Below are 72,089 nucleotides of genomic sequence, written 5' to 3'. Positions count from 1 at the left end.
CAGACAACCTAGCACTTCCAGCTTGCCCTGTAGGAGGGCTGACCTGTCTCTTGTAGCCAGAAAACATAAGCAGAGAATAGTAAGTATTTACAGTTAGCACTTTTTGATGTATATAGAGAAGGGATATGGACAGGGCGCTGACCAACCCTGCTATAGCAAGAGTGGGAGATGGAGTAATTAATGATCAGGTTCAGCAGAAAAGCCATCTTTTGGTGGTTTCCTATCAGTGCATTAACAAAGTTTGTCTCAGTCAAAGGAAAATGGGGAGACAGGCAAGTACAAACTTCAGAATGCTTAGGCTATTTAACTGCTGCAAGGTAACCAATAGTCACTGGCTATTGGGTAGATGTGCAAGAAGTTATGGCAAGAAAAGAAAAATTTGACCAACAGATAGGCTCAAAGAAATCTGATTGTACAATACACTTTGAAATTATTCATTGTGAACTTAATCTCTTGGTACAAGCCCAGGAGTCTTTTAGCTAATTCCTTTCCCAATGAAGGAGCCAATCAATGTTCTTTTAGGGGAGAAAATTACTAGAGAGCCTAGTATGTGTTTTGATGCCCTAATGAGGCACTATGAATTACCCAACCCAAACCAATTAAGTCTCAGCCTGGATAGAGGGCTACTGAGGAGATGAAGACACAGCATGCATTTAGGGCAGAATTAACTGCTTCCATAGCCTGGAAATATGCTTGGGGAGAAGCCAAACCTTGTAGGCGCGCTGCTGTCCTTAAAGCTGGCAGCTGAAATGTGATCCAGCCCAACATTAGCTTTTGACGCTTTTGCTTCTTTGGTTTTAAATTTAAAAAATGTCTATAAAACATAAAATATGTTTTGAACATTACATAAGGCTATTAAGAGGGGGTGAATCATGAAAACATGGTATGTCAGAGGCAATAAAGTAAGTGAAATGAACTGCTGTTGACTAGCTGCTTGACCTTGGGCCAGTTGCTCAGTCCTTTCTTGTCAATCAAATAGAAAATTATAGCCCAATAATGTGGTTTTGGATTGCAGCTCAATAAGCAAGCTCTAATCTCTTAGTTACGCCTTACTGTACCATGGGAAACGAAGCACTTATTTTCATTTTAATGTGATCTCTTTCAGTGGACTGTAACTTTCTTAAGCACCCAGCACAATGCCCTGCTTGGCTTAGAAACTCAGGAGCTATGTGTTGAATAAATGTGGAATGAATAGTGGAGGAAGTTATTTCACGTATTATGGAGCACCTAGAAATATGCAAATAACATGCCATCAAGGCATATAACTGTTTTCACCAGAGAAGAAAATAATGATATTGAATTTTTATACTACCAGTGTGCATTAGTGGGGTAGAGGAAGCATGGCAGGAGAGTTGTCACTGGTGAGAAGGTGTGTGGGGTGGTGACTAAGACACAGACTTTGGAGGCAAGCCACCTGGCACTGGAATCTTGGCTCTGCTTCTTACTAGCTGAGTGTTCTTGTGCAAATTACCTAACTTCTCTGGGCTTTCAGTTTCTTCTTCTGAAACTTGTAGGTTGCGACAAGGATCTTATAGCCATGCAACATCTAGAAAGGCTTGAGAAAGTCTATTGCTTAGAGGAGCTCAGTATAAGCCGATCATGGATAACACAAAATCCAGAGTGAGGTATAAAACTTCTTTACTGGGTTGCCTTTCAGCCCTACTGTATCAGCCTCTGGTGGGTTTCCAAGCAGATGTTTTTTCCCGATTTCTTTTTTTTTTTTCCTGCCTCTATGATTTCCTCACTGTGTCTTAGCTCCATGTTCCTGGCACTAGACTTGGCCAAGGCTGGTAAAACTCTTGCACCTTTCTCTCCTTACCTCCACTCCCTTCACCTCTTTAAGCTTCTGTTTTGAACATTCACACCATCCAGAGTTGTGAGAAGGTCTCCAAATCTGGTTAGGACAGCAAGGAGGATGGATAAAAATTCCATCATTGGGAGTGTAAATTAGTTCAACCACTGTGGAAGGCAGTGTGGCGATTCCTCAAGGACCTAGAAATAGAAATTCCATTTGACCCAGCAATCCCATTACTGGGTATATATCCAAAGGATTATAAATCGTTCTACTGTAAGGACACATGCACACGAATGTTCATTGCAGTACAGTTTACAATAGCAAAGACCTGGAACCAACCCAAATGCCCATTGATGATAGACTGGACAGGGAAAATGTGGCACATATGCACCATGGAATAGTATGCAGCCATCAACAACGATGAGTTCATGTCCTTTGTAGGGACATGGATGAACCTGGAAACCATCATTCTAGCAAACTGACGCAAGAACAGAAAATCAAACACTGCACGTTCTCACTCGTAGGCAGGTGTTGAACAATGAGAACACATGGACACAGGGAGGGGAGCATCATACACTGGGCTCTGTTGGGGGGAAATAGGGGAGGCACAGTGGGAGGTGGGGAGTTGGGGAGAGATAGCATGGGGAGAAATGCCAGGTATAGGTGAAGGGGAGGAAGGCAGCAAATCACACTGCCACATGTGTACCTAAGTAACAATCTTGCATGTTCTTCACATGTACCCCAAAACCTAAAATGCAATTTAAAAAAACATTAAAAAAATTTTATCATTGGGGTCAGCACCAACCCATGGATGGATCCATCTCCATCAGCCTCAATGAGGCTGGTATTGTTTGAGATGTTGTTTGCCTTTTTGACATGGAGGTCTGTTACATGGACACTGGCTGTGAGCACCTTCCTCTGGAAGAAGTTCTTCTTTTTCCCCACCTCGACCAAAGAAATAATCAATAACCCTTGTCCCAGAAATCCTGGGAACCTCTCTGCTCTCAGGTCACTTTGAATAAAGGCTATCTGTGGAAAGGCTTTTGAAAATCTATATATTTATCTTCTATTATGAAATAATTCATAATGCTCTTCATAATAGAATGTTCAGTGTGCTCTTTGTTTATGTATTTCAAAAATTTAAGCAGTACAAGAATCCTAAAGCAAATCTAGTTCAACTCCTTTTTACTTTAAAGAGGAGAAACTGTAAGCTACAAATCTCCCTATCTTTTTTTTCTCCCTCTAGTATTTCTAGTTGCCAAGAGCTTTGTGTATGTTTGTGGGGAAATCTAAAAATTATATGCCTGTAGACTATTTTGTACAGACTGATGTTTAAAAAGATTCCTTAAGATAAAACAAAATTCACACTTGAAGTTATTTAGCTTCTTGGTGAGGTGGTGACATGGCATAATGCTTCATATAGCTTATTTTTATTTTTTACACCCATGTAATAGCAAAAAGACACAATGACATGGACAGCCATAAAGCCAAACAACTCTCCCATTTCATTTTACAGCACAAGGCAGAGAAAGGCACAATTCGGTATCCTGACCATTTTTATAGGGGTTTGGAGACAGGTTAGACACGTCTGAAATATGTCCTTCAATTCTTAGAACTCTTTTCAGGCATTCCTGCTGAAGGATGTTCCTTGTATAAATACAGGATGTTTTCATTACTGCATGTGGTTGATTCAGCCTGTTGGTTACATGACATTGAGGAGAAGTGCCTGAGAAACGACTTCATATAGACCGCGTGCAAACAGTCCCTAGAGCTGTCCGGATTAGAATGACTCTAGTGGGAGCATTTGGAAATGAATGTTCATATATCACTGAGGTCTTTAAAAAAAGGTTTAAGTTCTGTAGTCTGCCTCCCTTAGTGCTGCGAAATGATGGAATGATAGCCTGTATGGAGATGAATTTCTGCCTATGAAAATTTTCACTTGTCCTCATTGAGGAAAGCTATAAAATCAATACTTCAGATAGCAAAACCAAAACCAAAATGAACAATGACAACAAAACACCCACAAGACACAAGCATATAGCAGAAGGATTTACTGGGGAGCAAATAGTAACTATAGGAGTACATATTGTAGGTTCAATTTCAGTGTTTCCTTCAGAAATGTATAACTACAGACCCATGGAGTAAAAGCTAGGCCTTTTAACATTTATGTTATTTTAGATAATAACATTTCTGTGTTTACGTAACTCTTTACAATTTACAAGTATTTTTATTTCTTTTATTTGAGCCTCAAAAAACCCTGGAAGATGGGTGATATTTTTATACCCAAAGGTGAACCTGAAGGTCAGGAAAATGAAGAGACTTACCCAAGGTTGCCCAGCTAACAGGCCTCTTGATCTTCCAGCTCCCAATCTGATGCTCTTGCCACCATTCTGCACTGACAAATAAAATATTGCTTCTCGGCCGGGCGCGGTGGCTCAAGCCTGTAATCCCAGCACTTTGGGAGGCCGAGGCGGGTGGATCACGAGGTCAACAGATCGAGACCATCCTGGTCAACATGGTGAAACCCCGTCTCTACTAAAAATTACAAAAAATTAGCTGGGCACGGTGGCGCGTGCCTGTAATCCCAGCTACTCAGGAGGCTGAGGCAGGAGAATTGCCTGAACCCAGGGGGCGGAGGTTGCGGTGAGCCGAGACTGCGCCATTGCACTCCAGCCTGGGTAACAAGAGCGAAACTCCGTCTCAAAAAAAAAAAAAAAAAAAATTGCTTCTCTGTTGTAATATTGCCAGTGTTATAAAAATATTACAACCCCACTTCCCTGATAAAAAATTAACTACTTTTTATTGAATAGAGATTTTTATGGTGTGAAAGACCGAATAATATAGCACTTTTGATGCAGGGTAGGTAAGGAATTGACTTAGAGATGCATCATTCAGAGGGATGTTGAACTGGTAATGAGACATGCAATTTGGTAGTGCTTATTGCAAAAATATAGAAAATAATGAGCAGGTTGGAGAAAACAGAATTGTGAATTGAGAAAATTATTTACTATAGTTACATTAGTCTGTGGGCAGGATAAAATTTATGAACAAGGGCAATCTTTGCCTGCCAAGACAAGGGTAATACAATCTTGTGTGCAGAATAAAGCTAATTACCATCAGGAAGGATTCTTTTTCTCTCTCTCTCATCTTGTTGTTTGCCCTGGGTATTATAGAAATATCTATGTCTTTTTCTCCAATACCCTAAACAATTTTGGGAACCATTGTGTCAGAGAAGTCTAAGAAAACACAAATACAAATAAGTTTATGAAATATTTGGATTCTAGCTTGATATAGATAGTTCATTATCTATGAACGCATCTGTCTTTTTAAAGAGAATGTATGTAAAACTGTAGATTGAAAGGTTATTTTTGAGTATTTCACAGACACAAAAACCAACCAACTGTAAAAAACAAACTGATAACCAAGTGAAAAACACCACTAACTCGTTATAATAAGTAGTTACAAGAGGCTAATGATGGATTTCCAAGCACTCTACCCTTCATCCATATCTTCACTGACCTTCCTTCTGTATGTTTGACTTACTTGTCCTTGGTTTTCCTGCCTGCTACTTGATCATCCTAATTTTAGGGTCCAGAACATCTTCTCACTGAACACCCTTCAAGGCAGCTTCCTAATGTTTCTTTTGAATTTTTTTTTTTGAGATGGAGTCTCACTCTGTTGCCCAGGCTGGTGTACAGTGGAGCAATCTCAGCTCACTGCAACCTCTGCCTCTTGGGTTCAAGTGATTCTCCTGCCCCAACCTCCCAAGTAGCTGGGACTACAGGCACGCACCACCATGCCTGGCTAATCTCTGTATTTTTAAAAGTAGAGACAGGGTTTCACTATGTTGGCCAGGCTGGTCTCAAACCTCTGACCGCAAGTGATCTGTCTGCCTTGCCTCCCAAAGGCTGGGATTACAGGCATGAGTCACCGTGCCTGGCCTCTTTTTAAGTTTTTTGAAAAATTAAAAAATGTACAGGAAATACAAAAGATATTCTAACAAACACCTGTGTTTCTTCCACCTAAAATACATGCTAACATTAGTTATAAAGCAAATGTAACCAATAATTTATTTAAATTTACTTCCAACTCATAAACTGCCTTAAATCATGATAACCAAAAAAAGTGGTGAATTTATCAGGTATGAGAAGTCTGGATCTAAGAATATGCATTTTTAAGACCAAAATTGAAAACACAAATACTGGTTTAGCCCAATAAAGTTTTACTAGTTCAGATTAATTTGAGGAAAGGATTGAATTAGTGAAAATCTAAATCATACCACATTTTGTAGAGAAGGGCCAATGTGAAGTTTAATAACTTACAGAAACATACAACTAGAAGAAAATCAGCATAAATTCCCTAATACCCAATTTTTGATGTGCATTCTAGCTGGTCTTAAGTAAATGAGTTTGTAAGTATTCTGAGTACAGTACTTTGAAACAGCAAGCCTTTGGTTAATATTTACTGAATGAATGCGTCTTGTGTTTCAGGCTCTGCACTTGGCACTAAATATGTAAAAATGTGTAAGTTCCCAGCTTTTAATGGACAAGAGTTCAGTCTAGGAAAAAAGACACATGGATAGGTATTTATAAGTAACTGGTTCATAAAACTTTAGAGATAGAGACAAGTTCCATTTTTTAAAAGATGCACAAGGAGTTTTCTTTTTTTTTCTCTTTTTATTTTTGAGACGGAGTTTCCCTCTTGTTGCTCAGGCTAAAGTGCAATGGTGCGATCTTGGCTCACAGCAACCTCCTGGGTTCAAGAGATTCTCCTGCCTCAGCCTCCCTAGTAGCTGGGATTACTGGTGCCCACCACCATGCTCAGCTAGTTTTTTTTTTGTTTTTAGTAGAGACAGGGTTTCACTATGTTGGCCAGGCTGGTTTCAAGCTCCTGACCTCAGGTGATCCAAGTGCCTCAGCCTCCCAAAGTGAGGGGATTATAGGCGTGAGCCACCGCACCCAGCTGCACAATGAGTTTTCTTTCTTTTTTTCTTCTTTTTTTTGTGACAGAGTCCCGCTCTGATGCCCAGGCTGGAGTGCTGTGGTGTGATCTTGGCTCACTGCAACTCTGCCTTCCGAGTTCAAGTGATTCGCCTGCCTCAGCCTCTCAAGCAGCTGGACTACAGGCGTGTGCACCATGCCCAGCTAATTTTTGTATTTCTAGTGGAGATGGGGTTTTGCCATGTTGGTCAGGCAGGTCTCAAAATTCTGACCTCAGGTGATCTGCCTGCCTTGGCCTTCCAAAGTGCTGGGATTACAGATGTGAGCCACCATGCCTGGCTACACAATGAGTTTTCTTAAATGCCAATTGTGTTTACATTACTAATTTACCTGATAAATCTTTTACGTCTCATAATGTCCTGACAAAGTTATAAATTTCAGATCAGTAGAATGTAAATTAACAATGGTTTATTGTAGAACAATAAAAAAGAATGTGTTCATCCATCTTCCCATATTAAAGTGTTAAGGGGATTCATATGCCCATATAGCCAGCATTTAATAAATATTAGGTAATACTAAGGGCTAGTAAAAGAGACAGGGTAGTTGCATTTTAAAATAGATATATTAGAAACTGATTTTTTTTCTATTATATACGCTTTAAATCAGAAAATTACATTCCCTCCCCACTGCCTGTAGCCCATCCCTCCACAGCAGATTAAGTATCCTATACCTTCCTTTTCTCCTAATGGTAGTGGAATTGGCTGTTTTAAACAGATGGGATATTTTCACATTAGTATTTCAGAGTAGCAATAAGTCTTACATCTCTACAGTATTTTACCGTTATTAATGCTGCTAGTAATAATTGCTTCCTACCACTAGCCAGGAGCTATACTGGCTTGAAAGACATGTTCTTTATAAAAGTCCCCAACTTCAACTAAAATCACTCAGATTTTATCAATAAGGAAAATAAGGTTCAGAGAGGGTAAGTAAGTTATCCAAAGTCACAGAGCCAGTAAGAAAGTGGCAGTGCTGAAAGTAAAATTCAGGTCTCCTCAATATCCAAACTCTATCTGCAATTCACAGAACACGTTAATGTGGCAAGCACTTTCATATAATTACCTTAGCTAATTCTTAACAACTCTGTTAGATATTTCAACTCTTTATTATTATTATTTTTAAAAATGAAGTCTCAGAGAGGTTAAATGACTTGCTCAAAGTACCTCGTTAAATATTAAAGCCTTCAAGTCCAGGATTTTTTCTACCAGACCACAGGCTATTTCTTAGAACATTAATATTATCTGAAATATATCAAATGCCCAGAGTAATGTCCTCAGTATTTTTCAAATGTAGAAAATGCTTTCGGCTTATCAAAAGATAATAACATGGGCTAGAATTAGTGAGAATATCCCTAACAAACAGAGGGAGGAGCTTCAGTTAGACTAAAAATGTAAATTTTTTTTGACATAACAGCATTCTTGAGATATAATTCACATACCGCATAATTCACCTATTTAAAATGTACAGTTCCATGGCTTTTAGTGTATTTACAGAGTTGTGCAATTATCACCACCATCAATTTAAGAACATCTGTATTACCCCAACTAGAAACCTCACACTCATTAGCAGTCACTTCTTATTACTCCTGCACAACCTCTCCAGCCTTAGCAACTATTAATCTACTTCCTGTCGATACGGATCTATCTATTCTGGATATTTTATACACATGGAATCTTACAAGATGTGGTCTTTTGTGACTGACTTTTTCATTTAGCATAATATTCTCCTTCCTTCCTTCCTTCCTTCCTTCCTTCCTTCCTTCCTTCCTTCCTTCCTTCCTTCCTTCCTTCCTTCTTCTTTTTTTTGACAGGCTCTCGCTCTGTCATCCAGGCTCTAGTGCTGTGGTGCTGTCTCAGCTCACTGCAACCTCTGCTTCTTGGGGTCAAGCAATTCTCCCACCTCAGCCTCCCAAAAAGCCTGGCTAATTTTTCGTATTTTTAAAAAATAGAGACAGGGTTTTACCATGTTGCCCAGGTTGGTCTTGAACTCCTGAGCTCAAGCAATTCACTTGCCTCGGCCTCCCAAAATGTTGGGACTACAAGTGGGAACCACTGTACCTGGCCAGCATAATATTTTTAAGGTTCGTTTATGTTATGTCATAAATCAGTACTTCATTTCATTTTATGAAGGAGTGATTCCATGGTGTGTATATACTACATTTTATATATCTATTTACCATAATTGGTGGACATTTGGGTTGTTCTAATTTTTGGCCATTATGAATTATGCACTTATGAACATTCATATCCAAGTTTTGTGTGTGGGTATAGATTTCATTCCTATTGGTGTATACTTAGGAGTAAAATTGCTGGGTCATGTGGTAACCCTAATATTTTAGATTAGACTCTTCTAATCTAATCTGGACTCTTTTTTCGAAGCAGCTGCACCATTTCATATTTCCATCAGCAGTGTATGAGGGTTCAATTTCTCCATAGCCTGGCCATCACTTGATATTATCTATCTTTTTGATTCCAGCCATCTGAGTGGGTATGAAGTGGTATCTTATTGTAATTTGGATTTGCACTTCCCTGATTGTGTTGCGTACCTTTTCATGTATTTCTTGTATATCTTTTCTGGAGAAATGTCTGTTCAAATCCTTTGCTCCTTTTTAAATTGGACTATATGCCTCTCTTATTATTAATTATTTTCCACATCTTACCTGGATCTTTTTATTATTGAGTTGTATGAATTCTTTATACATTCTAGATATAAGTTCCTTATCAGATACATGATTTGCTAACATTTTCTCCCATTCTGTGGGCTGTCTTTTCTCTTTCTTGGTAGTGTTCTTTGCAACATAACATCTTGATGAAGTTTAATTTATCTGTTTTTTTCTTTTGGCGCCTTTGCTTTTTGTGTAGTATCTAAGAAACTAAGGCCTAATCTAAAATCATGAAGGTTTATGTTTACATTTTCTTCCAAGAGTTTTATAGTTTTAGACCTTACATTTAGGTCTTTAATCCCCTTTGAATTAATGTTTGTATATGATGTGAGGTAGAGGGTCCAACTATCTTCTGCATGTAGTTGTCCAGTTGTCTTAGTACTATTTGTTGAAAATAATTGAAAATCAATTGATCAAGTAAACAGGTTTATTTCTGGATTCTAAATTCTATTGCATTGACCTATCCTTATACCAGTACTCCATTGTCTTGTTTATTATAGCTTCATAGTAAGTTTTGACATTGAAAAGTGTGAAGCCTCCTACTTTGTTTTTCTTTTTCAAGATTGTTCTGGCTGTTCTGGATGTCTTGAATTTCCATATAAATTTTAGGATCAACTTGTCAATTGCTGCAAAAAAGCCAGCTGGAATTTTAAGAAACCAAATTTGAAAAGTTTGTTTCATTAAAAAATTTTACTACTACATTATTTTAATTTGTTTCTTTTTTAAAAAATAAAAGCTATAAATGCTAAAGAAAACATTTAAATACCCTGTAGTTTTACAGCACTGCAAAAACCCATTGAAGAACAACCAAAGCTTGGTGACATGGACAGAAGTTTGATTGCTCCCTTTGAATTAGATATGCCTCCTGAAGAAGTCACTGGGCTTCTCTTCTTTATTAATCTACTAAAAAGTGAGATAAATTGGACTACAGTAAGAACTAGACACAATTAGGAGAGTGAAAAAGAAAGCCACAGAATTTGTAATACTTGTATTTGTTAAAGGACTTATATTGAGAATAAAACATTCTAACACATCAATAAGAAAAACAGACCACCCAATAGAAAAATGGGCAAAAGATTTAAGCAGGCAATTGGCAAGAGAGGACAAACACATTTGCCCGCCTGTAGGCTGAAAAATGTCCCTCCAACCAAGGATCTACTTTTTAATCCCTGGGACCTATGAATATTATATGCAAAAGAATAAATATATGACAAAATATGTGATTAAAATAAAGGATCTTGAAGTGAGAAACTTATCCTAGGTTATCTGGATGAGCCCTATATGCAAGTATAATTGTTCTTATGTGGAGAGAGACAGGGACTTTTGACACACATACACACAGGAAAGGGAACATGAAGACAGAGGCAGAGACTGGAATGATGTAGGCACACGCCGTGGGATCCCAACAGTCGCCAGGAGCTGGAAGAGTCAAGGAATTGATTTTGCTCTAGGTATCCAGAGGGAATATATCTTTACTGACACCTTGATTTTGCATTTCTGGCCTCCAGAACTGTTAGAAAATGCATTTATGTTGTCTTAAGCCACCAAGCTTATGGCAATTTGTTAGGCAGCCATAGCAAGCTAATAAACCATCATTTATTAATTATCAGGGATAAGCAAATTAAAAGCACAATGTGATATTGCTACCTACCCCCTAGAAAGCTGAAAGGAAAAAGACAGATGATTTTAAATGTTGATGAGGCTATGAAGTTACTGGAACACCTAAATGTTCCTGGTGGAGTGTATGTTACAACCACTTTGCTAAACTCTTTGGGTATCTTCTAAAGCTGAGTATATGCTTATCTTCATTCACTCATTCCATTTATACCTAAGAGAGATGTATACTTTCACCAGAAATCACAAATATAAATGTTTCTAACAACACTTTTCATAATAGCTCCAACTTGGAAACAACTCAAATATTCATCAATAGGACAAATAAATACACAGTAGTGTATTCATGTTATGGAATGCTATAAACAATGAGAATGAAAAACCACAGCTTCACACAGCAACATGGATTAACCTCACAAACATAATGGTGATAAAAGAAGCCAGACACAAAGAATGTATGAGTTATGTTTCCATTTAGATAGAATTTCAGAAATAGTCAGAACCAATCCATCATATCAGAGGTTAGGATAGTACCCCTTTAAGAGGGGTAATAGCTAGGAAGGGGTATGGGGACTAGATTTTAATTAAAGTTTATTTTATTGAAAGATAATGAAGTTAATAAAATCTTTCCTAATTCATAGGGTTGTGCCTTATTCAGTTATTTATTTATTTAGTAAATACTTATTGAGCTTTTATTATTTCCCAGGAGCTCTTCTGGTGTTAGGGTTACAGCAGTAATCAAGATAAAGTTTGCATTGTCATACAGTTGACATTGTAGTGGTTCCCTTTCCAAATACTGGGATATACTGTCACATTGTTAGCCCCTAATGACTTATGATACATGACATTTACATGCTTGGGTGGTCCTCACCCACACTGATTCTGGATTGGCTATGTGACCTACTCTAACCAATGAGATGTTAGCAAGGGTGATGCAAATAGAAGCTTGAAAAGTGCTTGCACATTGGGGCTTTAGCTCTTAGAATGCTCCTGTTTGGAAGCCAGCTGCTGTTCTGCAAAAAAGCTTGAACTTGATAGCTGAGTGTTGAAAGACCACATGGAGGAAGCACCTGGAGGGTGAGAGTCCATCTTGAATGTTTCAGCCTCAACCAAGTTCCCAGCTCAATGCAACCACATAGGTGACCTCAGCTACACTGTGTGTGTCAGGAAAATCACTAGGCTAAGCCCAGTCAACCCACAGACTCGTAAGAAGTAGTAAAGTGTAGTTTTTTTTTTAAACCACTGAGTTTTGGGGTGATTTGTTACATAGCATTATACAACTGAAACAAATAAATGGTTGAGTAAATAAATAAGGACTATAATTTCAGAGTATGATTTGGGCTATAAAACATTAAATGGGGTAAAGGTATAAAGAATGACTGAGGCTGTGCATGGCAGCTCATGCCGGTAATACCAACACTTTGGGAAGCTAAGGTGCAAGGGTCACTTGAGCCCAGGAGTTTGAAACTAGCCTAGGGAACATAGGGAGGCTCTCTCTCTCTCTCTCTCTCTCTCTCTCTCTCACACACACACACACACACACACACACACACTAGCCCAGCTTGGTGGTGTGCACCTGTGGTTCTAGCTACTTGAAAGGCTGAAATGGGAGGATCACTTGAGCTTGGAAAGTTGAGGCTGCAGTGAGCCATGATTGTGAAATTGCACTCCAGCCTCAACAAAAACAAACACAACAAAAAAGAATGATTGAGGGGAGATTTCAGAGAGTGAGGTAGATACATTTTGGAGACTTTAAAGTCACATGCACTTGTAAGTTATTGGTAGGGTGCTCTATACAGTAACTGGGGAATTAATTTTTGTTGAGACTGTCAGGTACTGTGGGGGATGAATAATAGAGGAAAAACACTAGAGTTGGCATTAGAAGAGCTGGATTGGAATTAAGACCCTGCTTTTGATGTTGGGCAAAGTGCTGTTCCTTTGTAAGCCTGTTTCCTCATCTCTAATATAGTCATCTTGTTTACTCTTTAGTATTGCTGGGGATGTTATACTTTGTAGTGTATGGGAAAATACTCCAAAGTTTTAAAATATTATTTAAGTGAAAAGCATTTCTGGCCAGGTGTGGTGGCCCATACCAATTATCCTAGTACTTTGAAAGATTGAAGGGGAAGGATCACTTGAGCCCAGGAATTTGAGATCAGACTGGGCAACATGGGGAAACCTCATCTCTACAAAAAATACAAAAATTAGCCAGCTATGGTAGCATGTGCCTGTAATCCCAGCTACTTGGGAGGCTGAGGTGGGAGGATTGCTTGAGCCTGGGAAGTTGAGGCTGCAGCAAGTCGTGTTCATGCCACTGTACTCCAGCTTGGGTGACAGAGCAAGACCCTGTTTCAAAAAAACAAAAACAAAAACAAAAACCAAGAAAAGAAACGCATTTTCATGAAAACAAAGGTATTTTGCCTGCCCCATTCAATTTCTGTCTGAGGTGTCTGCTCCATCCACAAGATGATACATTTAAAACCAATGAAATAGATGTTATGTGCTGTAACCATAGACTGTCTGGACATTCTACTGGTCTGGTCTGTGTTACACATGAGGCTTTGAAATGTATTTAGCATCTACTGGGACCATGGTTGGTCAGTTTTGAATCATCCTTGAAGTTGTCACTGAAACCTGATATTCTCTATTTTGATAATGAAGAAAAACACCAATGAACAGCCTTATTAGTGTAAAAAGTCACACAACCCAGAGCCTCTATCCCATTAGGAAAAAACTCAGCATCTGTCACGCCACATCGATAAATACTGCACGTGCAAAGGGTACCTGACTTTAACAGTAAATTCCTCTATGCAAAAATTGATTTGCTTTTAAATTTTAATTTACCCTTTTTACTTCTATAGATCCTGGTTAGGCACCCCCCTCCACTTCCCTTCTCTATTACAAAGCATGTAAATTTGTATGAGAAATGCATCATTCTCTAAACCAAACAGCAAAAAGAGAAACAAAATGCAGAAAATAGGTGGTAAGGAGAAATAAAAGGAAAAAAAAAATTGGTCATTAAAAGGATGCACGGGATAAAAGGGAGGGAGGCAAGACGAGCATCTACTCTATTGGGCTTCGGTGCAGATGTAAGTATAAAATGCTCCACAAGTCCTGTAATTGAGAAAATCTATCAAATGTCCTGACAGCTGCTCGGGCATTTCCAGAAGCGATAAAACTTGAATTTATTTCACTCCTAGAAAAGGGGCAGTATCACCTTCTGGCGGCTTTAATGAAATGCCATAAAATTCGAGAAAAAACTGTGTTGTAAAGTCATAAAAAGGTAGTCGGAAGTGGATTGTTGAAAATGCCGCGGGGGGCCGGGGATTGGTGTGTCTGAAGAGCACCGAAGGGGACCAGAGGCCTCTTGGCATGGTCAGGAGTGCGGCGTGCGGGCTTCACGTGGGGTTCTGACCCCTGCAACGCTGGGTGCCAGGTCGGTGGGGAGTGTGATCAGCCGAGAAGCTAATTCTCTCACGCACCTTGGCAAATGACTTCATCACTCTCTGACTTTTCACATGCAAAATCGGGACTAATAATCCCTTTTCGGGGCTCATCAACCCCATTTGTGCTTTGAGGATGTTGCCAGAAGGAATACCCTCACCTGCACTTTTTCTAATAGAAATAATGTAGTAAGTTGTGATGAATAGTCCCCAAGCATCAGGTCATCCTTCCCAGCTGCAGACCTGGATAGGCAAATCCATTGCTATGGGTTCTCAGGGCAGGATTTAGAACAAACACATGTAGACACACCTATTCTGCTTTGGAATCTGATTGTTCAGATTGTGGCCGTGCCTCTAGGATCTGACATTGTGTCCACGAGTCTGCATTTTCTCCTGGATGATTAGCGACTGCAAGGACCAGAGTTGTCTCTAAGTTTCTTTTCACAGCTTTGGCACTTTGTCTCACACTTTGCACGTGTTAGAAGCTTGTTAGATGTTTCCAAGGGGAATAAAATATCTTGGGAGCTTCAGGTGGTCGGGTAATATCTTCATTTTTTTCAGCCACTTCTGTGGTTGAATAACTACCCTTGGTATCATTGATGGAAGAACAAGCTAAATTCATTTATTTAAGATTATTATACAGGGAGAAGTTACATGGTGTTTTACTTTATATTTTCCACGTTTGATACTTTAATAAAGTCATATTACATCCATATAAAGAATTCAATTTCAAAGACAAGTAACAGAGACCTTGAGTCTTACAGTGAATTTTCTTGGCCAATCAAGCTTTCTGTAAATATTATGAAGTTAAATTATAAACATTGAGAACAAGGGGCCTAGAATGAGGGAATTTATAGATGATTCTAAGTGGTAATAGGTATAAGAAAAATTTTAGCAAGGACTTCTTGAGGATGTCCTATTCAAAAAAAAAAAACCCACCAAATAAATACAATTAAAAAATGCTCTTGAGATAGTGCAAAGATGTGAGAGGATCAATAAGGTTAATGCAGGGAAAGAAGATAAAAATGGATTGGGAATTTTGAGGAATGGGTATTTTTTTCCTTGATGAACTAATGATCTTGAATCTTTGGCATAAAGGGAAAGTTTCCATAGTCTGGATTTGACTCAAACCATAGGCTAAAGGAATATCGGTAAGAATGTCAATCTTTGGAAAATCTTCTGAGCACTATTATTGAGTTATGACTGTCACTTGAGTGTCTTCAGTGGAATAGGATATAAATTTCCCGGAGGCAAGAGCAAGTGCTTGGAAGCCCACAAAGTTTAGTGATCATCCTTTCATTTTCTGACGCTCAAGTCCTTTGTCAGCTTCAGAACTGGGAAGTCAGCTATTAAATTACAGATGAAATAATGCCAGACTCCAGATGTGGCTGCCTCACACTCCTGACTTTAGCCAGATGTGCTGAAGCCACGGCGTTCATCATGAATAGAGTGAAGGTAGAGGGAAATCGTCAAGACACGCCCAGAGGAATCCTGATTCCTGGCTCCTTTATGCAGGGAGACTCTCTTCCAAGTACAGCATCACTACTCAAGGGGCAGGGGATAAGAGTAAAGCCTCTTCAAAAGTCCTATAAAGAAGATTTGCATTTTGTTTTATTGATAATTGATCTTATGTCTAGCTTCCAGTGGTCTCCATTAGGTTATTTAAAAAGTTCTTTGTGCCCAGTGCGGTGGCTCACACCTGTAATCCTAGCACTTTGGGAGGCTGAGGTGGGGGGCAGATCACGGGGTCAGGAGATGGAGACCATCCTAGCTAACATGATGAAACCCCATCTCTACTAAAAATACGAAAATTAGCTGGGCATGGTGGTGTGAGCCTGTAGTCCTAACTACTCAGGAGGTTGAGGCAGGAGAATCGCTTGAACCTGGGAGGTGGAGGTTGCAGTGATCCGAGATTACAATTGCATTCCAGCCTGGTGAGAGAGTAAAACTCCGGTCTCAAAAAAAAAAAAAAAAAAAAAAAAAGCTCTTTGTACAGATACGTTTAAACAGCCACCCCTTGTCCTTCAGTATCCTGACTCCCTGATGTAGCATTTATCCTTGCCAAATTACTTGCTATTTTGGGGAAAAGCCTTCCACTTTCCTCCCAGCTCCTTTCATTCACTTTTGGACACCAACTGATGTGAGAACCATACTGAAGGCACCATTAAAGTATCTTGGATCTCAGCTAGTTTCTAATGGAGATTGAGGGGCTAATGGAAGCTCATGGTGGTAGTGGTGGGGCCTGGGCATGCTGGACTAAAGTCTTATTGCAGCTTAAGGCCACTTGGTTATTCTGGTCCAAGCATGAGTTGGTTTCCAGGGTGATCCAAAGAGGTCACAGATAATCACTGTTCCATATATAAGAATCTATAACTCACCCACCTTTCACAATGGAGATGAGACTGCAGATAACTGAACGGGTCAAAGAGCCTGGTAGCTGGTGATTGGACCTGTGTAAAAAGAGTGTGTGCTTTCCATCATTTCCTTTGTAGCCTGCAGTCCAGGTAACTGTAACTGGTTCTGTCAGGTGTAAGTTGAGCCATTGACAGGACATGATTGGGAAGGAGTGAGCTGTGTCCTGTTTGTAGTTTAAGGGTCATATTTATCAGGAATGATTTTACTTAGAGCTATAAACTATCCTCTGAGGATTCTTGGCTCAGACAGTGACTTCTTTGTTGGATGAAATGATAATAGCTACCTGGATTGAATGGTCCCTTCTCATATGAACTAAAACAAAATGGACAATGACAGCAAAGAAGGTCACCTGTAGGTTCTAGGTGTTTTATGATGACCAAACATGAGAGGTCATCCAGACAACATGGTACTTTTTATTAGGGCAAGAATATTTGGATTATTTGGAAAGAATCTTTGGGAAATTCTAATATTTTAATTGATAGTCTATTACTGATACAGATGACACATTATTCTCTAAAATAGTTTCTACCAATATTCTTTACCTTGACAGTGTGAAAAAACATCAATCTTATCTCATTCTTTCTAAAAGGCTGAGAGGGAGTGAAGGCGAGGAGAGAGAGAGAGAGAGAGAGAGAGAGAAAGAGAGAGAGAGGGAGAGAGAGGGGAATGGCAGTAAGCATCATGAACAATTTTAGTTCATTCGGAAGTTGAGGAGACTTATTTTTCAAATGTATTCTCTCAAATACAGATTCATATAACAGATGCTCTCAACTCTCAAGCTCCTTCCATCTGTAATTCAATTTTCTTCTAAACGTGATGCTGACATCTGTTGCAATGCAGATACATACTCAAGTACCTGCAATTTCTCTGTCAAGCTCAGTGTCATGTTAAAGACTGTGAACTTGGCAGGAATGGAGAGCAGACACCACCGCCACAGGGCTGCAGGCAGAAAGAAATTTAATGTCTCTTTCATGGTTCTGATGCCTCAGCATCTTTTCCTCTCTGACACTGAGGCTCTCATTAAAGGTTTTCAAGGGAACATAAAGTGTTTGTTTAATAGTGCAATTAATTGTTTAGCTTCACTTCTGGAGCCACCTCAAATCAGCACATGCTAAGACTTAGCAGGGAGGCAGAGATTGCATCTTCAGATTCTTCCTGACAGGGTGGATTAGATAAATTACCATGCAATTCTCTGAAGTATCTCTAGAAAAAAAAGCACTGCATGTTGCATTTTAAGATGCTGATCTTTGTCCTCCTTTCTTTTTGATGCCCTTTCTCCAGCATGACTATAAATCAAGACCATTTGAGGCATGGATTGATCTCAATCATTCCATCATTAATTCAATCATTAAACAAATATTTATTGAGTCTCTGTTCTGTGATAGTATTGTGCCAGGTGCTGGGGATAGAAAGGTTGATATGACATGGAATTCATCTTTAGGGGATGTCAGTAGTGTTTTGTTTTAGGAAAGTACTGAGCCTTACCTAGGCTCCAAGAGTTGAATAAAGATAAAGTTTTATGCAAAAAAAAAAAAAAAAAAAAGCTCTGATAAGAATGCAAACCTATTATTAGTCTTCCTTTACCAGAAACATGTTCTTGCTGCTTTATAGGAAGGTGGTAATCTTTGCTATGTACCAACTAATATGGAGCTGCTGGAATGGGGAGAATGAAATATTCCTTCTGACCCTGACTGTCTCTCCCACTGCAGAACATCAGCGAATATCTAAAACACGACACTTGATTATGTTACTTCTTTAGGTAGCTTTGCTGGGGCGATGATAGAATCATGAAATTATCCAGGCCTTTAAAAATGTTTGTCACAACATTTACCTTGGACATTATTTCTACCAACTGCCATCATTTCAGTTTTATACAACACCATGAAAGGGCTCGGTTGGCAGTGTGAATTTGTGTTTTTTGTCATTCTGTACTGACTCAGGGATGAGTTTTGCTCTGAGAGCCAGCCCAGCTATGGCCGGCAGTAGAGGAGGGGAGCGCAGACTGTGGTCATCAAGCTGCTTGAAGGTGGGTCTGGTGTAAAAGATAGATAAAGGAGAGTTTGAATTACTCAACACAAATTCTCAGAAAATTTTCTTTAAGATATTGCAAACCGTTGGTCCTGGGATGATCCTGGTTCACTGATGTGTTACATTGGGCCTGCATTATATTAATTTTTTTTTTGCTTGATTGCCAGCACATAAAAGCTAGAAGATTTCACATTAAAATTATTTCCTCTATCTAAAAATGGGAACATCTAGTAATACAGGACCTATATTGCCACATGGCAAAGGTGAGCCAGAGCTGATCCAATTACCCCCATATGGGACATGGATTTTTCATTTATCTGCAGTCGCCACTGCTCTATATTGTCTTATACCCCAGTCTCCATTATTTAGTTACTTTCCTGGTCCCCTGGTCTGTCTGAATCTATTAAACCAAAAGTATTTTTAGTCAACCAGTTAGTCAAATAAGTTTTTATTGGGACACTGCTCTACTTTTGTGAGCTTGTTAGGTACTGTGGGAGGGGCAAAAATATTTTTGCCCACACGAGGAAGAAGAGAGTGACGTGCAACAATTAAAGACCAGGCCTAGAAGATAACACAAGTCCACGTAAGAATTCAGAGAAGAGTTAGCCGGGTGTGGTGGCACATGCCTGTAATCCTGGCTACTTAGGAGGCTGAGGCAGGAGAATTGCTTGAACCTGGGAGGCAGAGGTTGCAGTGAACCGAGATTGTGCCATTGCACTCCAGCCTGGGCAACAAGAGCAAAACTTCATCTCAAAAAAAAAAAAAAAAAAAAGAATTCAGAGAAAAGAATGTCGTTGATGTTCTTAGTCATTAGGCTTCTGAATTTTACAACTTTTATTTCCCAGAAAAGGAGAAAAAACATTTCTTTCACCAAAAGTAAGTTCTTAGGGAGTTAAGAATGTAGATATTTAACACATCTAAGTGCATAAGGCATTTGTACTCATCACATTTTCAAGAAAATCTTTTTGTTTTGCAGAATAAGAACCCAAGCCCAGGCAACAAGTGTCACATCTGGGATAATATAAAAAGAAATGATGCTGAATAGACCACAGAGATTTGGAAGAAGGATTAACAATACTAGTTCTATTCTGCAACTCTTTGGGGGCCCATGAATAAAGCTTAATGTTTAAAAGAAATTGTAATTGTTGAGAAATACCTGGACAATGTTTTAAAATTCTAGGCTTAATTTCATATAGACTATCTGGCTAGACTTATGGTCTGGGTTTGCTTTATGAGAGAAAGGCTGGCATAGAAAGCAGGAAAGGTCAAGGTCTTATTGGCATTAAATAAGGAAGAGTTGGCTACTTTCCCTTGAAGAAAACTCATAGTCCATTATGTCACCAGTTTGCTTACATTTGAAAACAAAGCTAGTCACCACAGTTGGACAATTGAAAGCCATTGCCAGTGGCTAGGAGATTCTAGTATCTCACGTGATTTAGTACATACATGTCTATGCCTGAAATGCCATACTTCTAGTAGTAAATGTTGAGCAGTGAAGACAGAGCAACTAGAAATACAAGGGGGGCCTTTTTTGAGCCTCAATAAAAGTTAACATTAATTTACCACTTACTATGTCTCAGACACAGTGCTACCTGCCTTATATAATTTATTTAATTCTTTTTTTCTTGAGATGAAGTTTTCCTCTTGTTGCCCAGACTGGAGTACAATGGTGCAATCTCCGCTTGCTGCAACCTCCGCCTCCTGGGTTCAAGCGATTCTCTTGCCTCAGCCTCCTGAGTAGCTGAGATTACAGGTGCTCGCTACCATGCCTGGCTAATTTTTGTAAATTTATTAGAGACAGGGTTTCACCATGTTGAACAGACTGTTCTTGAACTCCTGACCTCAGGTGATCCACCTGTCTTGGCCTCCCAAAGTGCTGGGATTACACATGTGAGCCAATGCACCTGGCCCTATTTATTTCTTATAAGAATATTAGGAGGGTAAGTTTAAGTAATATTCTTTTTTACAGATAAAAAGCTGGGGCATAGAGAGGTTAAGTAATTTGTCCAAGGTCACCAGCTCTCAAGAGGCACCAATGTGAGCTGAACCCAATCAGTGTGATGCCAGCGTCCCTGACTCCTGTTCCCTGTGCCTTGATCTTTCACTGTATGGATTATCAGCTCTCAAACTTTTCCTTTTTAGAAGAAACTGGATAATTTAAACACTCTGGCAAACCCATGAGCTTAAAAGAAACCTCCAATACTGAGCAAAGAACCCCAGTCATTTTCCTTGTTCCTACTTCTGTACTCCTAGCCATTGCTAGAGAAAAATCACAAAATCAGGGCAAATGGGTTCACGCTAAAGACCACATAAGCTCAGAAAGGGCCCCCAGAGCTGCTGAGCAATACTTGCATTCAAAGAGTCCAAGACAACAGCTATATCAGCCATGCCATTGTCTTAAACTCTAGCTCCGACCCAACCCCTCTAGGGTTAGAGACCTTGGCAGATGAACTTTGTTTTAATTCACTGAGAAAATGAGACCCATCTAACAGGAGCCAGTCCCTCCTTCCTTACTAGAATGTCCTTGTACGTGCACTTCATCTTTACGTTTTCCCTCTGATCTCAGGGAAAAAAAAACCTCTCATCTTTCTTTTTAAAGACAAACCCTACACTTGTGCCTACCAAGCCCTTCCGTCTGCTGCTTTCAGGCCCAGCTTCCCCAGTTACTTCTGGTGTTTCTTGTACCTGGAATCTTTCTCCCCTCTCCACTGACCCTTTTAGGGAGGCATGAAAGTAGAGTTGCCTAGACTAGGAGCTTAGCCTCTGGTTCAGCCTACCTGACCACATGCCCATTTATTAAATGCTACCGCTTACTGCTGTGTGACCTTGGACAATTTACTTAACTTCCCTAGGACTCCAATGAAAATGATTATGAAGCCTCACATGGTTGGGAAGATTAAATGAGATAATCTCTGTTGAGAAACACCCAGATCCTTGGTCTATTTTCTCTTGGTGCCAACTTCCCTCACTTCCTCTCCTAAGCAGCTTACATTCATGATCATCATTTCAACTACTCTCTAGTCAATGACGGGCCTCCCTGCCCAGTGTCCTTTGGTTTTAACCAGCTGTTCTCCCCACATGGTGAAGTGGGCTGCTGGACCAGAGCTAGTGAATATTTATCATCTCTATCCCTCACCGAATCATCCTCACAGCCCTACGTTCTTTCTAGCCTTCCAGGAAGAGCCAATGGCTTTTTCTCCCATTTCAGAGATTATCATTATTATCACATTTAAAAAATCATCTTCTTGTCATCTCTTGTTAGGTTCTCAATTTCCTTTTTTTTTTTTTTTTTAATTTTTATAAAATAACTTTTTTTTGACAAGGTCTTACGCTGGTGCCCAGGCTTGAGTACAGTGCTGCAGTCATAGCTCACTGTCACCTAGAACTCTTGGGCTCAAGCAACCCTCCTATCTCAGCCTCCTGAGTAGCTGGGACTACAAGTGTGTGCCACAATGCCTTGCTGATTTCTTAACTTTTTTGGAGAGAGAGAGGTCTCACTGTGTTGCCCAGGCTGATCTCTAACTCCTGGCTACAAGTGATTCCCCCGCCTCTACCTCCCAAAGTGCTGGGGTGGGCCACGATGCCCAGCTTCTCAATTTTATTTGAGACAGAAACCTCAGTAAACCTCAGTAATACTAAAGAATCTTGGTATAACAGTAGAGTGGCTATGAAATCTAACTACCTGGGTTCAAATCTCAGCATTGCCTCTGGCTATCTGTGTGACTTTGGGCACGTTTTTTAATCTCTCTGCCTTAGTTTCTGATCTACCTTGTAGGGTTTTCATGAGGTTTAAAATGAGTTTCTATGAGTGAAGTGCTTGGGAGAGTGTGTGTTATGATAAGCACTCAGGTAAGTGTTGTTAATACTTATGTTTTGGGCCTGGCGCAGTGGCTCTTGCCAGTAATCCCATTACTTTGGGGGACTGAAGCAGGTGGATCACTTGAGGTTAGGAGTTTGAGACTAGCCTAGTCAAAATGGTGAAACCCCATCTCTACCAAAAATACAAAAATTAGACAGGCATGGTGGCTTACATCTGTAATCCCAGCTACTCAAGAGGCTGAGACGGGAGATTGTTTGAACCTGGAAGGCAGAGTTTGTAGTCAGCCGAGATGGTGACACTACACCTCAGGCTGGGTGACAGAGCAAGACTCGGTGTCAAAAACAAAAGCAAAACAAAAGATAACATAACAAAATGAAACCACCAACTTATTTTTTGGTTGGTGTAAAAATCATTGTCTTTTGCACCAACCTAATAGGAGAAATAGCGCTTGGGTTCGTCTCTCTTGTTTTGTATCTGTAGATACAACAAACGTACAGAATTACATCATGTCATCATCATCATCAGAGTCACAGGAATCAGGAACCAGAAATATGATTTTTAGGAGTCAGAGTGAAAGGAAGCAGAGATCATCACCAAGAGGCCCCAGTTAGTAGACAAGAAAGTACAGGGTTGTTGTAGTTTAAAATTCAGAATAATAAAGGGCTAGAGCATTGCCTTATTCCCAGCAGCCATGGCTCCGGAATCTTGATGAAGTCCAAGAATTCTCCCTGGTTTGATTTAAAGTCCTCCTGCCAACCCAATTTGATTGGTTCTGTTGTAACTCTGATTAGGGCAATCTGCCTTTTAAAGGAAATTGGGAGCACAAGCGCAGAGCATACTAAAGCTTAAAGGGCCCTTGGGGTTCCCTAGTCTAACTCCTCAGTTTCTGCAGTTGAGGAGCACACACCGTGATCTTGTGAGCTGGTCCCCCCATTCAGAACGCAGCAGGGTTGTGGACCCCCCTGGGGTGCTAGGTTTGGAGAGACATGTGCTGTGCATGGACTCATTTTGTGCATTTCCTGTCTGATTGTTGTGCTTTCCGTCAAAGTTACTGACTTGGCTTAACCATGCTTAGTTTGCAAGACCTTTCAGGTAAATCAGAGCATGGGATGCAGTCACTGCAAGTTGTCACACATGATTAAGGAGCTGGAGGGAGTGATTTATGTTGAAAGATTAAAATCCCTAAATATGTATGGCTGGGTGCTGGCCTGATTGAGTGGGGCTTCAAGTATTTGAAAACTGCCCGGTGGGAAGGCTGCAGTCTTTTTTTTTTTTTTTTTGAGACGGAGTTTCGCTCTTGTTACCCAGGCTGGAGTGCAATGGCGCGATCTCGGCTCACTGCAATCTCCGCCTCCTGGATTCAGGCAATTCTCCTGCCTCAGCCTCCCGAGCAGCTGGGATTACAGGCACGCACCACCGTGCCCAGCTAATCTTTTGTAATTTTAGTAGAGACAGGGTTTCACCATGTTGACCAAGATGGTCTCGATCTCTTGACCTCGTGATCCACCCGCCTCGGCCTCCCAAAGTGCTGGGATTACAGGCTTGAGCCACCGCACCCTGCCGGCTGCAGTCTTTAATAGGAGTAAGACAGTTGTAAAAGACTAGAAGAGCGATACGGGTGGCAGAAATGGGATGATATTAAAACAGGGTACTGCTTCCCAGTGGAGCTAAAAAGACCAGATTCAGACAGGAAATTCTCCAATAACATTTATTTTTGACACTAGCTTTCTCTGGAATTTTCTACATCCAAAGCTTGATGGTAGGTGCAATCAGAGTCTCAGTAGCTCTTTGGAGTTCCCCACTTCTGGGGATCCCTTTGCTTTCTCTCATTATTCCTCCACTAAGATCCCCCACTCTTTCTCCAGCTGCCCTTTGCTCCCCAAGCCCTCACTGTCCACCTCCCACCACTACCAATCAAATGGAGCCCGGATTTTAAGTAAGGACTGTGATGCTAGAGGTAATTGAATAGATAAACTGTTTCCTATTAAACTACCTGCCAGGCAATTAATGAATCTCCAAGTAACACTGACCAAGCCCTTAGTGAGTGTTGAGAAATTTCAACATTGTGTGTGTGTTTGTATTTTCGTGTATAAAGAGTGGAGGGCGTGATGTGGGATCATTGACCAATCATAGTGGTTCAAGGAAGACTTCTTAAGGAAGTGACGTTTAAGGCAAAAACTGAAGGATAAGCCTGAGTTAGCAGGTCAGGAGGATGGGAGGGAAGGGGTGCATCTTAGTTCAGATTGCTATAGCGATATACCATAGACTGGGTGGTTTAAACAATAGAAATTGATGAAACAATAGTTCTGGAGTCTGAGAAGTCCAAGATCAAGGTGTTGGCTGATTCGATTCCTCGGGATGGCCCTCTTCCTGGCTTACAAATGGCAGCCTTCTCACTGTGTCCTCACATGGTGTGTGTGTGTGTGTGTGTGTGTGTGTGTGTGTGTGTGTGTGTGTGGCGGGGGGAGAGAGAGAGAGAGAGAGAGAGAGAGAGCGAGCTAGTATTTTTTCCACTTCCTTTAAGGGCACTCATCCCATTATGGGGGCTCCCTTTTCCTGACTTTATTTAAATCTAATTACCTCCCAAAGACCCAGCCTCCTAATTTTGGCCTTTCTGGGCTTTCTGCATGCCTTCTTCACTAAGCTTAATCATTTCTAGCTTTTGATTTAAAGTGAGAGACAGGGGATTCTTCCTTTCATGTGAACACTTAGAGGTCATTGTAGGGTTATTATTTGGTCCAATTTCAGTATTTATGTGTGTCAGGGAATAGGGAGGCCTGAGGAGAGGGAGAGACATGGGGGCATGGCTGGTTGGTGAAGCAGTCAGAACTCACGCAGTATTCATTGATTAAGTTTGCCATCTTACATGGCATGGCTCATGTCGCCCCAAAACAATTACAACAGTAACAACAAAGGTCACTGATCACAGATCTCATAACAGATATAATAATCATGAAAAAGTTTGAAATACTGTGAAAATTATCAAAATGTGACACAGAGACAAGAAGTGAGCCCATGCTATTGGAAAAATGGTGCGAATAGATTTGCTCGATTGTAGGGCTGCCACAAACTTTCAATCTATATAAAACAATATCTGCAAAGCATAATTCTCTTTTGTGAAGAGCAAGTCAAAGATAATGTATCTGTGCTTCTTGCCTGCTTCAATGACATTGACAGGGCACACTAAGCCCTTCATAGTCTTCTCCTCACCCTATCCTAATTAACCCTGTGTACATTCCTGCAGCTCCCAGATTCTACCATATCCTTGAATAGCCTTTTCTTCATTTCCTGGATTATCCCCCAACTGATTGGGTTTCTCTGTCATGCTCTTGACTTTTCTGCTAAGACCCACCTTAAAAATCACCTTCTCTAGGAAGCCCTCTATGATGGAGTTAAAGGCATTTTTCTTTATAGCGCTCTAGTTTCTTGTACTTATCTCTATTGAGCACATATTTCAGTATTATATTTATTTGAATTTATGTTGCCCCTTCTAGTTGCTCAGGAGTGTATAAGCTTAGTTAATATTTGTTGAGTGAATGAACAAATGGTGGCATATATATATGCATATAGCGTTTATGTATAAACACTCATGGATTAAAAAGAAACTAGAGCTCAGATAGTTTAATATTTTTCAATTTCTATTTTGTTGAGAAATTGAAAAAGCATGCATACATTAAACCATGCAGCTCCATGTAGTATAACTGATTTTTTATGTGTGAATTGCAGGTGTATCTCCTTAAAAATAATTTCCTTAAATGTGATAAAATTTATTTTTTGGCTCATATCTGTTAGGTTATTTTAGTGTTTTAAAATATCTGGCTTAGATCACTTGAAATTCTTAAATTATACTTTAGGCAGCTATTAGCATAATAATATTATCTATTAATAGCAAATTCTAGAGGAGTAAAGGTACCTGCAATTTACATGAATCAGAAAACTTGGTGTGATTAGTGGCATCACAACAAACCCAGCATGACTATTGTAATGACTATGCTTCCCGTCACTGTAATTATCTCCTAAAACTTTTATTGAGAACATTGATTACCATTTGCTCAGTCATTCACTTTGAGAAAATGGAATGATGAACAAGTGCCAGGAGTGAAATGGTAGCTGTGCAGGGCCTGTGGAAAATACACGTGGGATGGTTTCAAAGCGAACCATTCGTATTGGCCAGGAGAACTGCGTGACTTTTCTGGGTTCAGAATAAATGATGGATTCCATATTTCTTTCAATTACCAAGAATTGCAGGGAAGGTGAATAAGACACGGTGATTTTCTAAGGGAAAATGTGGAATGGTAATTTGTATTTGAAGAATATTAGGCAAAAAATTTCTCACTCCTCACATAGAAATATGCATCATTTGTATTCTCACGGTGGAAGGAAGGCAGGGATTCTGTTTCCTTGTCACTGTTTGAATGTGTTCACTTCTCTCCATTGCCATGCCAAGTCTGTAAGTCACACCATCTCCTTCTCTCCCCTGGGCTACTTCAACTACCTTAAAACTGGTCTCTCCGCTACCAACTGTACTTCTCCCAAATTCATTCTCTCTACTGCAGCCAAAGTGCCTTTTCTAAACAGCAGATCTGATCATGTCATGTCTCTGCTTAAAGAACTTCTCTAGCTCCCCAAATCTCTATCATGGCTAAGCATGGGTCAGATAGCAAAAGAACTTGTAGGCCAGGATCACACTGTGCTGAAATTGCCTCTTGACTTGTCTGTTTCTACCACTGGTCTGTAAATTTGATGAAAGCAGAGACACCGCATCCGTCCTGCTCATCTTGTATCCTTAGCACTTAACGTGGAGAGCTAACAGCAAGAGAGGGCTAAGAGAGGGAGCCATTCTCCAATTCTGAAAAAAAGCCAATTTCCAATTCTGCTTTTTGCTGCCTTTAATTCAGGTCAAAGGCAAAAAATGTTCATTTGGCCTCAGTATCTATTTCTAGCCATTATTCTAAACTTTTCCTATACGAGTATATTTTCTTTCTGGAAGATGTCTCAAAGAACAGAATGAAAAGTGAGATGGGTTCTAATCAGGTTGTTCTGAGTATAGAAAATGTTAAGGGTGGGTTAAGATGTTTAGTCTGTTTCTCCCAGAGCCAAGTGGGAAAAACTAGAGGCTGATAGAGCAGAATTGCAGGGCACATGTGAGTGTGTGTGTGTGTGTGTGTGTGTGTGTCTGGGAGTATTGTGCTGCCAAACACTAGGATGGGTTAGCTTTGTTAGAAATTTAATGCCTGTGAGTTCTTCTGATAAAGCAGTTGCTGAGCTCTGCCTTTTCTCTCTCTGTCTTTTTTTTTTTTCTGCCAGAGAATGACCTATGTATGTCAAAATGCTTTGCTTCAGAAAGGGAAAAGTAGCAAATCCTAGAAGGTTACTCTTAGATGTCTGATCACTACTGTGGCCCAGATTTTAGGATTAAAAAACTGGTCTCTCCAGTTTTTAGTCTTTTTGAATGTGGCTGTATATGTGTGTACATGTGACTGGCATTGGACCAAACCAATTTAGAAGAATGTAGCTTATATCAAATACATGAAATTGCAGAGTATGACAAAGGTAACCCAGAATATGCAGTTACAGGTAGGGCGTAGACATTTTGAGTCTTTTTCCATTTTTTAAAATTATGTATATTCTTTTATTTTTTCAGTCTCCTCACATCTCCCATTGAGACTTCTTGGAAGGGTTGCTAAACAAACTTTACTGGCTCCATTAGTTCTATCATAGACTAAAAGATAATTGTGGAAATGTTCTCCTGCCATTGCTTAACCCTGTACAATGCCACAGGCACCTGGCACAGCTTAGCTCCCTTTGTCTAACAAATGGGTAATGCGTTTAAACAAGCCTGGTGGATCCTTGCCAGGATGCAGACAGACTAAGAATCAAAATAAATTTAAAAGATGCCTCTTTCACTTCCTCCCTGCACTTCCCAATGCTGGGTTCATATAGACAAATGCAGAGGGTTAGCAAACACCAAGCAAGTTGGCTTACTGATAAACCACAAAGCAAACACGTGTCATTTGTATTTCTTTTTGAAAATAATCAGGTGGTGAGAGCCCGCCTTGAGTTGCTGGAAAGAGCTTCAGTGATTGCTTGTCACCCAAACAACTGTTTTCTTCTCTAGTTTTTCATTTGGGGCTTCGGTTTTATCTTGCTCCTTTAAGTAAAACAGCTGACTTGACTTGTCTATGACTTTTGGGAATAATTTAGTTCTTACACAGGGGCTAAGTAACTGGAGAGCAGCATGTGAGAATCTGCTCTGATGCACTAGCACTCACTCACACACAGATATTCAGGCTCATCTTCCCTGCTCTCTGTGGTTTGGAGAGAGAGATTTTTGGGAATCTGTGAGCATTATTTGCCTTTTTGATATTCCAACCCATCTTAGAGGGCACAGTTACAAATCTCAGCAAGGGGCGTGGAAAAGTAAAGTTTTGTATGATCAAGAGAGCATGTGGATTTTTAAACTTGAGAAATAGCATGTTAGAGAGAAATGGGGTCTTTTAGTGATCTAGCAAGCCTGTGCTTGGTTGAGGAGGAAAAACTGTCTTGGTTGAGGAGGAAGTCAGAAAGGGAAAGAAACTAACATAAATTGAGTACTCAATTAATGTCAGTACACATTATGTGAATTAGCATATTTGATTCTCACAACAAAGATGCTATCTATTTTACAGATGAGGAAGAGGAACGTTAGAGAGATTTAATAGTTTGCTCAAGTTCACCTACACGATAAGAGACAGGACTTCAAACTAGATGTCTCCAATGTCAAATAGCACTCCAATTACATTGTTTTAAATAATTTGGGGAAAAAGCCCAGCATCCTACACTTTAGCTCTGAAACATGGAGCTGTTATTCCAAACCTTATCACAGCAGTCTTTTTCTCTTGCTGTCTGGTCTGCTTTCGAATGCCTCATCCCTGCTTGGTAGCTTTGGGGAATACTCTGCATGCTGCAGGCCGTGCTTCCCTTTGGAGATGTGTGTGTGGCAGCATCGTCCGTGAATTTATACAGAATTACAAAGGAGCTCTATTTTTGTTTCTGTTTTTTAATTTATTTTTTATTTATTTATTGAGATGGAGTCTTGCTTTTTCGCCAGGCTGGAGTGCATTGGCATGATCTTAGCTCACTGCAACCTCCATCTCCAGGATTCAACCGATTCCCTTGCCTCAGCCTCCTGAGTAGCTGGGACTACAGGCGCATGCCACCATGCCCGGCTAATTTTTTGTATTTTAGTAGAGATGGGGTTTCACCATGGCCAGGATGGTCTCGATATCCTGACCTCATGATCCGCCTGCCTTAGCCTCCCAAAGTGCTGGGATTACAGGTGTGAGCCACCACGCCTGGCCTGTTTTTGTTTTTTTTAATTATAATAGAAAGAGTACGGATGTGGGATGATTTTTCAAACTCACCATTACTCTTCCATCCATTCAGAATTAGCTTGTATATTTATTTACATTAGGTCATTAACCAACATGGATTTATGGAAGCCGCTCTATGGGCAAACCATAAGTACTTGGGAGATGCAGTCTAATGAGCTGATTTGTGTTGCCTACAACTGTATATATGGAAGTCTTAACCGCTGTACCTCAGAATGTGACTCTATTGGAGCTAGGGCCTTTAAAGAAGTAATTAAGGTAAAATGAAGTCATATGAGTGGACCCTAATCCAGTGTGACTTGTGTCCTTATTAAAAGAGAAGATCAGGACACAGATACATGTACACAGAGGGAAGAAAGATCATGTGAGGACACAGAGAGAAGGTAGCCATCTACAAGCCAAGTAGAGAAGCCCCAGAAGAAACCAAATGTGCTGGCACTTTGGTCTTGGCCTTCTAGCCTCTAAAACTGTGAGAAAATAAATTTCTGTTGTTTAAGCCACTCAGTCTCTGGTGTTCTATAATGGCAGCCTGAGCAAATGAATACGTTGAGGAAGACTCTAGCTATAGTGAGTATTCATGAGCAGTTTAACAATCTAGTTGGGGAGATAGATGAGATATATGTCTATCTGTGTATCTCTTTACGTATCTCTATCTACATCTGCATTGTCATTGACTATAAAATTAAGGCAGTAAGAAACTTTTTCAGGATTTCAAACACTTGCTAATTGAGAAAGTGGGTAAATACCATGAGAAGGTTTTTTAGAAGACTTGAAATTGAACATGTTTGTTTTAGAACCTGATAATATTTGCTTCTTAGCTTTCATGAGGACAAATAAGAGTTATTCTTTTAAAAACTCCTCTAGTGTACACCAGTAGGCTGAACAGGAAGGAGTTGGCAAGTCCTTTTCTGATGTTTATTGGAGCAGCCTTAGAAATAATTTTGTACCTTGGATTCTGTGATTTATTTCCATTATGAATAAATTTGGAATTTATTTTAAGGCTTTCAAAACTGGGAGTGCTGTGGTCTCAGGACTTTTTTTTAAAAAATTAAATCATTGTCTCCGTCACTGCTGGCTGCATTTCAGGTGCTGGCTGAATTCTGCACAGTGGTCTGTGTCAGCATCAGAAATGCCACTGGATGATAATAATTACAACAATTATATATATATGTATATAAAGGATAGAATTGGGTTCCAATTCTATTTGGCTGAACTTGATATTTGACTTTACTGACTCAATTTTTGCATCCTTAAAATGAAGAAGATTGATAAGTACCCTGTTATCTCTGAAGACTGGGCACGATCATGCATGAAAAGGAGTTTGAACCCTTGAATAAAAGTGCTTTGAACACAAATTGTTATTTATTTATATTAATATATTTTATAGGTTGACATTGTAGACAGGATGAAGATCTTTCATATACTTTTGGCTCAAGACTGACTTCTAAAGAACCAAATAAACATGGTAGACAAGAAGGTCAGGAAGATCTAGTGCTTTAGAAGCGCATGAACACCTCTCTGTCTCCATGAATTAGAATTGCCACCTTTTTCTCACAGAATCTTATTCTTGAAAGACAAATTGCATTTTTGCTCCTACTCCATAGCCAAATATCCTCTTTCCAGCTCCCTTCCCACTGTCTCCTTCCTCCAAACTTGTTAATTTGGTTTCAGAGGGAGCTCCCAAGAAAAATGGAGTGAACCATTCAGCAAGGAGAAAATACTGACCATCTAAAATCTTCAGTATTGATTTAGAATTCATTTTAATATGGTCTAAATAACAAACAAGGTAAAGATGGTGGAGAGAAGGAGAAGAGTGGCTAATACAGAAAAGCCCATGGGAACAAAACAGAACCTAAGTGGACACTGAGCTCAGGGCCAGGGCCTGAGGGACACATAGAACACCCAAAACTAGTTCTTGGCCTCCAGGAGTTTAGAGTCTGTTGGGGAGAAAAGGCATGCTAACAGTTTATGAGACGCAATGAGATGATTTATGGCTGTCACCAGCGCATCACCTCCCTTTCATCTCCAGAATATGGAGTGCTTATTTTTCTTACTCCCAAGGGGACCTGAAAATTCATATGCAGTCTCTCTTCATGTTTAGGAAAGCATGCTGGTAGCAGAGGGACACCTCATCTGGGTGAGGGGAGCCACAGTTGTGTTCACCTCCTATGGATGTTACCTCTAACAGCATGACCTATTGCAGTGGATTCTTCTCCCGTTCAATTTGCAGCAATCTCTAGCTCCAGAAAGAAGTCCTCCAGTGCTTGGCCATGATGGATTCAGATTCTTGATCTGAGCCCTGACCTCTTTTCTGTCCCTGCACCTCTGAAAGAAAATCTCATGGATCTTTAGAGCACATAAGTTATGACATCCCTGTTCCCAGAAAGCAATGATGATTATTACCATTTTGAGAACTATTTTAAGGTGACTTTCTCTCACATATTTTGTTAAAAGGGGAAGAAAAAACAACTAAAGAAAGCGAACTAAAACACAGGAGTGGTTAATTATCAGGTAAGCCAAGAAATATGTGCCGAGCAGCAACAAAATGATAAACATTTCCATAATCCTGATTTTATTTAACTTCCACAATAAAGCCCACACAGTAGCTATTCTTCCTGTCTTATTGAACAGAAAGCTGAGGCTCACAGGAGTTAAATACCTTACTCAAAGTTACACATTTAATATAGCCAATATAGCATCTATTTTCTGTTTCAGGACAGTGATCCTTCTAATGTACCACAGCTGCTCCTGTATCAAAAGAGGACACACTTCCATTGGGGTTGGATTGTTCTGGATGCAGGTTTATGAGGAAGAGTTATTTGAACTGGTTCTTGACTGAATTTTAGGGTTTGGCTAGATGGTGGAAGAAGGCAAGGTGATTAGAGTGGCTGAAACCACAGGTTGAAAAAGTGCAAGATGTACTTTGAAGACTGTGTATAGACTGTTATGGCTGGAGAGGAGGGTTCATTCATATTACAAAATGGCACCCAGCCAAAGAGAGGAGAACAACAAAGATTGCTTCTGCCATTATTATGATTTGGGATTTTCGGGCACCTCTGTTAAATGAGGACAAACAGTGCTGACCTTCTCTCATGGGCAGGCTGCGATTCTGAATCATCAGAGACTGAGAAGTGGTGTGCTCCATTATCTGAGGCATAATATTATATCCACCAGCTATTTTGTGCATGCAGTTGGATTTTTGCTCGGTTGAACTGATTCTCTCAGTGTGAGCTCAATAACAAGGGGCATGATGGTAGTATTTTTCTATGTTGCCAGAAACTAGGTCTGAATTTCTTCCAGCGCCTCCTGCTCTAAAGCACCTCTTATGATTAATTAACCTTTTGTGGAGTAACTAGGACATCTGTGTGGGATGAGATGTACTTTGGTCAGACTTCAGTTTTTAGTTGTTTAGCAAGAGGATAATTAATTATAAGAGCTGAATCTGAACAGAGGATTGTTGGAGGAAGTCCAAATGAAGCAAAACATCTAATTATCAATGAACAGGAAGTTTTTTTAAAATTGTCGTTATTGTGGGAGTGAATAAAATACTTAATGCAATATAAATAAGAGGTAGTAACAACTTAAGATGCCTGCTTTGGGTGTATTCTTCATGTAAAAAAATTTGGGATCTTTATTTTTTTGGAGATAAAGTACAATGAACTAATCATAACCAGACAAATTGGAAACAGAGGCCAAGTTAGTATCTAAAATAAATATTGCCTTTTGAGATAATTGTTGTGTTGCCTTTGACAAAGGTATATCTAGAACATCTGGCTATTACCATTGACAAATACAATAAACATCTCTCATCTAGAGAACAAGATTGGATTAAGATGCAAAGTAAGAAATAAAATACAGGAGGCTAAAAACAGTGCAAAATCAATTTCTTTAACTTAAATGGTTACTGTGATAGAAATGGTCTTCCAGTGCTTAGCTTTCCAAAGTGAATCACCTCCCATATTTAGCCCACATCTCCAAGGTACAGATTTTCTACAAAACCCCCAAGGCTATCACAGTCAGAGATTCCAGCTTCACTTCTTTGACTATGGTGACAGGGTAGGTTAGTGGATAGTGTGAGAAATTTCGACTCTCAAACAAAATGATCCCACATTCACTGAAAACTTCTTCAGAAGTACTACACTATCTATTTAATGAGAGAATATGATTGTAGCTCATGTTTATAAATATCAGCACACTTCCATTGGCATGACGATGGTATGTCCTTTCTTATTTATTTCTCCTGCTGCTTAATAGCTTTCTTTCCTACTTTCTTTCTCTCTGCCTCATGGCTTCTGCTGCTTCATGTCAGTACTTACAGCCTATTCTTTGTGTTATCTCAGTTTCTACAGCTTTCTATTGTCTGCTGCTGTTGGGAGAAAATTCTCCCTGGGTCTCTTGCATTTCTGCACATCTTGTGATCTGGGGCATTGGCAGCTTTTGTTTTGGACTGTTTTTTCACGGATGTTTGCATAGCAAATGGACTTGGAATATGGTGATAGGGTCACTCTCCAGAGTGAAAGAGCTTTACTTTCTGTTTAGTATAATAAAGATAATGTCTCCTTTGGGGCAAAGCTAGGGCAAGTTTGCTAGCAATTCATCATAAAAGATTTAGGTTTCCTAGGTTCAAGATTTCTCGAGTGTGATGCAAATCTACTATTAGACTATTCTGGTATTGCTATAAAGAAATACCTGATAATTGTGGTTCTTGCCATTATTTTAATTGGAAAAAAAAGAAAAAAAAGGAAATGCCTGAGACTGGGTAACTTATAAAGAAAAGAAGTTTAGTGGGCTCACAGTGCTGCAGGTTGTATAGAAAGCGTGGCCCAGAATCTACTTGGCTTCCAGTGAGGTGAGGTCTTAGGAAGCTTACAATCATGGTAGAAGGCAAAAGGGGAACCCATGTATCACATGGCAAGAGTGGGAGCAAGAGAGAGAGTGCAGGGAAGTTTCACATGCTGTTAAACAGCAAGATCTCATGAGAACTCACTCACTATCACGAGGACAGTACCAAACCATGAGGGATCTACCCCGCGTGACTCAAATATCTCCCATCCAGGCCCCATATCCGACAAGGGGGATTACATCTCAACACGAGATTTGGAGGGGGCATCCAAACTATATCACCTACTACATTGCATGGCTGTTCCGTGTCACACCTTTGGAAGTTAGAGGGCTGGGGGACAAGAGAAACTGAGGCAAATATGAAGCTTATGCTTGCTGAGCTGTGAGTAATAAGTCCTTTGTCTCTTACATAGGTGTCTTGTGTTTTCTGCCAGCATCCATTAAAGGATGACCAGCTGAATTTTTAGCTTGCAAGGAAGGTTAGATCACTATTTTTGACTTGTGTGTCTTATATTCCAACACCCTAGAGGATCTGACAAAATCAGGTAGTCACTATTCAGAATAGAAAATCCTGGTAGCACTAAGCTCTTATGCTAGGCCATCTTATAGGCCAGTCCATAGATCGCTGCCTTTGGATCAGGTCGTCCTTCTTGGATCAGTCATCTGTGATCAAGTTTTTAAGGTCGTTGTGTTCAAATATTTGGGCTTATGATAGAGGAACTCATTTAAAGGGGGCTGTGGGAAAACGCTTTGAGGTTATCAGAAGCAGACATTGAAACTTGTGCTTTCACAGACTTTCCTGTGCTTTCTGAGACTTTTGCCAACAGCAACGAGTGTATGTCTTCAGCAACTCACCGGGTTTCTGCCTAAACAGGAAGCATTTGTTAAATCTTCTGTTTCTAATACTGGATATCTGAATGGATGCTTGGGTTTGCTGTCATGGTTCTCTTAGCATTTATTTCTCCATGGAAGAGCCATGAGGTTGACTGGACTACCCCCACTGCCAGGTTCAGTTAAGTACCCTCACTGGCTTAAATCAGTCAGCAAAATTCCTTCCCTTTTGTCGTGGTGATTGATGCAGAGGTAAATGTCAATGGCTTATGACTATAGGCCATTGCTTGGGAAGCTCATTTTTTTCTGAATAATCTGGTATGGGAATGTGAATCCTAAACTATAGCTTCCGGTTGTCCCCAAAGAGGGAAGCTAGCCTAAAGTTAAAGGTTGCACTTAAAAGAAGGAAGATCCAAGAGAATATAAAATACTGGAGCTAGAGCCCTAATCAAACTGTCTCCAAAGTCTACATAATTTCTGGGCTTTCAGTTGTATGAGCCAATAAATTAACCTTCCTGTTAATGCCAATTTGAGTTGGGTTTTCTAATACTTACCACCAATATATTTACATTTACATTTACCAGTTTGGTACATTTACCAGTTTTTGTAACATCTGAGCTCACTCATGGGTTAGTGTTCTGAGATTATAGAGGTGATGCAGACATCTTTCTAAAGTTAGGTCAGTGAACTTTGGGCCTGGAGCATCAGATACAGCAGTTTCATTGGTGTAAATCAGGTGTAAGTGACTGCTCTTTTTCCAGCAACTGGCACATATTATGTGCTCCTATACATTTGTGGGATGAATCAATAAATGCTGCTTGTTGCTCCCCAGAATTTATCTGTTACGTTCCTGACTCTGGTCACTCTTTGATTGCCTTGAATGGGCCTTGGCTACAGGATTTGGAGAATACATTTAATTATTAAAGAGTTAAATAAAAAGATAAACATTTCTGCTCTTTCCACAAACAGTGGCTACCCATATCATCTTGGGCTCCACATTCTCCAGAGATGGGTTTTCACACTGGTGATTCAGCAGCCAGGCCATACTACTTAATGAAAAGTTATAATTTTGGTTTGAACTGTTCAGTGGCTCATTATAATCTACAGCTTACATCTTATGGTAAAAGGACAGAGTAACTAGTTTCTCTTAAGTACAATATTATTTTCTTTTTTTAACTTTATTTAAAAAAATTAATGTTAATTTTTATTTTAAGTTCCAGGATACATGTACATGTGCAAGATGTGCAGGTTTGTTACATATGTAAATGTGTGCTATGGTAGTTTGGTGCACCTATCAACTCATCATCTAGATATTAAGCCCAGCATACATTAGCTATTTTCCCCAATGCTCTCCCTCCCCCAAACCCACCCTATGACAGGCACCAGTGTGTGTTGTGTCCCTCCCTATGTCCATGTGTTCTCATTGTGCAGCTCTCACTTGTAAGTGAGAATATGTGGGTTGGTTTTCTGTTCCTGTGTTAGCTTGCTGAGGATAATGGCTTCCATGTCCCTGCAGAGGACATGGTCTCATTCCTTTTTATGGCTGCATAGTATCCCATGGTGTATATGAGGTACAATGTTATTTTCTTCAGAAAAAATTCAGATCTAGAGTGTGTTTTAGATCTCAGCACTGTCCCATTTAAGTACAAAATAATAATAATTATCATAATATCTTTATAACTGAAAACTTCCAGATAAAAAAATCAAGACCCAGATGACCTTTTCCAATGTACAAGTCTCTCTTCCATCTGTTTTAGTTGGAAGAACTAACAGGAATCACACCCGAAGTGAGAGAATAATTAGAACGACAAGGTTAGAACAGCCTTGCTAACCATGGCCATGGCTGTGCTAAAATGACAAAGAATCCTGGTCAGACCGCAAGTTAATACTCCCAGCTTGCCAGGCCACATGCTTGCTGATACCAAGATTTTCTAGGGGATGTGGGAAACAGTTGAAATTGGAATATATGGGTCAGCATAACTTAATGTGCACTATGACAAAAATTTGACTTGACTAGCCTTTCTCAATGTTCAGAGTGTTCTATTCCTCTCTTTCAAATGCTGGGTACACCCCAAACAGGAAAGAATTTCTCCTAATGTCCTCTATGAATAGGACATTCACAAGTTGCAGCAAGTAGGTAGCAAAGTTATTATGCAAAGCCTGACCACCTAGGAATAAGGCAGAAAGGCTTCTCTCCTCAAAGGGGCACTATTTATACCACTCAACCCACCCATGCACCTTGGAGTGCCTTTCTAGAGTTTTTTTTTTTTTTTTTGGCTGAGCACAGGGGACTTTATTGATGGTACACAACAAGGTGGGGCTCCCTAGGCCACTCCTTCTTCAAGGGTTCTGCATGGAAACTGTGAGAAGGGGAGATTCTCAGTGTGGTGGGGGACTCAGTGTGGCAGGGACTCCCCAGCAGTGAGGGCCTCTATCTTCCTCTTGTGGTGTCACTGGGACTGGTTGTCCAGGGGTTTCACTCCTTGGAGGCCAAGTGGGACATGAGGTCCACCATCCTGTTGCTGTAGCCAAATTTATTGTCATACCAGGAAATAAGCTTGACAAAGTGGTCGTTGAGGGCAATGCCAGCCCCAGCATCAAAGGTGGAAGACTGGGTGTCACTCTTGAAGTCGGAGGCCACCACCTGGTGCTCAGTGTAACCCAGGATGCCCTTGGGGGGCCCTTCGATGCCTGCTTCACCACCTTCTTTATATCGTAATATTTGGCAGGTTTTTCCAGATGGAAAGTCAGGTCCACGACTGACATGTTGGCAGTGGGGACACGGAAGGCTATGCCAGCCAGCTTCCTGTCCAGGGATGACCTTGCCCACAGCCTTGGCAGCACCAGTAGAGGCAGGGATGATGTTCTGGAGGGCCCTGCGGCCATCACACCACAGTTTCCTGGAGGGGCCATCCACAGTCTTCTGGGTGGCAGCGATGACATGGACTGTGGTCATGAGTCCTTCCACGATACCAAAGTTGTCATGGATGACCATGGCCAGGGGCGCTAAACAGTTAGTGGTGCAGGAGGCATTGCTGAAGATCTTGAGGATGTTGTCATACTTCTCATGGTTCATGCCCATCACGATCATGGGGGCATCAGCAGACGGGGCAGTTATGATGACCCTTTCGGCTCCACCCTGCTAGTGAGCCCCAGCTTTCTCCATGGTGTTGAAGATGCCAGTGGACTCTACCACGTACTCAGTGCCAGCATCGTCCCACTTGATTTTGGAGGGATCTAGCTCCTGGAAGATGGTGATGGGATTTCCATTGATGATAAGCTTCCCATTCTCAGCCTTGATGGTGCCATGGAATTGGCCATGGGTGGAATCATACTGGAACATCTAGACCATGTAGTTGAGGTCAATGCAGGGATCACTGATGGTGACAATATTCACTTTAGCAGAGTTAAAAGCAACCCTGGTGACCAGGCGCCCAATACGACCAAATCTGCTGACTCTGACCTTCACCTTCTCCATGGCGTCTCAGGGATGTGGCTGGTGATGTGAGAGAAGATGCAGCTGTCTGTCAAACAGGAGGAGCAGAGAGCCTCTTTCTGGAGTCTTAAAGGTAGTTCACAGAGAAACCCAGATTAAATGATTGACTTAAAGCTAAACTTAAAACTAAAGACATGTGTCATTGGGGAGAACAAAGGGCCTGCTGAAGTCTCAAACAAAGGGTCTCTGTCCTGCTCAAATTTGAATTCAAAGATATCCTTTTGCCAACTGCATTCTCCATAGTTTTTCTGATTGGATTGCATTTCAGTCTTTACCATTTCATTAATGTAGCTTTAGGCACACTTATTTTCCCAAAGTCCAGGCTAATTCTAATTCATTCTATATTTAGAAGTCCAAAATATCATCATTAGTTTCCCTGAAGCATCATGACTGGTTAACGTTATCAACAGACTCTTTGGTCTAGAAAAAAATTTTCTGTTAACCATTTCCCTATTGTATCCTTCCCAGCAGTAAAATTCTCAGCAAAGCTACTTGATTTCTTAGGCACTCTTTTTATTTATTTATTTTTCCATAATGAGGCTGCCAACAGATGCCCATATAATGGAAATCTCCATTGACTGCCATGGATTATCTCTATCCAAGCTTTGTAATCTGCATCAAGAAAGCATTTTCAATATCCTCTGTCTTTCTGGATGGTCTATGTCCCCTTTTGTCATTATACAAATCCTCTTCATTATGCTTCTACCTTCATGTGTGTGCATTTCTGTACAGCAGTAGATATCCTCTTACCCTTATTATAGCAGTTGATTATATGTACTATGCTTTATTACTCTTTTCTCTGGTTTTTTTTTTCTTCTAAGTATGGATTTATTTCATCCAGCTGGTTCTAAGAATAGGAACCATATCTTCTAATTCTTCTTATGCCTCTAAATACCACTTAGCACATTGAAGATGCCTAATAAATATACTTCACTAGTAATATCAGCTTTCTGGTATTTGCTTCATTTCCATTAATTTGCTTTCCCTTAAAAATTCCTCAAATTTATTTGTTATAATTAATATGTAAATTGTTTAGAAAACATTCTCAGGCCTCTTATAAACTCATTTCACCTAGTCACAGATATACTGTAGCTGAATTTTGACTGGAAAGGAACCTTGAGTGTATGAGCTGTGATGTGACTATATTCCTGTGTTTAACTCAGCATCTCACTGGTGGCTTTTCATTACTACAACTCTAACTGATTTATTAAGGGTGCTAAACTCAGTGGAGTTTAACTAAGAAATAACTTTTATCCTTCTTTCATGACTGCCCTGAATTACTGTACTTGATCAGATTGCCCTTCTATGCTTCCTTGGTGACAACATGGCAAACCACACAGCCTTTCAGTCAATTTCAAAGTGTTAACAAACAGTCTCATTTTCCAGTATTAAATAAAATGGCACAACTCAATCTAATGTAAAAACGTTAATCTTCTATCTAATGGAAGCTTCTTCCCCAGTATACCCGCTTCTCCACCTCGTCCCAGGGTCCCTCAGAGAAAATATGATACCTCAGGGCTGTAGACAGGCAATGAAGCATGGCCTGATTCCCTTTTGGTTCTCCACTGGCTCTTTCACTCTCAGCACTCTACTCAGCAGGCTGCTCTCAGACTCTTACAGAGTTGAGCTGTCAGAAAGGGAGGAGGGGTAGACAGTGAAAGAGTTTCTAATGTGGCTGCTATGTGTATAACGGTGTCAGAGTTCCTTGTGTGGCAAATGCCCCATTGCTGAATTTCTTTAAATTATGTGTTTTGTAGGTAGTTGGGGGCCCTCCCCACCATACCCACCCCCACCACAGGGGAGTCTGTCTTGCACAGGGGAGTGTATTCTCTGTCTGACCTCTTGTGACACCCTCTCAGTTCTTTGCTCCAGTCATATAGCCCACTGAACTTTCCTTTGCTGGAGGGTCCCTGATCCTGATTCCTGTCAAGATGGCACTAGTATGGGCACCCTCAGTGGCATGACATGGCCCATAAATCATCCTGCCTTGGGCTGATAGAAGTGCAGCTGACTTACTCTATTGTCTTCTCAGCTTGTTTATTCTCCAGGGACAGTTACTATCCTGGAGGACAGTCCAGGTTCTCTCAAGAACTCTTTCTTGCTCCACTTACTAAAATCATTCCCTAGTGGACTAAGATGCTGGTCTCTTGAATGCAAGGGGTTGTGCTAAAGCCCCTTCTCCTTGGCTGGGAGGGTTTGCAGGTGGTTGGGGGTGGCAGACCACTCTCATTTCCTTTTCCATGGAGATGGAGACTAGAAAAACCACTCCCCTGAATTTCTCTGAAGAATCTTCTTTCTTGTGTGCAGCAGGCTGTGAATGATGGGCTGAGGTTCCCAGACCAGTTTGGGCCACTTCTTTCTTAGCTAGTCCTGCAGGAAGGGTCTTTGAAATATGGGACATATAACTCTTCTGGTTTTAGCCTTGGAGATGTCAGGTGAAGTCTCAGTTAACACCATGTCATGATACAAAAACAATTTGTGGCACTAAAATCTCATGTCTTCTTAATGAAAAATAAAGTATGAATGCATACATTCCTTTAATGTTTATTCTAGATTCTTCTACATGATTCTTCTTCTTTTTTTTTTTTTTGAGACAGAGTCTTGCTCTTTCAGCAGGCACCAGGCTGGAGTGCAGTGGTACGATCTCGGCTCACTGCAACCAGCGCCTCTCGGGTTCAAGCAATTCTCCTGTCTCAGCCTCCTGAGTAGCTGGGACTACAGGTATGCGCCACCACGCCCAGCTAATTTTTGTATTTTAGTGGAGATAGGGTTTCACTATGTTGGCCAGGGTGGTCTTGATCTCTTGACCTCGTGATCTGCCTGCCTCGGCCTCCCAAAGTGCTGTGATTACAGGTGTGAGTCACCGCACCTGGCCCTACATGATTCTTATAGGTGAAGCAAGGCATTTCCAAAGCCCAAATGTTTATTCTCTTCTTATTCTAATATATCTTTTACCACCAAATTCAAAACATATGATTATAAAATTAGATAGGTAAATATTAGAGTGTAAACTTGTTGAATAATATTTGAGTTCAGTATTCTTCATGTTGATGCCTCTTTTGGTTGAACAGTTAATATTTGCATTGAAATATTCATTAGTGAAGAAAACCTGCTATAAAGAGAAGCATATTGTGTGCAGTTCTTGGCTTTAGCAATTCTGATTTCTCATGTTTTTGAGATATCTTAATGCCAAGAATTGGATTCACTGCATAGAGTTTCATATCAGGTGAACTGCTCAGCTTTGTGACCTTGGATAAGGCATTTTTCTATGGGACTTGGTTGTGTTATTTTTAAATTAAGAAGATTTTACTGGTAATCTTTAAAGTCCTTCAAGACTTGAATAGTTTGCCACGTTTGGATAATATACTTTCATGTTGGCATGAATTGGAAAAAAGGCTTAAAAAATGGTAACTGATTTTTAAAATATATTTGACTCAATATTTGCACTGACGCAGTGTTGTTAGACACAGAACTTCATCATTCACAGATTTATCATATGATTCATTCAGCCTTTAATTTTATTATTTAATATTGCTACACTTTTAGTAATGAAAAGTTAATGATCAGTGACTTTAATTATATGCTTGTTCTAATACCAATATTCTCCCTTTCTTCACTGGTTGTAAAATAAGTTACTAAATGTTTCTCTTAAGCTATGTGTGTGTGTGTGTGTGTGTGTGTGTGTGTGTGTGTGTATATACATATATATATATATATTTGTACAACCACTAGATAATAGAATAGGGCTTCTCATGAACAGTGAGCGTAACACTGCCAGAATAAACTCAGAATATCTCCCTTGGATATGCTCCTCAGGATTTCTTGCCAGATGAAAAGTCACTAACCAGGAGTCTCCTCACCTTTGACATCTAATCAGCTAGAAAATCCTTGGCTCAAACTCCAAAGTTGATTCTAAATTAGTTCATTCTTCTCCACCTCTTCTGTTTCACCAATTCTGCTATTCCTTCCTTGGATTAAGGCAGAAACTGCTTTGGTGTTGTCTCAGTTTCTTTTGCCCTTAGGCTCTGCATATCAGCCCCAGTGGTCTTTCAATACCTAAACTGGTTCACTTTCCTCCCCTCCCTAAGACCTTCCAGTAGCATTTGCTTGCACTTAGAATAAAATCCAAGCTCCTTGTTATGGCATGTTAGTTAAGGCGATACTGGCTGTGGTGGTGAATACAAGTCAAATTTTCAGTGCTTCACACACGAAAGCATATCCCTGGCTCAGGTAACAGTTCAGTGCACATGTTCCTGGTTTTGAGCAATTTTCCTCCACATGGTGATTCAGGGACCCAGGTGTTTTCTTCTTGTGAACCTATTATCTGCTATGGTCTCAGAGCCTTCTGCATCCAACTTGAAGATAGAGGAAGAGAGGATGGAAAAGGCACACCCATTTTTAACTGCTGTGACATTAATATGACCCCATTTCAGCAACTCACATTCCACAGATGAGAACTGGTCATGATAACCTACAAGCCACATTTGACAAGCTTCCAAATTTCCCCCACCCAACCCCGGGGGAGGTCTTATGATTCATGGAGTATATCCTGTCCCTGAGTGAAGAATCTTATTGTGAGTTCCTTGAACTGTTAACACATTGAATAATACGTATCCTACTGACACTGAAAAGGATGCTGATGTGTTTCTGAATCATAAGGTTTTACTGATTGTCTTGCACGTTGCACATTTTAGCCTGTATGATGTCATCTATAGCCAATGATTGTAACCTCTGTATTGTAGCCTCCACTGAACAGGACAATTCTGGTATGAGTCCTCCTCCCTTCTAAACTTACCCATAAAAGCCTTCCAGCTTGTAGCAGACTCTGGCACACATGAAACTTTGTTGGTGTATCTTCCCAGGGAAACCCTCACAAATTATTTCTGCCTTAACAGCCTTATTAATTTCATTAACAATCGTCACATGACCTTCCCTAGAAGCTAATGTATGGAGCAAGAAATGTAGTCTCTGTCAGGGAGACACTTTCCATGGAGTGAAAAGTGCTATGGAAAGGTCAGTCCGAATCCTTGGTGGCCAGCCAGCTAGCCATCCTGCTTCACATATTCTTCTAGGCCCCCATGATGTACCCCTGCCTCCCTTTCTAACTTCCTTGCATCTACTTTGCCCTGGCTATGGTCTAGCCACACTGGCCTTCTTCCTCCTCTAACCTCATACCCCTGTTGCCTTAGGACTTTTGTGTTCTCTCCCTTTTGCCTGGAAAGTTTTGTTCCCAGAACTTTGCCTGAGTATTTTTCTTTAACACTCAAGCCTCAGTTCACATACTATCTTCTCAGGATCTCCTTCCTGACTACCCAATACAGACACATCACTAGGTTTAGTTGTCTTTAGAGCATGAATCAACTATCTGGAGTTATCTGTGCTTTTAACTTGGTTATTGTCTACTTTTCACCTACTCTCCATCTGTATAATGTAAAAATCCATGCCTGGTTATCTTGTTTTCTTCAGTCTATATGTCTAGCACATAAAACATGACTGGACATATATATCACTCAAAACATATTTATTAAATGAATGGATAGAATCTTTTGGTTCTGGGTTCAAATTAATAAAGAAGAGTTGGTATAGGAATGTCGGCACCACTCTACATTTTTAATCACTAAGATTCAGTTGGGCAGATCAATCATTCAACCAGTTCGGCATTAAATTCTCATTATGCCAACCTAGAAGAACCTGGTAGTATATCTTAATCCAGTCAACCAACTAACCAACCAATCTATATCCTGTTAGAAATCCTTCTGTTCAAATATTCAAAAATGTACTTAAGTCTCTTGGAATTTTTAAAATAGTGTTTTCCTGACTAAATGTGAATCTGCATTACAAGTGGTACATATTGTTTGCAAGTAATTCTTACAGCCACTAATCACACTATTGGGGAATACAAATAAACTAATGCAAAGCAATTCTAATGTCTGCTCCACCAGCCAGTTTTAAAACTGCTAATGAAACTTGAGGCATTAGAGTTTTGTATGTGCTCAGAATTTTAGAAAGACTTTTTAATTCTTTTTCCTTATGATTTCCAGCAAAGAAATTCAAAGCCCTTTTGAATTCTTATTGATGAAACTACTGGTAAAAATACAGAGTTTTATGAGCCTATATTTTACTCTACTGAGAGGCAATGTTGAACAGTGAAACAAATACTTGTTTCCAAGTCAAAAATCCTGACCTTGAATTTTTTGGGTCTGTCATTAGTCAGCTATGTGACCTTGGGTAGGTTGTTAATTTTTTTCTGTGCATCAGTTTCTCAGTCCATACAAAGACAGTGAAAATCCTCACAGGGCCTTTGTGAGGACTCAATGTGAGTGTTTAGCTTAAAGCCGACACTTAGTAGGTGCCCAAAGCATGTTAGTTTTTCTCCTTTACAGTATTCTTTACTTCATTTACCCCAAAGTTCTTTAGAAGACAAAGTCTGATAGAGCAAAAGTTTTAAAAAAGTATAGAACACTTTAACACAAAATTTCTCACACATGCTCAGGGCTGAATTTAAAATGTTGGAGTAATTTCTTTCTCTTTTTCTCATGCGTCTAATAAGTTAGAAGTCATGTTGAGTCTACTCCTGAATTATTCCTGGAGGCCATCCACTTATCTTTGGATACTATACCTCCTAACTTTCTCAGTAGGATAACTCCCAGCTGGTATCTTCAGTGCCATCTTTTTCAACTCTATCCTCTATATTGTGTCACTGTTAGTTTTCTAAAATACTGATAAAAACATACTACTTTCCTTCTTATGGCTCAGAGCCTTCAATTGCCCATAGGTTAGAGTATGTCCATGTAGATTCTTAGCACGGTCTAGCTCTAAATAACTTTACTAGCCAAATTTTCTTCCTTCCTACTCTCTCACCCTATATTCTTGTTTTACTGACCTTTTCATTATTCCCCACTCTGTCTTCTGTGAGCCTTTCTGCCTTGAAAGGTAGTTTATTTTCTATCTAGAATATTCAACCTTTTCTTCTCTGCCTGGTTAACTCCTACTTATCCTTCAGGATCCAGGTCACGTATCACTTGTTCAGTTCTGTTGCGCATGTGAACATTGGCAATGTCTGTGTTCCACCGCTGTGTCTGCTGCTGGAGTCCGGGCTTGTCTGGGTGAACTCTAAAAACTGGGGTGGGGATGGGCGGTCTCTTCTGCTGACAGCCTGGTAATGGCACATAAACATTCCGTAAAATTTAAAGCATTATTAAATTCATTTTACATTATATTACTTAATAAAGCAATTCATGCATTTCAGATTTAGAGTCTGAAATAGAATTCAAATCAAAGTGCATAATATTAAGATGCTAAAAAGACCACATTTAGCAATAAGAGATCTGCGATTTCGGTCAAGGAAAAATAACATAAACCACCTTCAAAAGCAACTTACTCAACAATAAAATGTGATCAAGGAGTACAACATTAAAATCAGATACTGCTGTGTATGCTAATTATAAAGTATATAAAATTTTAACCTGTAATGAAAACCTCTAGTGAAAGGCAGATAAAAGAATAAGGCTTAAGTCTATGATATTGCATTTCCTGATAATAAAAGTATAGCATCTGTTACAAATGCGGTCTTCGAACTTAAAAAAAATTAGGTATGAATTGATTTGCATACAGAGAATGTTGCTTTTTACTGCTCTACAAACAGTTTCAGGGCATTCTCTATGCTCTGGGCACCATGGCAGGCATTGTGGAGATTATAAGAAGTGTAAAAAGGTGGTTCCTGGCCCCAAAGGCTTTTCAGTCTATTTCTTGTTCAGCTTAGCTTCATCTCAGTTTCCCTCTCATAACCTTGTACTCAAGAGTTTGGCTAACGAGTGCCATGCTCTATCCACGCCCTTCTTCTAAATCCAGTATCAGCACTTGCATTCTTTCACATTTCACATCAGCTTGTCAAGTCCCACTCCAGTTAGGAGCACTCTGGCCTGCATCTGTCCCTCTTCCACAAGAGGTGCGTTTAACTGGTTAATATTCCCCCCATCTTGCCCCAGAACTTTCACCACGGTTTATAAGAATTAAGGCCCCTCATTTACATGTAATTACCTTCACCTCCATCACCCTAAATCTTTCTCTACATACTCATGTTTCTGGAAAGAAATGAATCTTAATTCCATCTTCAGTTCCCATCTAGAAAGCACTTTGTTGTCCTATCCTTTTATCCCCAGAAGACTGTTGAACCCCCAAATTACTCAGGGGAGGTGCTATATTACCAGTTAAGCTCTTTGACCTGAGTTTTCACTAAGATCTTAGCAGGAGAGAGGATGAATAAAATGTAGAGTAGGTGGATGGAGATAATTTAAGAGCTTGGAGTGGGGTGGAGACTCCTGAAGGCAGAACGTAGCAGCTCACAGAAGAGGTGGGAGAGAGGAATAGTGATATGCTCTTTAGTTTACAGTTTTCTCTAAAGTCTGGTCCTGAGTATTGAAATAGCTCATCTCTTTAGGGTCTAGTTTCATGAACTCTGCTGCTAGACATTTTTTTTCCAGTGAATATTTATTACCCCAACTGTAATCCTTCATTTAACATAATGCAAAAATTGTGGAAAAAGAGAGCAATTAGTAATAAATCATCATCTCATCCATTAGCAGTAAATAATACCACTTTGTCAAAGTCAATCATCAAGCAGTCAGCTAGAGGTGATTATGTGTGCTACCCAAGTGGAATCAGTCCAAAAACAAACCACAGCTCCCGTTTATTATCCTAATTATGCCTTAATATGATGCCATCTTTTTCTCCCATAAACTTGATGACAATAAAAGGGTAACAATGAAAATTGACAGGATAAATGAGCAAGGAAGGATAACCTGAGATATTTCCCAGCCCTGCCACTTACTGATCTCTCTAATTTCTGATGCTGAAAAAAGCTCTAAGACTCAATGAAGGAGTTAAAAAGAACAGGGAAACCCTTGGTGTGTTGTATACACCACCATATGGAATAATCTTTTGCCTATGAGTCTATTAATCAAATCAGAATACAGGCAGTTCTCACTTTCCGTGGTGCCATGTCAATTGTCTGCATAGCAGAACTGTGTCATCATTTTATGCGGTTCAGTGGTAACCAAGATTGTTACCATGGAATTGTGCGAAAGAGAGGACACAGTTCTGTTACGCACACAATTCAGTTAACATAGAACCGTACAAAGTGAGAACTACTTGTAGACTGTGTAAAATAGCCCTTCACTCCAAACCTTTATTAACTTGAATTTTTCAGACTCTTTGGAAGCAGTGGCATTGATGGTTAAATAAATGCAAAAGGTTTCTATGACATCCTAATCTGTTATCTAGGATGAAAGATGCACATAAACTGGATTGAGTGGATCCATGATAGGCAGATGAGACTTCTGTGCTGGAGAAGGTGAGAGAAGTATAGGGTGGGGGCTCAAAGGCATAGTTTAAAGATCAGAGTTAGGTGGAGAAACCAGGTTGGAGGCTAGGGAAAGAATATTGGTATGATGATTGATATGAAAGGTCTAGGTAAAGAAAATTAGGGCATTCTCCAGAACCAGGAGAAGGCCAGTCAAAGTTTTGTTGGGTTAAAGTCTGGGGAATCCTCCTTGAATTATCTCCTCAGGTGATGGTGCTATTGGAATTGCAACCTGTTGTGGATACCTTCATGGAGGATTTGCACAGCCTAAAATGAACCCCTCAACTGGCCCAACCAGCCACAGTGGTTTGCCCTATGGGTACATTTCTGACAAGGTCACTTTGCTCCCTGGCCACATGGAATTGTCCAAGGGTATTCCCCCAACCTGAGCTGGACCAGAGCCCTTTCCCTGTAGATTTGGAATTGAGAAATACCAAAAGCAGTCAGATTCCTATGTGGGGACTGGATCATTGAAAGCTTCCTTGCTGTGTGGTGGGTGTTTTTTCTCTGACATGTACACCAAAGATGCAGAGCATGCCTTTTAGCTTTATTCTTTGGTATCTGCAACATTCAGATGAGAGTGGAGATAAGAGAGGAAGAGATGCTCTTGAATGTTCTTCTGGTTCCTGGATCCACTCTCTTTTGAGGCCAAGATATGCTCTGGTCTTGAATTTCATTAAGACATTCCTGTACCCTGTGTTAAACTCAACTTTTTGATTTAGACTTCTCTGAATACATTTCTGTTTCTTGCAAGTAAATAATTCCAACATATAATAGGAGTCTTGAGGGCATAGGATAGATAGAATGAGGACTAACGAGATCTTGATTGGGAGGAAAAGCAGTTTAGATGAGCAAAAAAATGAGAGTGATCCCCATTCCAAGCACTGAGTCAGGGAGAGTGGCTTGTGGTCAGAAGTTTCACAAAAACCTTCAGTGATTAGCAATAGTCTTTAATGATCCAAGCTTATGCCACATTGAGTGATGTGAGATTTATTTATGATGTGCCTCAATTGTACATAGTTGGTGCCCTGTGTAATTCAAAAACCCCAGCAGACCAGGTCTAGAATCTTCTGTTCCTTATTCTTGAGTTTCATGTCCAGTCATTTGCTGCCTCACATCCTTTTCACCAGCCAACCTCCAACTGAACTTCTTTCAGTTCCTTTAATAGACTACGTGGTTCACAGGCTCTGTGCCTCTCACATATATTCCTCCTGCCTGGAAGTCCTGTTTCTTCTCACATTTTCTACCTGGTGGTCTGCAAGATGTCCTTCCAGCCGCCTCTTTTCTATATGCCTTCTCTGAACCCTTAAAGCAGAGTAGATCTTTTCTTTAGCTCACATACTGTCTTACCTACTTGTTTATATGTTTTCCAGACAGACTCATAGTTCCTTCAGGGCAGAGAGTACGTCTTAATCATTTTTATTTCCTCTTAATCATTTTTATTTCCTGTATGTGAACTCAGTTCCTGGACCATATTATATGCTCAATAAATATCTATTGACCCGACTTAATGAACCCCCTCAGGCTAGAATACAGATGAAGATTGTGCATGAATATCATCAGTGTGCTGATGTAGACTTGCTGAGGAAGGTAGACCTCTAGCGATCTGGAGATGAGAAACAGTGGTAACTCTTCAGGCACGGTTGTTTAGAAGAGAACAGCTTCTCTCTATCTAATTTTTAAAAACCTTTTTCTGGTTATGGAAGTAAAACATCACTCAGGTAAAAGTCAGAAGAACACAGGCTGTAGGAACCTTTTTTTTGGGGGATGCTCTAAAAATAAGCCATCTAGTCACACAGACACATACAGCCCAGGTTTGGAAGGAAATAGGATTTTGCTAATGCCTATTAAGCTGCAATGTCTACATCCGACTCTCTAGTCATGACTTCTGAGTGTCATTAACACATTTTCTACTGCCGAATGGACATTGCCTTCTTGAGTGTTCCCATAACTTCCGACTTAATGAGTGTAAAACTAACTCATCAGACTACCTCTACCCCAGCTCCTTCTCTACCCTCATTAAGGTGTCATCATTCTCTCATTCACCCAGTGAATGCTGCAATTCTTTTTCTCATGGCATCTGGTTAACCTGAATCTTCTCTTTCTCTTATTGTGATGCCTTTTAATCCATTCTTCCTCTCCAGTTTAACTGTCACCATCCTGCTTCATTCTTGGACTTTTACAAAATACTAAGGTCTCCTCGCCTGAAGATGTTTCATTCTACAATCTATCTTATATGCCACTACAACTAAATTAGCTTTCCATTCTTATCATGCCAGTCTCCTGATAAAAATACTCGAAGCACCTAGCACAGTGTCATACAAAAAAGTTAATTAAACTTATAAACTTTATTGCCAGTGGGAATTCTGTCCATAATGTCGAGCATATGCATTGCTGTCTTGCTTATATTATTATAGATAAAAACATTAGTTTATAGATTGTTAATACATTACACTATAAAAAATGTTTTCAGTATTCTATGGCCCTCTGAGGTAGAAGCTGTATAGAGAAAAAAATGGTAACCATTTGTATTGAATGGAGCAAGCAAGATACTTACGATGCAGTTTTTTTCTATTCCAATGTATCTATTTATTCCATATATATTTATTGAGTATTTACTGTGTGCATGGTAGTAGGCTCTTGGGAGTGTTGAGGAGAGAAATATTTGAGTGAAGGGAGAAAAAGGAGAATGAGACCCAGTCCCTGTCCTCCTACAGCTTATAATCTTCTGGTCTTATCTTCTCTATTGGATCAGGAACTACAAGAAAGAAGACAATGTCAGGATGATTGACAGTTTGATAGGTGGATATGGTGGCAGCATGAATGTGGTTGGGGTAGGTAGGTTGAAGTTGGTTTAACAGAAGGACCAGCTTGCCTAGAAATGTGGCATAAGCAAGGGTTTATTTATCATTCCTTATCTCAAGAAAAAGTCAAGGCCATCAAACTTGACTTTGGGTTTTCTATTTATATTAACTGCAATAGTGATTCTATGTGAGAAGTTGTAGCTTGGCTGTGATGACGCTATTAGTTTTTTGGGAAATTTTTAAACTTCTGTAATCCCACTGCCTTAAAGGCTCCGATGACATAATAACATATGCCTATTAATTTTTTCTGGGCTTCCCCTGAAAGCAGAGCCTAAGATGTGAGTACAAGTAATTTATTTAGGCAATGATCGCAGAAAACAGAAGTGAGGGAATAGGGGAACAAGGCAAGAGTGGAGGAAAACCCTGGTAAAAGAGCATTCCTGAGTTGTTTAACACTGGGACAATTGGGGCTCCCACTCTCTGGGAGACCCTCCAAGGAAACTTGTAGACCATCTCTCAGAATTGTGCTGGGGGAGGAGGGCACATTTATGAGCCAACTTTGTCTTCCTTTGGAAGAGAGTAAAGTGCCCTGCACTTCTAGACTGTCCTGCTGCTCTGGCAGAGAGAGCACTGCTGGTCAAGGCAGAAAATTAGAGAGATGTCAATGGACCCTAATGCTGTGCATAGGAACTGTTAACTCAAGCTGGAACTTGAGGCAGCTGAGGGCATGTGGCTGGATGTGAAGTTGCCTACCATGTCTGTATCTCACCTGGAGTGTGTATACCTCTTTGGAAATGAGGCAGAGTGTCCAGGATAATTAAAGAGCGCTATTAAACATGGACTACCTTCCTGAACCCACCACTTTTACCCATGGATTTTTTTTGGAGGTTAAAAAGCCTCCACATTATTATATACAAGAACAAATATGGATATACTCTAGACGAAGATGTTAACTATGCAAAAAATTTTAAGCCAAAAATCAAGACTTCAACAAAATGCTGCTTCAGACTGGGCTCAAAGATACCCACATTTTATTTTTATGTTAACTGCCTGTGATGGTTAGTTTATGTCAATTTGGCTAGGAGATGGCAACCAGTTACTCAGTGAAGACTTCTCTAGATGTTGCAGTGAAGGTCTTTTGTAGGTGTGGTTAATATATATAATCTGTTGACTTTAAGTAAAGGAGATTATGTTCAATAATCTGGTGGGCTTCATTCAGTCATTTGAAAGGCCTTCAGAGCAACACTGAGGTTTCCTGAGGAAAAAGAAATTCCACCTCAAGATTACAGCGTCATCTTCTGCCTGAGAGTTCCAGTCTATTGGCCTGCTCTACAGACCTCTCACTCACCAGTTCCCACAACCACAGAAGCTAATTCCTTGAAATAAACCTGTGAGTGTGTGTGTTTATATATGTGTGCACATATATAGTATATATGTATGTGTGAGTATATGTGATATATATGTATATGTACTTACATGTTTCCATATTTGTATATATATAGTCTTCATACATTGATTCTGTTTCTTTTGTAGAATTCAGACTGATATACAGTCCTACCTCAGTATCCATAGGGTATCAGTTCCAGGAACATCCCTACCCCATGGGATGCTCAGGTCCCTTATGTAAGATGGCACAGTATTTGTGTATACCCTATGGATGTCTTCCCATATACTTTAATCATCTCTAGATTCCTTATAATACCTAATGCAATGTAGATGCTATGTAAATAATTGTTAATACTATATTGTTTATAGTATTGGGAATAATGAAAAGAAATATAATGTATAAATGTTTCATATATATACATTTATACAATTACATTTATTTATGCAATGTATAAATACAATGTATAAATGTTATGCAAACAGTTGTTATACCATATTGTTTAGGGAGTAATGACAAGAAAAGAAATTCCCATATTTTTATTTTCTGCATATTTTTTGTCTATGGTTGGTTGAATCTGTAGATGCTGAACCCACAGGTACAGAGGGCCAACTGTAATTCTCTTCTGTTACTAGAAGAGTTTGGTAGAAATGTTTGGAAAGTACTAAGGAATGCTCCTTCTTTATATTTCTCAAAGCACTGCCGAGGAAGGGAAATAGGATCTGCTTCTTGTTTTGTTCTACCCAGCGTGCTTTTTCTTTCTTCCTTTTTCTAGTAATAAAATCCCTTGGTCTTGTGGAGATTCTTGGCCCTGCACTTTTTTTTTTTTTAAATTGGTGCATGTGGATGTACATAGTTTTGGGATACATATGATAATATAATATATTCATATAATTTGAAAGATCAAATCAGTGTATGTGGGTTACCCATTACCTTACACATTTGTCTTTCCTTGATGCTAGAAACATTTGAATTATTCCCTTTACCTATTTTGAAATGTACAGTAAATTATTGTAAGGTATAATCACCCTTCTGATCTTTGAACACTAGATCTTATTTTTTCTATCAAATTCTATATTTGAACCCCTTAATCAACTTTTCTTTATCCCCCTCACCCCTACTCTTCCCAGCCTCTGGTAACCACTAATCTACTCTATCTTTAAGAGATCGACTTTTTAAACTTCCTCATGAGCGAGAACATGGAATATTTGTCTTGCTGTGCTTGGCTTACTTCAATTTACACAGTGACTTCCAGTTTTATTCATGTTGCTACAAAGACAAAAGTTTGTTTTTTCTTATGTCTGAATGCTATTCCATTATGCATATATTCACCACATTTTCTTTAACATTTTACCCATTAATATTTTGGCTATTGCAAATAGTGCTGCAGATGTCTCTTTGATACATTGTTTTCCTTTCTTTTGGATATATACCCAATAATGGAATTTCTGGACCATATGTAGTTCCACTTTTAGTTTTTGAGGATGTTCTGTACTGTTCTCCAGAGTGACTGTACCAGTGTACATTCCCAACACGGGACAAGAGTTTCCTTCTCTCTACATCCTTGTCAACGTCTATGATTGCCTGTCTTTTTCTTTAAAAGCTATTTTAACTGGGGTGAGATGATATTTCATTGTGGTTTTGATTTGCATTTCTCTGATGATTACTGATGTTGAGCATTTTTTCATATACTTGTTGGCCATTTGTATGTCTTCCTTTGAGAAATGCCTATTCAGATCTTGTGCCCATTTTTAAATTGGATCTTTGTTGTTGTTATTGAGTTGCTCAAGCTTCTCATGTATTCCGGTTATTAATTCCTGTCAAATGGATGGTTTGCAAATATTTTCTCCCTTTCTGTGGGTTGCCTCTTTACTTTTTACATTGTTTTCTTTGCTGTGCAGTTTTTTAGCTTGATGTGACCCCATTTGTCTATTTTTTATTTGGTCGTTTGTGCTTTTAAGTTCTTACACAAAAAATTTTTTGCCTAGACCAATGTCTGGGAGCATTTCTCCATTGTTTTCTTTTAGTAGTTTCATAGTTTCACATCTTAGATAAGTCTTTAGTGTATTTTGCTTTATTTTTTGTATATGATGAGAGATAGGGTATCATTTCATTCCTCTGTATATGGATATCCAGTTTCCCCAAACCATTTATTAAAGCACTGCCGAGGAAGGGAATTTATTTTCTTGGCACTTAGGCAAAATTCAGTTGGCTGTAAACATGTGGATTTATTTTTGAGTTCCTTATTTTCTTCCATTGATCAATGTGTCTGTACTTATGCCAGCACCTACTGTTTTGTTTACTATAGTTTTATAATGTATTTGAAGTCAGGTAGCATAATACCTCCAGCTTTGTTCTTTTTGCTCAGGGTTGCTTTGGTTATTCTGGGTCTTTTGTGGTTCCACATAAATTTTAGATTTTTTTCTATTTATTTGAATAATGCCATTAGTATTTTGATAAGGATTGCATATAATCTATAAATTGTTTTGGGTAGTATGGTCATTTTAACAATACAAATTCCTCTAATCTAGATCTTTATATTGCTTTGTGTTGTCTTCAGTTTCTTTCATCAGTGTTTTATAGCTTTCCTTGTATAGATCTTGCACTTCTTTGGTTAAACTGATTTCTAGGTATTTTACATTATTTGTAGCTATTGTGAATGGGATTGCTTTATTTCTTTTTTTCTCAGATTGTTTGCTTTTGGTGTCTACAAATGCTACTGATTTTGGATGTTGATTTTGTATCCTGCAACTGTACTGAATTTCTTTATTAGTTTTAACAGTTTTTTTTGTGGAGTCCTTAGATTTTTCTAAGTGGATGATTTTATCATCTGTGAACAAGACCAATTTGACGTTTTGTTTCCAATTTGGAAGCCTATTTCTTTCTTTCACCTAACTGCTCTAGCCAGTACTTCCAGTATAGTAATAAATAAAGGTTACATTATTGTTTTGTTACAGATTGGAGAGAAAAGTCCTTCAATTTTTTTCCCCATTCAGTATGATATTAGCTGTGGGTCTCTCATATATGGTTTTTATTATTTTGAAGTATGTTCCTTCCAAACCCATTTTACGAGGGTTTTTGTCATAAAGACATGTTATATTTTATCAGATGCTTTTTTGGCATCTATAGAAATAATCATATAATTTTTGTTCTTTGTTCTGTTAATACGACACATCATGGTTGCTGATTTGCTTATGTTGAACTATCCTTGCATGCCTGGGATGAATTCTACTTGATTACAGTGAATGATTTTTTTTTTCAGAGTCCTGCTGTGACACCCAGGCTGCAGTGCAGTGGCACAATCTCAGCTCACTGCAAACTCCACCTCTGAGTTCAAGCAATCCTCCCTCCTCAGCCTCCCCATGCCCAGCTAATTTTCGCATTTTTAGTAGAGACAGGGTTTTGCCATGTTCGCCAGGCTGCTTTTGAACTCCTGGCCTTTAGTGATCTTCCTGCCTTGGCCTCCCAAACTGCTGGGATTATACATGTATGAGCCACCATGCCCAGCCATGAATGATCCTTTTAATGTGTTATTGAGTTCAGTTTGCTAGTATTTTGTTGAGGATTTTTGCATCTATGTTAATCAGTTTTGTACTTTTGGATGATTTCTTATGGCTCATTAATGCCCTTTTCTTGCTGATTAAATAAACCCCTTTAACATTTTTTACTGCATTTTAGGTTTTGGGGTACATGTGCAGAACATGCAAGATAGTTGCATAGGTACACACATGGCAGTGTGATTTGCTGCCTTCCTCCCCTTCACCCACATTTGGCATTTCTCCCCATGCTATCCCTCCCCAGCTCCCCCCTCTGCTGTCCCTCCCCATTCCCCCCAATAGACCACAGTGTGTAGTGCTCCCCTCCGTCTGTCCATGTGTTCTCATTGTTCATCACCTGCCTATGAGTGAGAACACGTGATATTTCATTTTCTGTACTTGTGTCAGTTTGCTGAGAATGATGTTCTCCAGGTTCATCCACGTCCCTACAAAGGACACAAACTCATCGTTTTTGATGGCTGCATAATATTCCATGGTGTATATGTGCCACATTTTCCCAGTCCAGTCTATCATCGATGGGCATCTGGGTTGTTTCCAGGCCTTTGCTATTGTAAACAGTGCTGCAATGAACATTTGTGTGCATGTGTCCTTATAGTAGAATGATTTATAGTCCTTTGGATATTTATCTAGTAATGGGATTGCTGGGTCAAATGGAATATGGAATTTCTATTTCTAGGTCCTTGAGGAATCGCCACACTGTCTTCCACAATGGTTGAACTAATTGACACTCCCATCAGCAGTGTAAAAGTGTTCCTATTTCTCCACATCCTCTCCAGCATCTGTTGTCTCCAGATTTTTTAATGATCACCATTCTAACTGGCGTGAGATGGTATCTCAATGTAGTTTTGATTTGCATTTCTCTAATAACTAGTGATGATGAGCATTTTTTCATATGTTTGTTGGCCTCATGTATGTCTTCTTTTGTAAAGTATCTGTTCATATCCTTTGCCCATTTTTGAATGGGCTTGTTTTTTTCTTGTAAATCTGTTTTAGTTCTTTGTAAATTCTGGATATCAGCCCTTTGTCAGATGGGTAAACTGCAAAATTTTTTTCCCATTCTGTTGGTTGCTGATTCACTCTAATGACTGTTTCTTTTGCCGTGCAGAAGCTGCGGAGTTTGAATAGGTCTCATTTGTCTAGTTTGGCTTTTGTTGCCAATGCTTTTGGTGTTTTGTTCATGAAGCCCTTGCCTACTCCTATGTCCTGAGTGGTTCTGCCTAGATTTTCTTCTAGGGTTTTTATGCTGCCAGGTCTTATGTTTAAGTCTTTAATCCAACTGGAGTTAATTTTAGTGTAAGGTGTCAGGAAGGGGTCCAGTTTCTGCTTTCTGCACATGGCTAGCCAGTTTTCCCAACACCATTTATTAAACAGGGAGTCCTTTCCCCATTGCTTGTTTTTGTCAGGTGTATCCAAGATTGTATGGTTGTAGGTATGTTGTGTTGCCTCCAATGCCTCTGTTCTGTTCCATTGGTCTATATCTCTGTTTTGGTACCAGTACCATGCTGTTTTGATTACTGTAGCCTGGTAGTATAGTTTGAAGTCCGGTAGTGTGATGCCTCCTGCTGTGTTCTTTTTGCTTAGAATTGACTTGGCTATGCGGGCTCTCTTTTGGTTCCATATGAAGTTTAAGGTGTTTTTTTGCAGTCTGTGAAGAAGGTCATTGGTAGCTCGATAGGGATAGTTTTGAGTCTGTAAATTACTTTGGGGAATATGGCCATTTTCACGATATTGATTCTTCCTAACCATGAACATGGAATGTTTCTCCATCTGTTTGTATCCTCTCTTATTTCATTGAGCAGTGGTTTGTAGTTCTCCTTGAAGAGGTCATTTACGTTCCTTGTTAGTTGTATTCCTAGGTATTTTATTGTCTTTGTAGCAATTGTGAATGGCAGTTCTTCCTGATTTTGCCCTCTTTCAGTCTTTTATTAGTTTCCGTCTGTTATTCCAGTTTTTGCCCATTCAGTATGATAGGAATAGGATTAGGTGTATAGGAATGCTTGTGATTTTTGCACATTGATTTTGTATCCTGAGACTTTGCTGAAGTTGCTTATCAGTTTCAGGATTTTTGGGGCTGAGATGATGGGGTCTTCTAGATATACTATCATGTCATCTGCAAATAGAGACAATTTGGCTTCCTCCTTTCCTATTTGAATATGCTTTACTTCTCTTTCTTGCCTGATTGCTCTGGCTAGAACTTCCAGTACTATATTGAATAGGAGTGGTGAAAGAGGGCATCCTTGTCTAGTGCCAGATTTCAAAGGGAATGCTTCCAGTTTTTGCCCATTCAGTATGATATTAGCAGTTGGTTTGTCATAAATAGCTTTTATTATTTTGAGATATGTTCCATTAATACCGAGTTTATTGAGGTTTTTTAGCATAAATGGCTGCTGAATTTTGTCAAAGGCCTTCTCTGCATCCATTGAGATAATCATGTGTTTTTTTGTTTTTGGTTCTGTTTATGTGGTGGAATATGTTTATAGACTTGCATATGTTGAACCAGCCTTGCAACCCCGGGATGAATCCTACTTGATCATGGTGGATAAGCTTTTTGAAGTGCTGTTGCAATCGGCTTGCCAGTATTTTATTGAAGATTTTTGTGTCTATGTTCATCATGGATGTTGGCCTGAAGTTTTCTCTTCTTGTTGGGTCTCTGCCGGGTTTTGGTATCAGGATGATGTTGGTCTCATAAAATGATTTGGGAAGGATTGCCTCTTTTTGGATTATTTAGAATAGTTTCAGAAGGAATGGTAACAGTTCCTCTTTGTGTGTCTGGTAGAATTCGGCTGTGAACCCATCTGGACCTGGGCTTTTTTTGTGTGGTAGGCTCTTAATTGCTTCCTCAACTTCTGACCTTGTTATTGGTCTATTCATAGTTTTGGCTTCCTCCTGGTTTAAGCTTGGGAGGACACAAGTGTCCAGGAATTTATCCATTTCTTCCAGGTTTACTAGTTTATGTGCATAGAGTTGTTTGTAATATTCTCTATGATGATGGTTTGAATTTCTGTGGAATCTGTGGTGATTTCCCCTCTATCATTTTTTATTGCATCTATTTGGTTATTCTCTCTTTTCTTTTTTTATCAATCTGGCTAGTGGTCTGTCTATTTTGTTGCTCTTTTCAAAAAACCAGCTCTTGGATTTATTGATTGTTTGAAGGGTTTTTCGTGTCTCTATCTCCTTCAGTTCTGCTCTGATCTTAGTTATTTCTTGTCTTCTGCTAGGTTTTGAGTTTTTTTGATCTTGCTTCTCTAGCTCTTTCAATTTTGATGATAGGGTGTCAATTTTGGATCTCTCCTTTCTTCTCATGTGGGCACTTATTGCTATATATTTTCCTCTAGAGACTGCTTTTGCTCTAGAGTCCCAGAGATTCTGGTATGTTTTGTCTTCATTCTCATTAGTTTCAAAGAACTTTATTTCTGCCTTCATTTCATTGTTTATCCAGTCAACATTCAAGAGCCAGTTGTTCAGTTTCCATGAAGCTGTGCGGTTCTGAGTTCGTTTCTGAATTCTGAGTTCTAACTTGATTGCACTGTGGTCTGAGAGATTATTTGCTATGATTTCAGTTGTTTTGCATTTGCTGAGGAGTGATTTACTTCCCATTATGTGGTCAATTTTAGAGTAGGTGTGATGTGGTGCTGAGAAGAATGTATATTCTGTAGATTTGGGGTGGAGAGTTCTGTAAATGTCTATCAGGTTTGCTTGTTTCAGGTCTGAGTTCAAGTCCTGGATATCCTTGTTAATTTTCTGTCATGTTAATCTGTCTAATACTGACAGTGGAGTGTTAAGGTCTCCCACTATTATTGTGTGGGAGTCTAAGTCTCTTTGCAAGTTATTAAGAACTTGCCTTACACATCTGGGTGCTCATGTATTGGGTCCATATATATTTAGGATCATTAGCTCTTCTTGTTGTATCAATCCTTTGACCATTATGTAATGTCCTTCTTTGTCTCTTTTGATCTTTGTTGTTTTAAAGTCTATTTTATCAGAGACAAGAATTGCAACCCCTCCTTTTTTTGCTCTCCGTTTGCTTGGTAAATCTTCCTCCATCCCTTTATTTTGAGCCTTTGTGTATCCTTGCATGTGAGATGGGTTTCCTGGATACAGCACACAGATGGGTTTTGGCTTTTTATCCAATTTGCCAGTCTTTGTCTTTTGATTGGTGTATTTAGCCCATTTACATTTAGGGTTAATATTGTTATGTGTGAATTTGATACTGCCATTTTGATGCTAGCTGGATGTTTTGCCCGTTAGTTGATGCAGATTCTTCATTTTGTTGATGCACTTTAGCATTTGGTATGTTTTTAAAATGGCTGGTACTGGTTGTTCCTTTCTATGTGTAGTGCCTCTTTTAGGAGCTCTTGTAAAGCAGGCCTGGTGGTGACAAAATCTCTGAGTACTTGCTTGTTCACAAAGGATTTTATTTTCCCCTCACTTATGAAGCTCAGTTTGGCTGGATATGAAATTCTGGGTTGAAAGTTCTTTTCTTTAAGGATGTTGAATATTGGCCCCCACTCTCTTCCAGCCTGTAGGGTTTCTGCTGAGAGATCTGCTGTGAGTCTGATGGGCTTCCCTTTGTGGGTGACCCGACCTTTCTCTCTGGCTGCCCTTAGCATTTCCTCCTTCATTTCAACCCTGGTGCATCTGCCGATTATGTGCCTTCGGGTTGCTCTTCTTGAGGAATATCTTTGTGGTGTTCTCTGTATTTCCTGGACTTGAATATTGGCCTGCCTTGCCAGGTTGGGGAAATTTTTCTGGATAATATCCTGAAGAGTATTTTCCAGCTTGGATTCATTCTCTTTGTCACATTCAGGTATACCTATCAAACCTAGATTAGGTCTCTTCACGTAGTCCCACATTTCTTGGAGACTTTGTTCATTCCTTTTTGCACTTTTTCATCTAATCTTGCCTTCTCATTTTATTTCATTGGGTTGATCTTTGACCGCTGATACCCTTTCTTCTGCTTGGTCAATTCGGCTGTTGAGACTTGTGCATGCTTTGCGAAGTTCTCGTGTTGTGTTTTTCAGTTCCTTCAATTCACTCTTATTCCTCTCTAAGTTGTCCATTCTTGTTATCATTTCCTCAAAAATTTTTTCAAGGTTCTTCTTTTCTTTGCATTGAGTTAGAATGTGTTCTTTTAGCTCACGGAAGTTTCCAATTACCCACCTTCTGAAGTCTGATTCTGTCATTTCATCACACTCATTCTCCGTCCAGCTTTGTTCCCTTTCTGGTGAGGGGTTGTGGTCCCTTGTAGGAGGAAAGGTGTTCCAATTTTGGGTGTTTTCCTCCTTTTTGCACTGGTTTCTTCCCATCTTTGTGGATTTATCCACCTGTCATCTGAGTAGTTGCTGACTTTCCGATTGGGTCTCTGAGTGGACGTCCAGATTGTTGATGATGAAGTATTTCTGTTTCTTAGTTTTCCTTCTAACAGTCTAGCCCCTCTGCTGTAGGACTGCTGAGGTCCACTCCAGGCCCTGCATGTCTGGGCTACACCTGTAGCAGCTGCAGAACAGTGAGGGATGCTACCAGTTTCTTCTTCTGCTATCTTTGTCCCAGAATGATGCCTGCCAAATGTCAGTCTGATCAGTCCTTTGTGAGGTGACTCTTTGGATATACAGGGGTCAGGGAGCTGCTTGAGGAGACAGTCTGTACATTATAGGAGCTCAAGTGCTGAGCTGTGAGCTTCCTTGTTCATTCAGGGGTGCTAGGCGGGTACGTTTAAGTCTGCTGCAGCAGAACTCATAAAGCCCCTTTTTTTCCTCAGGTTCTCTGTCCCAGGGAGTTAGGGCTTTATTTATGAGTATCTGTTGCACTCTTCTGCCCAGCAAGGAGGCAGTCTAGTAACTGCCTGCTTGCAGAGGCTATGCTGAGCTGCTCTGGACTCTGCCCTGCTGCCATGGGGTCTGCCCTGCCACCTTGTGTAATTCCCTGTAGTCCTGTTTATATAGGTGTGGTTAGAACTGCCGTGGCGATGGAGGCCTGCCTCTGTAATAGTGGTCTCTCTCTCTAGTGGCGGGTTGCCTCGGAATTGGCGGTTGCCTTGGCAACAGCAGGCTGTGTCAGCAGTGGCAGAGTACCTCTGTAGGGGTGGAGTGCCTTGGTAATGGTGGACTCCCCTCCCCTACTGAGCTGCACCGTCCTGGGTTCAGCTGTGCTTGCCATGAAACTCTCAACCCCGAGCATTTCCAATTGCTGTTTTGTTTGTTTTTGTGGGGGTGGGACCCACCGAGCCTGATCACCTGGCTCCCTGCCTCAGAGCCCTTTTTTTTTTAGTTGAATGGTTGACTCTCTCCCCAGTATTCCAGTTGCCTGCTGAAAGGGCACTGGGATCTGTGTGATTTCCCATGTGGTGACCCACTGCGCCAGCTGAAACAACGTCGCTGTCTGGGACTCTCCTGGCCTGGCTTACTGTTTAAGTCCCGATTAATCAGATGAATGTGCTAATCTGCCTTCCCAAATCTCAAACTGCCAGTTTAACAGGGCAACCAGACCAGTGTATTTTGTACAGAGTGCTGCTGTGCTGCGGTGCTGGCCGAAAGAGCTGCACCGGCCCAAACAGCCACACCAGCCCAAACAGCCATGCTGGCAGCCTGTGGGGCTCCTATACCTGGGAACCTCCTGGTCTGTGGGCAATAAAGTTCCATCTGGAAATGCAGTGTCCACTCACCCTCTGCGCCTTCACTGGGAGCTGCAATCCTGAGTTGCTCCTATAGCGCCATCTTCTCCTCTCCCTAACATTTCTTATAGGACAGGCCTGGTGTTGATGAAATCCCTCAGCTTTTCATTGTCTGGAAAAGTTTTTATTTATCCTTCATGTTTGAAGGATATTTTTGCCAGATATGCTATTCTAGGATAAATTTTTTTTTCCTTCAGCACTTTAAATATGTCATGTCACTCTCTCCTGGGCTATAAAGTTTCCACTGAAAAGTCTGCTGCCAGATATACTGGCGCTCCATTGTACGTTATTTATTTCTTTTCTTTTTGAGACGGAGTTTAGCTCCTGTTACCCAGGCTGGAGTTCAATGGCGCGATCTTGGCTCACCGCAACCTCCGCCTCCTAGGTTCAGGCAATTCCCCTGCCTCAGCCTCCTGAGTAGCTGGGATTACAGGCACGTACCACCATGCCCTGCTAATTTTTTGTATATTTTAGTAGAGATGGGGTTTCACCATGTTGACCAGGATGGTCTCGATCTCTTGACCTCATGATCCACCCGCCTCAGCCTCCCAAAGTGCTGGGATTACAGGCTTGAGCCACCACGCCCGGCCCTATTTATTTCTTTTATCTTGCTGCTCTTAGGATCCTTTCTTAATCCTTAACCTTTGGGAGTTTGATTATTAAATGCCTTGAGGTAGTCTTCTTTGGGTTTAATCTGCTTGGAGTTGTATAACCTTCCTGTGTTTGGTATTGATATCTTTCTCTAGGCTTGGGAAGTTCTCTTATTTTCACTTTGAATTAATTTTCTTCTTCTGTTTCCTTCTCTACCTCTTCTATGGCCAATAACTCTTAGATTTGTCCTTTTGATCCTATTTCCTGGATCCTGTAGTCATACTTCATTGTTTTTTATTCTTTTTCTTCTGTATGTATTTTCCTAATTTTGTTTTTTAAGTCAGTCTTGCTCTATAACCCAGGCTGGAGTGCAATAGCATGATCTTTGACTCACCACAACCTCTGCCTCCTGGGTTCAAGCAATTCTCCTGCCTCAGCCTCCCATGTAGCTGGGATTACAGGTACCTGCCACCATGCCCAGCTAATTTTTGTATTTTTCGTGAAGACAGAGTTTCACCATACTGGCCAGGCTGGTCTCAAACTCCTGACCTTGTGATTTGCCTGTCTCAGCCTCCCAAAGTGCTAGGATTACAGGCATGAGCCACTGTGCCTGACCCTAACTGTATATTTTCAAATAGACTTTCTTCAAGCTCACTGATTCTTCTGCCTGATCAATTCTGCTTTTAAAAGACTCTAATACAGAGGGAGGGGCTAAGATGGCCAAATAGGTCTGGAGCTCCCAGTGAGACCAACAGAGAAAGTGGGTTATTTCTGCATTTCCAACTGAGGTACCCAGTTCATCTCACTGGGACTGGTTAGGTTGTGGGTGCAGCCCACAGAGGGTTAACAGAATCAGAGTGGGGCATTGCTTCACCCAAGAAGTGCAAGGAGCCAGGTACCTCTCTCCCCAAGCAAAGGGAAGCTGTGAGAGACTGTAGTTTTCCCATGGGTTTTGCAATGTGCAGATCAGGAGATTCCCTCGTGTGCCTACACCACCAGGGCCCTGGGTTTCAAGCACAAAACTGGGTGACTATTTGGGCAGACATTGAGCTAGCTGCAGGAGTATTTTTTTCATATCCCAGTAGCACCTGGAACCCCAGTGAGATGGAACTGTTCACTACCCTGGAAGAGGACTGAAGACAGGGAACTAAGTGGGCTCATTCAGCAGGTCCAAATCCCATGGAACCTAGCAAGCTAAGAACCACTGGCTTGAAATTCTCCCTGCCAGCCCAGCAGTCTGAAGTGGACCTGGGATGATGGAGCTCGATGGGGGTTTGGGGACCATCGACCATAACTGAGGCTTTAGTAGGAGGTTTTTTCCCTGACAGTACTAAGGAGGCTGGGAGATCTGGGTTGGGCACAGCAAAGTGACTGTGCCCAGACTGCTTCTTTAGATTCCTCCTTACTGGGCAGGGCATCTCTGAAGGAAAGGTAACATCCCCAGTCAGGGGCTTACAGATAAAACTCCCATCTCCCTGGGACAGAGCACCTGGGGGAAGCGGCAGCTGTGGATGCAGCTTCAGGAGACTTAATAGTTCCTGCCTGCTGGCTATGAAGAGAACAGCTGAACCTGACAAGAGGAATTCTCCCAGCACAGCACCCTAGCTCTGCTAAGGGACAGAATGCCTCCTCAAGTGGGTCCCTGACCTCTATGCCTCCTGACTGGGAGAGACCTCCCAACAGGGGTCGACAGACATCTCATACAGGAGACCTCCAGCTGGCATCAGGCCACAGCCCTTCTGCAACAGAGCTTTCAGAGGAAGGAGCAGGCAGCAATTCATCCACTGGTGATAACCAGGCAAACTTGGTCTGTCGTGGACCCCCAGCAAATTGCAGCAGACCTGCAAAAAAGGGGACTGACTGTTAGAAGAAAAACTAACAAACAGAAAGCAGCAACATCAACATCAGCCTAAAGAAACTCCAAATAAAAACCTCATCCAAAGGTCATCAGCCTCAAAGATCAAAGATAGACAAACCCACGAAGATGAAAAAAAAAAAAAAAAAACCAGTGCAAAATGCTGAAAATTCAAAAAACCAGAATGCCTCTTCTCCTCCAAATGATTGCAACTTCTTTCCAGCAAGGGCACAAAACTGGACAGAGAATGAGATTGATAAATTGACAGAAGTAGGCCTCAGAAGGTGGGTGATAAATTCCTGTGAGCTACAGGAGTAACTTCTAACCCAATGCAAATAAGCTAAGAAGCTTGATAAAGGTTATAGAAACTGCTAACTAGAATAACCAGTTTAGAGAGGAACATAAATGACCTGATGGAGCTGAAAAACTCAGCACAAGAACTTTGTGAAGCATACCCAACTACTGATAGTCAAGCAGAAGAAAAGATATCAGAGACTGAAGATCAACTTACTGAAATAAGGCATGAAGACAAGATTAGAGAAAAAAGAATGAAAAGGAATGAACAAAGTCTCCAAGAGGTGTGGAACTGTGTGAAAAGACAAAACCTATGATTGATTGGTGTACATGAAAGTGACAGGGAGAATGGAAGTTGGAAAACATACTTCAGAATATTATCCAGGAGAACTTCTTCAACCTAGTAAGACAGTCCAACATTCAAATTCAGGAAACACAGAGAACACTACTAAGATACTTCTCGAGAAGAGCATCAGATTCTCCAAGGTTGAAACAAAGGGAAAAATGGTAAAGGCAACCATAGAGAATGGTCAAGTTACCTACAAAGGGAAGCCCATCAAACTATCAGTGGATCTCTCTGCAGAAACTCTACAAGTCAGAAGAGAGTGGGGCCAATATTCAATAGTCTTAAAGAAAAGAACGTTCAATTCAAAATTTCTTATCCAGCCACACTAAGCTTTATAAGTGAAGAACTAAAATCCTTTACAGACAAGCAAATGCGGAGGGATTTTTGTTACCACCAGGCTTGCCTTACAAGAGCTCCTGAAGAAAGCACTAAATATAGAAAGGAAAAACTGGTACCAGCCACTGCAAAACACCCCAAAATATGAAGACCAATGATATTATGAAGAAATGGCATCAACTAATGTGCAAAATAACCAGCTGGCATCATGATGATAGGATCAAATTCACACATAACAATATTAACCTTAAATGTAAATTGGCTAAATGCCCCAATTAAAAGACACAGACTAGCAAATTGGATACAGAGTCAAGACCCATTGATGTGCTGTATTCAGGAGACTCATGTTACATGTAAAGACACACATAGACTCAAAATAAAGGGATGAAGGAATATTTACCAAGCAAATGGAAAGCAAAAAAAGGCAATGGTTGCAATTCTGGTTTCTGATCAAGCAGACTTTAAACAGTGACACAACAAAACAAGAACATTTCAGGCCAATATCTCTGATGAACATCAATGTGAAAACCCTCAATAAAATACAGGCAAACCGAATTCAGCAGCACATCAAAAAGCTTATCCACCATGGGCAAGTTGGCTTTATCTCTGGAATGCAAGGTTGGTTCCACATATGCAAATCAATAAACGTAATCCATCACATAAACAGAACTAATGCCAAAAACCATATAATTATTTCAATAGATGCAGAAAAGGCCTTTGATAAAATTCAATACCCCTTCATGTTAAAAACACTCAATAAACTAGATATTGATGAAACATACCTATAAATAACAAGAGCTATTTATTTATTACAAACCCATAGCAAATATGAATAGGCAAAAGCTAGAAGCATTCCCTTTGAAAAGCAGCACAAGACAAGGATTCCCTCTCTCACCACCCCTATTCAACATAGTGCTGGAATTCTGGCCAGAACAATCAGGAAAAAGAAAGAGATCAAGGGTATTCAAATAGGAAGAGAGGAAGTCAAACTGTCTCTGTTTGCAGATGACATCATTGTATATTTAGAAAACTGCATCATTTCAGCACAAAGCTCTTTAAGGTGATAAGCAACTTCAGCCAAGTCTTAGGATACAAAATCAATGTGCAAAAATCACAAGCATTCCTGTACAACAATAGACAAGCAAAGAGCCAACTCATGAGTGAACTCTCATTCACAATTGCTATAAAGAGAATAAAACACCTAGGAATACAACTTACAAAGTACATGAAGGACCTCTTCAAGGAGAACTCCAAACCACTGCTCAAAGAAATGAGAGGACACAAATGGAAAAACATTGCAGCCTCATGGATAAGAGGAATCAATATCGTGAAAATGGCCATACTGCCCAAAGCAATTTATAGATTCAATGCTATTCCCATCAAACTATCAGTGACTTTCTTTACAGAACTAGGAAAAACTACTTTAAATTTTATAAGGAACCAAAAAAGAACCCAGGTAGCCAAGACAATCCTAAGCAAAAAGAACGAAGCTGGCAGCATAACACTACCTGACTTCAAACTATACTACAAGGCTACAGTAGCCAAAACAGCATGGTACTGGTACCAAAACAGATATATACACCAGTGGAACAGAACAGAGACCTCAGAAATAAGGCCACACATCTACAACCCTCTGATCTTTGATAAACCTAGCAAAAACAGTCAATGGGGAAAAGATTCCCTATTTAATAAATGGTGTTGGGAAAACTGGCTAGCCATATGCAGAAAACTGAGACTGAACCCCTTCCTTACACCTTTTAGAAAAATTAACTCAAGATGGATTAAACATTTAAATGTAAGACCTAAAACCATAAAAACCCTAGAAGAAAACCTAGGCAGTACCATTAAGGACCATAGGCATGGGCAAAGACTTCATGACTAAAACAAAAGCAATGGCAACAAAAGCCAAAATGGGCAAATGGGATCTAGTCAAACTAAAGAGCTTCTGCACAGCAAAAAAAAAAAAAAAAAAACTATCATCAGAGTGAAGAGGCAACCTATAGAATGGGAGAAAATTTTTGCAAGCTACCCATCTGACAAAGGGCTAATATTCAGAATCTACAAGGAACTTAAGCAAAGTTATAAGAGAAAAAACCAAAACCAAACGAACAACCCCATCAAAAAGTGGGCAAAGGATATGAACAGACACTTTTCAAAAGGAGACATTTATGTGGCCAAAAAACATATGAAAAACACTCATGATCACTGGTCATTAGAGAAATGCAAATCAAAACCACAATGAGAAACCATCTCAGGCCAGTTAGAATGGCAATCATTAAAAAGTCAGGAAACCACAGATGCTGGTGAGGCTGTGGAGAAATATGAATGCTTTTACACTATTGGTGGGAGTGTAAATTAGTTCAAACATTGTGGAAGACAGTGCGGTGATTACTCAAGGATCTATAACTAGAAATACTATTTGACCCAGCAATCTCATTACTGGGTGAATACCCAAAGGATTATAAATCATTCTACTATAAAGACACATTCACATGTATGTTTTTTGTAGCACTATTTACAATAGCAAAGACTTGGAACCAACCCAAGTGCCCATCAATGATAGACTGGATAAAGAAAATATGGCACATTTACATCATGGAATACTATGCAGCCATAAAAAAGAATGAGTTCATGTCCTTTGCAGGGACATGGGTAAAGCTGGAAGCCGTTATACTCAGCAAACTAACACAGGAACAGAGAGCCAAACACCACATGTTCTTACAAGTAGGAGGTGAACAATGAGAATACATGGACACAGGGAGGAGAACATCACATACTGGGGCTTGTTGGGGGTTGGGGGAAGGGGAGGGAGAGCATTAGAACAAATGCCTAATGCATGTGAGGCTTTAAACCTAGATGACAGGTTGATAGGTGCAGCACACCACCATGGCACATGTATACCTATGTAACAAACCTGCATGTTCTGCACATGTATCTCAGAACTTAAAGTTAAAAAAAGACTAATGCATTTTTCAATATGCCAATTGTGTTTTTTAGCTCTTAATTTGTGCTGGATTCTTTTTAATTATTTCAATCTCTCTGTTAAATTTATCCAATAAATGCTGAATTCCTTCTCTGTTATCTTGAATTTCTTTGAGTTTCTTCAAAACAGTTATTTTGGATTCTCTGAAAGGTCACACATCTCTCCTTCTCCAGGATTGTTCTTGGTGCCTTATTTAGTTCATTTGGTGAGGTAATGTTTTCCTGGATGGTCTTGATGTGGACAGAATGTTCATCTGTGCTTGGGCATTGGATCTTGGTATTTATTGTAGCCTTCACTGGGCTTGTTTATACTCATCCTTCTTGGGAAGTCCTATTCAAAAGAACTTGGATGTTGTGGTCTAAGCTGTATCTGCTTTAGGGGACATCCCAAGCGCAGTAACACCGTGGTTTTTGCAGGTTCATAGAGGTACTACCTTGGTTGTCTTAGGCAAGATCTGGAAGAATTCTCTGGATTATCAGGCAGAGACTCTTGTTATCCTCTCTTACTTTCTTCCAAACAAATGGAGTCTCTCTCTGAGTTGAGCCACCTGGAGTTGGGTGTGGAATGACACAAGCCCCTCTGCAGCCACTGCCACTTAGACTACACTGAGTCAGACCCGAAGCCAACATAGCAATGGGTTTTGCCAAGGCCTACTGTAACTACTCCCTGGCTATGTTCACCCAAGGCCCTGGGGTTCTACAATCAGCAGGTGGCAAAACCAGTCAGGCCTATGTCCTTCCCTTCAGTGCAATGAATTCCTCCAGGTCCTGGGCAGGTCCAGAGGTGCCATCCAGGAGCCAGAGACTAGAGTAAAAAACCTTAAATGTCTACCCGGTGCTCTATTATACTGCAGCTGACCTGGCAGTCAAATCACAAGATGCAGTCCTTCTCACCCTTTCCTATGGTTTCCAAAGGCAGAGGAGCCTTACCTCATGGCCAGTGCCACCACAGGCCCATGGGAAGTTCTGCCAGACTGCCACTGATGTTCCTTTAAGGCCCTTGTGGTAAGTATGGTAAAGGTAGATCTCACCTTTCAGGCAGTGGGTTCCCCAGAAACCAGGGCATGTCCAGAAATGCCATCCAAGAGACAAATCCTGGAATCAGGGAATCCTCAAGAGCCTGCTTAGTGCTCTATCTCCTGGTGGCTGAGCTGACACCTAAGGTGCCAGACAAGGTCCCACTTACTTTTCCCTCCACTTTTATTAAACAGTCTTGCCTTGTAGCCACCACAGCTGTCAATATGCTGAGTCTCACCTAAAGCCAGCAAATCTCAGTTTCATCCAAAGCCTTCAGTACATGGGTATCTCTGCTGGTTATTCAGGGCCCAAGGATTCTTCAGTTAGCAGGTGATGAATCCTGTCCTTTTCTTCAAGGCAGCAGGTTTTCTTGTATCCCAGGGTATGTCTAGAAATGTCATCTACAGCTAGGTCCTGTAAAGGGGGCCTCATCACTCTGACTGGTACTCTATCCTGATGTGGCTGAGCTGAAATCCAAGATGCAAGACAAAATTCTCCCCCCTCTCCCCTCTCCTCTCCTCAAGTGGAAGGAAGAGGTCTCTTTTGGAGCCATGAGCTGTGCAGCACAGGGTTAGGTGAGAGCTGATTCTAGCACTCTTTTAGCTGCCCCAGCTGGTGTCTCCATAGGTCACATGCCCCTGAGTCCACTGACCCTGAGGCCAGTTCAGCACTAGAAATCACTTAGGAGTTGCAGTCCTTGTGACCTAGACTACCTTTGAAGTTTATTTAGAGCTCCAGAGTACTTAAGTTCATGGTGATGAGGCTTGTGAGAACTCAAGTTCTGACCACTGGGTTTGGTGATTCCCCTCTGGCTAGGTCTGGTTTAAATGCTCCCTCCATGGACAGGTATCAGGTGCATTTGGTCCTAATTTACTTTCTGCTATAATAGGGCAGCACTAAGTTTAGTGCTTCACAATGTTTCTGGGCATTCCTTCTCCCCAGTGCACAGAAATGTTTTCTGCATCTTGCTTCCACTGCTGGGGGTTGTGGGAAACAGGTGGTGTTGGCATTTCAAGAGTGATTTTCCTTTCTGTTTAGTGCCTCTTTTAGCAATATAAATTTAAAACCGGGTACTGTGAGTATTCACCTGAATTTTGTTTCTTATGAAAGTGCTTTTGTGTGTGTGTGTAGACAGTTGTTAAATTAGTGTCCTCATGGAGGAGACAGTCAGTGGAGCCTTCTCTTCTTCCATCTTGTTCCACCTCCCTCATCTATGTTCATTAGTGATATTGGCCTGTAGTTTTATTTTTTGTTGTTGTGTCTTTGTCCTGTTTTAGTACTAAGATAATGCTGGATTTGTAAAATGAGTTTGGATGTTCCTCTTCAATTTTTTTGAAAGGATTTGAGTAGAATTGGTACTAGTTCTTTGAATGTTTTGTAGAATTTATCAGTGAAGCTAGTAGGTCCTGGGAGACATTTTTATTATGGCTTCAATCTCATTACTCATTATTGGTTTGTTGAGGTTTTCTATTTCTTCATGGCTCAATCTTGGGAGGTAGTATGTGTCCAGAAATTTATCCATTTCTTCTAGGTTTTTCAATTTGTTGGTGTACAGTTGTTCATTATAGTCTCTAATGAT

The 72,089-nt window shown here is 40.2% G+C and overlaps 1 pseudogene; it reads right to left on the bottom strand.

Annotated features, from left to right (window-relative positions):
• Positions 1–38,262: 38,262 nt before the first annotated feature.
• Positions 38,263–39,367, bottom strand: LOC100407316 (glyceraldehyde-3-phosphate dehydrogenase pseudogene; annotated as a pseudogene).
• Positions 39,368–72,089: the final 32,722 nt, after the last annotated feature.

This window comes from Callithrix jacchus, chromosome 6, assembly GCF_049354715.1.
Source record: "Callithrix jacchus isolate 240 chromosome 6, calJac240_pri, whole genome shotgun sequence".
Classification (NCBI taxonomy): domain Eukaryota; kingdom Metazoa; phylum Chordata; class Mammalia; order Primates; family Cebidae; genus Callithrix; species Callithrix jacchus.
Note: the sequence above shows the minus strand (reverse complement) of the source record. Positions and strands in the feature narration are given on the sequence as shown.